Source organism: Neomonachus schauinslandi, chromosome 9, assembly GCF_002201575.2.
Source record: "Neomonachus schauinslandi chromosome 9, ASM220157v2, whole genome shotgun sequence".
Taxonomy (NCBI): Eukaryota; Metazoa; Chordata; class Mammalia; order Carnivora; family Phocidae; genus Neomonachus; species Neomonachus schauinslandi.
The window spans coordinates 55,286,207-55,358,295 of NC_058411.1; positions in this window are offsets into that span (position 1 = coordinate 55,286,207).

Genomic DNA, 72,089 nt, shown 5'->3' on the forward strand with positions numbered 1-72,089 from the left:
ATTTCCCTGATAATCAACGATGTTGAGCATCTTTTCATGTGTCTGTTGGCCATTTGTATGTATTCTTCGGAAAAATGTCTATTCATGTCTCCTGCCTATTTTTAATTTGGATTGGTTTTTTTTGCGGGGTGTTGAGTTTGAGAAGTTCTTTATATATTTCGGATACTAACCCTTTATCAGATATGTTATTTGCAAATATCTTCTCCCATTCCATAGGCTGCCTTTTAGTTTTGTTGATTGTTTCCTTTGCTGTCCAGAGATTTTTATTTTGATGTAGTCCCAATAGTTTACTTTTTTTTTGTTGTTCCTTTTCCTCAGGAGACATATCTAGAAAGAAGTTGTTACAGCCAATGTCAAAGAGGTTACTGCCTGTGTTCTCCTCTAGAATTCTTATAGTTTCATATAGCAGCATTATCTACAATAGTCAAATCATGGAAACAGCTCAAATGTTATTCGTTGACTGATGAATAAAGAAGATGTGTGAAGAATGAAATATTACTGAGCCATAAAGAATAATGAGATCTTGCCATTTGCAACTACATGGATAGAGCTAGAGAGTATTATGCTAAGCAAAATAAGTCAGTCAAGGAAAGACAAATGCCATATAATTTCACTCAAATGTGGAATTTCAGAAACAAAACAAATGAACAAAGGATGAAAAAAAAAAGAGAGGCGAACCAAGAAACAGACTTCTAATTATAGAGAACAAACTGATGGTTATCAGAGGGGACGTGGGTGGGGGGGGAAGATAGACAAAACAGGTGATGGGGATTAAGGAGTGCCCTTGTCGGGATAAGCACTGAGTGTTGTATGGAAGTGTTGAATGACTATATTGTACACCTGAAACTAATATTACACTGTATATTAACTAACTGGAAATTAAATAAAAACTTAAAAAAAATAAACTTGCATGTAGAAGTAAAAGAAACAAAACCCAATAGAAAAGTCACTGCATGATTATTTACTTAAAATATGACTCTGGAGGCGTCTGGTGGAGCAGTTGGTTGAGAGTCTGACAATTGGGTTCAGCTGGGTCATGATCTCAGGGTCATGGGATCAAGCCCCAGGTCTGTCTCTGTGCTCCAGGCCCAGTCAGCTTGGGATTCTCTCTCCCTCTCCTTCTGCCCCTTCTGCTCGTGCTCTCTTTCTCTCTCTCAAATAAATAAATAAATCTTAAAAAAATATTATGACTCTGATGTAAATACATGTGGGCTTACATAATTTATTTTTCATATAAACCGTCAATTAAACTGTTTACTTGTTCATCCACAATGCCTTTTTTCTAAGAAGCATAATAAATTTTCTATCTCGTCAAAAAAATAAAAGAAAAAAAAAGAAAAATCGAAAACAGATCTTAAAATTATGTTTGCCAGATGACCTAATTCAATGTGACACTTTCTTTTTGAAAATAAATAATATTTTATATTTTCAAAATACTATCTCATACATTGTAACCAATAGACTATCACCACAACCCCATGAGAGAGGTAGGGCACATAGCATTTCTATTTTGCAGAACAGAAACTGAAGCATTGAGAGGTTAACTGATTTGCCCAAGATCACACCTTTAGTGAATGACTTAAATGTAGGAATCCTAACTCAAAGTCCTCTGAGTTTTCTAAAAAACTGCTCTGGACTGCTTTGTTTTTTTAACTCGGAGATAGATTTCAAATATTTATATAGTTATAATTAGCCATTATGAAGCACAATCATTGTTATTCTAAAGTTTTGCTACACTGTAGTAGCATATGCCCTAGTTGATTTTACAAAATAATTAGCTAATATGAGTGCTAATTTCTGTATTGGATATTTTCAATTGACACTGCAGACCTGCTCTCTGCCCTTTTCTATCTTACATTCTTTCCCAGAAGACTATATGACCTATAGGGGTAACTCACTGGGTCCCCATGTCCTCTGACTTCCAGTTGGCTTAGGCCATTCTGGGGCACTGAAACAAGATTAAAAGGCAGGAGGATAGAATTACAGCGTTAGTAGTTCTCTTGTTCTCATCCTCTGCAATCACCTTAGGCTGATATGTCTAGTGGGAGTAGGTCACTGCTTATTCAGAGTGGCCTTTTCTACACAATTCTCTGCCCTTCCCAATTCCAGCAACCCCTCTCTTCCCTCACACACACAGGACTAGGGGTGGTGACAGCTTCAGATTTATACTCTAGTCCTTGTGATTCTCCCCCATTTTCCCATGCCTCTGCAATTAGTTGTTTTACAAATAAACCTACCTCAGATAAACCTAATTTGAGTGTGTCATCTGCTTGCTATTAGTGCTATTGATAATATAACCTCTAAATCAAGAATTGCTTCTAAAATCATTAATTTCATTTTTGAAAGAAGATGTATTCTAGAAATCATCTATTAACAGAGCAAGTACTGAAGACTCCTTAAATAATTCCTTGGTAGAATAGGGAAATGTATAAATAAATAAAATACGTATTTTCAAGTAGACCCACTTAAAAGAATCCCAAATAGTGAATAGTCATTTTCAGAACAAAACTTTCCAAATATTATATGGTAATACCATCTTCTTAGGCTATTGCCTTTCTTAGTCTTTCATATTTTCCAAGAATCATTTGGATTAGGATGAGGAAAACAATGACTGCTATAAAATGGTTCAGCTTGTGTCTGAGATTCATCTATCTACAAGCAGAATCATATACCAAAAGTTAAAATGAATAGTCTTACTTTGCAAAAAATATCAAAATAATGGGCAGTTTGATTACAAGAATGTTTCAGTGACAATGAATTATCATAGAAAATGAACTTCTGAGTCAAACAGACCTGGCCTAGAATCCTAGTTCCAATACTTGGTGACCAGGTGAACTCAGACAAGTCATTTAAGCAGTTCCATCGTTTATAAAAAGGTAGATAACAGGACTTATCTCACAGTGTTGTTGGGATGATCAAATAAGAATGAAATGAGTGACAGTGCTATGTATTAGAAAGAACAGAAACTTAGAGTCTAAACAATTAATGCTACTTACTAGTTGTGTTCCCTTGGGTAACTTATTTACTTAACTTCTCTAGGCCTCATTCTTGGGAGTCAAGAATTCACTTGAATTATACCGTAAAATAGAGTTTGAACTCAGGCTGTAGGACTCTAGAATACAGGGGACTTATGTATTCAAGGGCTTTCTTTTATTTTCCAAGAAGGCATATTGGTTAAGCATGTGGACTCTGATGTCAACCTGCCTGATATGAGCCCTGGCTCCGACATTTACTGTGTAGGTGACATGTTCTTAAGCAAATTACATAATCTCAATTTCCCTGCTTGAAAAATGACTATAGAAATCAGACCTATCTCTTAGGATTATTGTGAAAATTAAATAACGAAATGTCTCTGAAGAATTTGCTTGGCATATTTAGTTAGTGATCCATGTAATATATGTATAATGAATAAAGGTGAAATTTAGAAAATTAGTAAGGAGGAACACATATCTGTTTTGACTCCCAAGAATTTTATCTTTCTTCAATATCATCTTTCTTCCAACTAAGAAGAATATAGAGAGAAGCATATATAATTATTGTAAAATTAATTATGAACTTTGGGTTAGTAGAAATATTGTATGTAAACAATATATTTGGGACAATATAAAAAGACCAAAACCAATAATCATTTCAGATTTAACATTGTGGACCTACACATGCACATACAAACACAATTAAATTTAGATTTGTTCAGATTTAGCTTCCATAAAGAAGAAAGGATTTTTCAACTCCCAGTAGAAAATTTCAATTTATCCTTGAGTTTCCCTCTGAAAACTATGATTCTCCACAGCTCTTCTGGGAGACACAATTTGTGATAAAGCCAGGTTCTGACTCTATGTGAGGTGACTTTCATTGCAGAATAAAGATAATTCAGTTCCTGAAATTCCATTTCTGGATATAGATTTTATCTTATAATGTTTCTTTTAAAAGTGATGTATTGAGAAGTTTAGAAGTAGTTAATTATGAAATAAATCTATCTCTAAGAGTTCTAAAATTCAGGGACTCTTCACTTAGGTGATATTTATATTTGAAGCAAAATGAAATGCAGAATGAGATCTTTCCTTCTAGAGCTTTTTTTCAATTACTGTTTACCCCTCTTCCCTTTATTGCCCCACAAGTAGCTGCTCTTTAACAATCTGAGTAATCAGTCTTCAGTAGACATCTTTTACAAATTTGGTCAACCTGCTTTCATTTCTTGTGGCCTCTTCAGTGTAGGGCTCCACCCCTTGTACTTGAGTCATTTCCTAGCAAGTCTATTACGATTCTTCTAGAATTTTTTTAAAAAGTCACCCCCTTATATTTGTCAAAAGATATGGTTTGGATCTTTGCTGATTGAGTTTCTAGGTCATGATTCTGGTTTTAACTACAATTTCATGATTTATGGGAATGTAGATCTTGCTATGTTGTACACACAGACCTTCTCCAGGGACTAACAAATGTCAAGCCTCTAGGGCAGCTGAGTGTTGTAAGAGCCTGATTACCAGAACTGGAATTGGTTGTATTACCAAGAGAAATCATGTTACAGCTTAATGGGAAAGATAAATGATTGAATATTTTTAAAAATTGATGTTTGATTGTAAAGGGTTTGAAGAGTGAACACTTGACAAGAATAGTGCCCGTGTTCTATCATTTTTAATTTGAGATTTTCAAATACACCTTATAGCTAACCTAGTCTCTTAAGAATCCTGAATGACACTACACATTGTCATCTACAAAAGAAACAATACCTTGTATATTTTAACTAACAACAATATATTTTTTCTATTAAAAAGAAGTTAAGAACAATTGCAGAGCTACTTATCCAGAGGCCCACCCACTCCTAAGTATCTAACTGTCCTATAAAGTTAAAATGTCTGGCAAGTCTTGGAGCTAGTTTAATTGTGCCAAGTACAGTTGTGGCTTTAATACTAAAAACTTGGAAAATGTCGTTTAGCTTATTTGGCTTTTATGAATATTGTCTGCAACATTAAATATTATAGGTATTGAGCTTTTATAGATTAGGAAAGGACTGTAGATGGATGGCAGCAGTGATTAAATAATGTTTTAACATTTGAAAGCCATAGACGATATTAATTTCCAATTCTCTCACCTTCTTTTAAATTAGCTAGATAGCAGTGGGTTGCTGGTTACTACATACATTCTACAAGTGCTTTTCTATATGAAACTTTACAAAAACTTGCAAAAGGAAAATTCAGTCATAATCAAATTGAAGAAAATACCAAAGGGTGAATAACTTTGCTAAACATATCTTATCAGAGGCTTCTAATTGAAACTCAATCAAAGATATTTACCAGGACATTTATAATATTGTGAAGTTAATATTGACATGCTATAACCTAGAAATACAAATATTAGTATTAAATCCTATTCCTGATGATGCCTATCATTTCCTGTAAGATATGAGGCACTCTGAAGGTAACTTCTTTTTAATACTTATCACACTGAAATAATACTTCTCCCTGGTACTCTCTAGACTTGTCTAAACAAGGAATAAACTATGAGTTTCTTGGGCAGAAAAATCTTTCTCTATTTAGAAAAACTAACAATAACAGCTGATCTTTATGTAGCACCTCCTGTGTTCTAGACATTATTCTAGATGCCTTGCATATGTTAACTCAAAATACTCATAATGCTTTGAAGGAATTTTTATTACTAATAGCATCAGCCCATGTTTTACTGATGGGAGAACTGAAGCACAGATGAAGGAAGTGAATTCCAAGGAATTTGCTAAAGACACACTGCTGATTAAGTACCAGAACCCAGCTGGGATAGCCCTGGCATCTGTGTGCTTAACCACTGCAAAATGCAGTGCCTGCTTCTCAGTAGTTCACTTAATTTTGGTTGAATTAAAATAAGTAATTTAGTATTATCTGATTACAGTTTACAGAAATCTTTACTTCTGGATCCAGAGGAATAATTTCAGAGCTACAATGTAGAGACAGTTCTCTTTCCTTCTGTTTATTTTATAGGACAAGAAGGTATTACTTTCTTCTCTTGAGATTATAAATTTTCCTCCATAAGCTTTGAAAATCTTATTCTTGAATGATAATTTCTAAAATTGGTTTGGTGTATAAAGATCATTATATTTTACCATCACTTGCTTTCAAATGCCCCATCATTCAACTGTGCTTACTTCTTATATGCCTGAAAAAGTGTTTAAAATACGTTAGAGAGCGCATTTCTTTAAAGGGATTATTTTTTCTTTAAAAGAATTTTATTTGCTATGATAAACATGATAAATTTATTCATAAAACAAGAATGTCTGGCATCATATTATGAACTGTGTTGTAGGATTAGATAGTCACATATTATATTTCATTCAAATCAGATATAATTACTCACTGATTGGCTATGTTAAGGCATAAGCCATGTTTCTATGTGCATAGAGAGCGGGGAGGGTCGGAGGGAGAAACAGACTCCCCGCCCAGCAGGGAGCCCGTGTATTCTCCTGTTGCAATAGACCACCTATGATGGATTATGTTATTTCTCCTTTCCTCCGTTTACAGAATTCAGCCATGCTTGAAATTATTAATTGTTGTATGCTCCATTAAATAAAATACATATCTAACATATAGCAAAGCTCTTGAAGTGCAATAATTTAGAACTTGGTTTGAATAAATAATTTTTTATAGAAAATTCTATAATTGCTCAGGATTTTAAATACATTAAGAAAAATCTGTTTATTATTCGGTAACTTTAATTTGGTCTGGTTTAATTTTCTCAACAAGGCAGCATTTAAAGTTCCTAACTCCTTGTGGGTTTCACAATAAATTATTTTCATGTTTTTACTTATTATTATTTAATGTGGGAATTTTAGAAATTATAAAGTTTCCAGTGAGTTAATGAAAACTATTCAAAACATAACTTTTAACATAATTTGTTATTAAATATGCACAACATTTTAAAATAATAAAAATTTTAATGAATATTTCTTTAGTGCTATAATATGATAGATATTGCTTGGGTACTCTTACGTTATCTTATTGTTCCATTTATATAGTGCTTTTATAATGCTAATTTTTCTCCAGATTAGAATAGCACTTTCAAAGCCTTTCCTATATTCAACGACTGTGACATTTGTATTTTCACAGTCCCCTTGACCTCCATGTGCAGGGCTGGTTCTCTGGAATTCTAGACAAGTCATTCTTGCTACCAGGCTAAGAAAAATCTCCCCAGGTTATCATACCTGGGTGTCTGTCTTTTTCCCAATGCTTGTATCCTAGTCTTGGTAACTTTTTGAGACAGAACATTAGGGCTTCTAGTAGAGTCTACCTGGTTTTTGACAATTCTCCTTTTGGGGGGCAGTGTAGTATAATACCAAAGAGGGCAGGTTCTGGTTGACCCTGCTGTTCAAAACCTGTTCTACCACAAAGCTATCAGGTAACAGAGGCAAGTTCCTTAGCCTCAGGGCTGCTATACAGTGGTGGGTTTGGTTTGAATGATAGCCTCATCTCCCAATATGAATGAGTACACTTGAATACTTTTTTTTTTTTTTAAGATTATTTATTCATTTGAGAGAGATAGAGAGAGAGAAAGCATGAGCAGGGAGAGAGGCAGAGGGAGAGGGAGAAGCAGGTTCCCCGCCGAGCCAGGAGCCCGATGTGGGGCTCGATCCCAGGACCCCAGGATCATGACCCTAGCCGAAGGCAGACGCTCAACCATCTGAGCCACCCAGGCGCCCCTGCACTTGAATACTTTTGTTCTCTTGTGAATTTAATTAAAGTTAGTTCTCTAAAACGTGGGGATGATGTTTGTTAACTTAAAATCTTGTTTACAGGAAAAAAATATGATTACACATTAGGTACATGATATATACCAAACATTAGTTTCCTGTCTCTTTCCTGTCTCTCATTTATTCTTTAAGTTTGTATGGTTTAATTGTTATATATTTCTGTGCATGACTATGTTCATAGTCACTGACTCATTCTTCTTCTTGCTTAAAATCTTTCATTATCCTGCAGATATACTCACAAGAGTGCCCAAAGATGTTATGTACAAGAATGTTTATTATGGTTTTGTAAATAATAGCAAACAACTGAAAAATAATTTAATATTTATCAATATGAAGTGGGTTTAATAAATTTTGTAAATTTATTTGGTAGAATACTACTTAACTGTTTAAAAAAGTATACTAATAATATGAGGAGATGTCCAGGATATAGTAACTAAAACAGGTGGAGCACATAGGATTTTTAGGGTAGTGGAACTACTATCGTGGTGAGTACATGTCATTGTAAATTTGTCCAAATCCATAGAATGTACAACACCAAGAGTAAACCCTAATGTAAACTATGGACTCTGAGTGGTAATGATGTGTTCTTCAATTTTAACAAATGTACCACTTTGGTGGGGAATGTGGATAGTGGAGAGCAATGCATGTGTGAAGCAGAGGATATATAGGAAAACTCTGCATCTTCCTTTCAATTTTACTGTGAACCTAAAATTGCTCTAAAATAAAGTGACTTTATTTTATTTTATAATTTTATTATTTTATTTTTTAGAGGGCGGGGAGGGGCAGAGGGAAGGGAAAGAGAGAATCTTAAGCAGGCTCCATGTCCAGTGCAGAGCCAGACATGGGGCTCGATCCCACAACCCTGAGATCATGACCTGAGCCAAAATCAAGAGTTGAATGCTTAACCAACTAAGCCACCCAGGTGCCCCCAAATAAAATTTATTTTTAAAAAAGGAAAGCAAATAGGAGAACACTATTCGTTACACGAGGAGTGTCAGAACTATTAACAGAGATTAACTCTGAGACTCAGTTCAGGACACTTACTTTTCTCTTCGTGTCTCTCCCCCCCTTTTTAAACAAGGTCAGTTAAATACTTCTAACAAAAAAGCAGAATCTTTATTTCAGTCATATGTTCTTACAAATGATACTTTTCTTATTACAGATTAGGATGACTAAAATGCTAGAGATAAAAGAAAATTTAGTTTTGGCAAGGAATATTGGCACTTAGTTCCTTGCTAGTAAACTATAAAGTTGATTCATTTTTAGAAAATAATTTGGCCATTTTTTTCACAATTTAAAATGTATATAACATTTGACCCATCAAGTCTATACCTAGAAATCTTGGAATAAATCCTTATAAAATTGTGCAAACATATGTATGGATTTATACACATGTTTTCAAAAACATTTATCAGAGTTTGTTTTTATAAATTACGAAAATGAAAAATTGAAAACAAGCTAAAAGCCCATTAATAGAAATCAGGTTAATAAGTTATGGTGCATAATAAACTGTAGTGCAAGAAAACAGCTACAAAATTGGTAGGTTTGTACACGCTACCCTGGAAAAATGTCCATAATATATTATTGTGTGAAGAAAGCAAATGGAACCCAATTTAGTAGAAACAATTAATGAATAGATACATACCAAAAATCTTATGGAATTTTATTGCATTTAAGGCCTTCTGAACAACAAGAAAAACACCCATTCTAGTTTATATAAACAAAGCTCCAATTTAAATTATAGACAATTAAAATTACGACTTCCCCTTTTTTTTACAACTTCTCAAGCGGATTGTAAGCTTCTTGGGGAAACTTTTGATTTCTTATTTCTCTTGATCCTCCTCACATGGTGAAAGCACATAATGGATTTCAAAGGATGCTTCCTATGTCCACTATTCTTTTTCCTAAGTCTATGGGTTCTAGAATCAGAATGCCTATGTGTGAAAGCCCACTCCAAAACTTCCTAGCTAAGTGGCCTTACATAAGTTACTTAACTTCTTTGTGCTAGAGTTTCCTTATCTATAAAACGGGAAAAAAGTAACTATCTCATAGGTTGTTATATGGATTAAAGGTATTCAGAACATTACCTGTCATATTGTAAGTACTCAGTAGTTGTTAGCTATCATATTAATGAGTTTTTATAGTGTTTTGACTAAATTTGAAAAAAGAATAATATGACATTCCCTGCCTACCAGATGATGCACGAAGTTGGTGTCTTTGTGTTCTATTTAAAACAAAAACCACTCTATTGTGCAAGACAAGCAAATTGTTTTTACTAACACTGAAAAATCTGTTTTGTTTTGGAGGTTACGGATATGCTCCTCGTCTCCTATCTTTAACTTATCCCATAATATTACAATAATCACATAATATGATAAACCCTAATATAATCATTACCATCATTATTGGGGTCAGACCACAGATCTAACCTTCTGGGTCCTCTAGGTGCTCATTCAGTCTTCAGAAATCCACCTGGTCATTTATCCACTTGAAAACTGATCCCTGACCTTGTTTCCTTTCTGTTGGCACTCCATCACTAAGCCACTTGAACTGCATTCTCCCCCCCAACCCCCCCGAAGCCCCCCATGTCCTGACCATTACTACCACGTGTATTTCATTCTGATATACTTTGTATGGGGAAAAATATATATATTTACTCGGTTCATCTTCTAATATCAATAAAGTAATATAGTAACAACACAAAGTAGAGTAAGGCAAAATTCTCTAAAAATATCAGGGCGGAGGGCGCCTGGGTGGCTCAGTCACTAAGCGTCTGCCTTCGGCTCAAGTCATGATCCCAGAGTCCTGGGATCGAGTCCCACATCGGGCTCCCTGCTCAGCGGGAAGCCTGCTTCTCCCTCTCCCACTCCCCCTGCTTGTGTCCCTCTCTCGCTGTCTCTCTCTCTCTGTTGAAAAATAAATAAAATCTTTCAAAAAAATATATATATATATATCAGGGCGGAGGATAGATAAACAATGAAGGCTGACAACCCTAATGCCAGCTACTTAGCAAAAACATGGAGGAACTAACAAAACTGCTCTCCTCACCCACTGATTAAAAAATAAATAAACCAAGGGGCACCTGAGTGTTTCAGATGGTTGAGCGTCTGCCTTCGGCTCAGGTCGTGATCCTGGGGTCCTGGGATCAAGTCCCGGGTCAGGCTCATGGCTCGGCAGGGAGCCTGCTTCTCCCTCTGCCTGCCGGTCCCCCTGCTTGTGCTCGCTGTCTCTGTATCTCTGTGTCTCAGATGAATAAATAAAAACTTTATAAATAAATAAATAAGCAAACAAAACAAAATAAAAATAAAAACAAACATCTAAAAGCACAAAGACAAAAAAAGGACATTTACCAAAAACAATTCTATTTTTTAAGCCCATTTTATTTTTGAGTATTTCTGAAGTTTTATTTACCTTTAGTCCTTTCACAGAAATTATTTCTCATTGGAAGCAGATCTACATAACTTTTCTCCTAAAGGTTGATTTTTATAATTTCTTATTAGCAGAAATAGCAAGAGAATGAGAGTTTAGTAAACTTTTCCTTTAGGGAATCATTGTCTGATAAAAAGAAAATGATATTCTCCAAATATTTCCACCAAAATTTTATATAACCAATTTATTCTAAATAGAGTGTCTAATCAAGAGGACCTGAAGATTAATATTGGTATTTCACATTTAAATTGTCCTTTATCATCTAAATTTTTTGTATGTAGCCTTATTTTTTACATGTAGCCTTATTTATTTTTAATAGCAATCTATTAAGATCAGTAATCTAGGTTTACTATTCCCATTTACAGATGAGATAATTGAGACTCAGAGAGGTATACTGTTAGATTCCCAAAAATTAACATAGTGCAAGACAGAATAAATATTCAGAGTGTACACAAAAGATTTCAAGTTCACAAGGCTTTTGATTAAATAGGGGAGAGAACTCATATATTTAATTTTTACCCCTTCCTCTAGAGATGCATTGGGCTGCATCTCTTATTTTAGAGATTATTCAACTCCTTTTTCTTAGAATAATTCTTTCCCTGAAATAGTCTACCTGAATACAGGTAGACTCAAAAATGTTTGGTACTAAAAAGCATGAACTTGAACAATGTTAGTCACTTTAAATTTCACACAGCTCATTGCTAAATGCTTTCTTTATTTTTATACTGATGATCATGATGAGAATAATAATAAAGTATTCTTCCAAACATCTGAATTGCCTCCAATATATTTGAAAAACCTCCTATTAAGAGTCCTTTCAAAAATATGTTTTTAAAACTAAGTTCTGCTTTTCTTTCTAACACATTATTGTTCCAGATAAGAAGAGTTTCTGCCAGGTTCTTATCATGCACACATTACTGTAAACGAACCAGTCAAAAACTTCATGAAATTGCTTTTTTACCAATGAGAACCAATTGTGAAAAAAATCCATTTTTATTTATTTTTGTGTGTTTTCTTTTTCAGGATTGGTCTTATATTCCAGATTAGTCTTATATTGCCTTTAGTCCATTTTGCCAAAATAGTTATTGAAGATAAGAAGCACAATATTTTAAAAGCTGTGTGAACAATAACTATGCCACCAATGAAAGAGAAGGGTATGTTTTTCCATCACTCTCTAGGGAAAAGAAAAAACTTACCTCCACTAGAGGGAGCTGTAGTTCTCAGATGTTAAGACATCTGAGTTACCCTGATGACTGAGGAGGGTCTAGGCACCCTTTATTTTTCTATCATAGATAAACAAATTACAGTGCTTGCGTGTAGGTGATGAAGAGGGTAGAGAGAGAGAGAGAGAGGCAGAGGGGGTTGATATTTGACCTGTGATGAAAGTACAATAAATTAAATATCACTGTCTAGAAGGAGATAAGTAGATCCTTAAACAACATGGGTTTGAATGATGTGGGTCCACTTATATGTGGATTTTCTTTTTACATTACAGTACTGTATTTTCTCTTTCTTATGATTTTCTTATTAACATTTTCTCTCATTTACTTTATTGTAAGAATGCAATATGTGGTATATATAACATACACAATATGTGTTAATAGATGGTTTATGTTATAGGTAAATCTTTAGGTCAACAGTAAGCTATTAGTGGTTAAGTTTTTGGAAAATCAAGTTGTACAAGGATTTTCGACTGCATGGTGGATTGGCACTCCTAACTTGCGTTGTTCAAAGGTCAGCAGTATATTTTAAATATGATTGAGATTGTGTAGCCAAAACAAGAGTAGTTAATTTAACTTGTTATTCTTAAGTAGATAAATAGGATCATGTTGTTTTTTACATGTATGTGCATGTGGATGAGTATTTTCTCAACGTGAAATTATTTCCATGTGCATGTGTATCATATAGCATATATTGTGTACTTGTCAGAGAGAGAGCACAAGCAGGGGGGAGTGTCAGGCAGAGGGAGAAGCAGGCTCCCTGCTGAGCAAGGAGCCCTATGCAGGGCTCGATCCCAAAACCCTGGGATCATGACCTGAGCCGAAGGCAGACCCTTAACCGACTGAGCCACCCAGGTGCCCCACCTCTCCCCTTATTCTATTGAACCTTCCCTAATTAGGCTTTTGTTTCCACCAGTTTTGCAAAATGTGCAAAACAGATTTTTGTCAAAATCACCAATGACTGTCTTGTCAATTTTCAGTGTTCACTTTATTTGACCTATTAGTTCTCATTTTTGTGATGTATTGACTTTATCACTTTCTCCTTCTTAATACATGATCCTACAGGATTTTCTCTTCATTCTCTTCCCATTTCACTGGCATTCCTTCTCAGTCTCACTTATGGATTCCCTATCTTCTGAATATTGGTATGCCCCAGAGTTCAGTTGCCAACACTTCCTTTATACCCTCACTATTTTGGTAATCTCACCATATGGTTTTAAATACCATTTATTCTAAAACTCCCAGATCTAGACCTCTAGCCTGAACTTCAGCATCACATTTCCAGTTGTACATTCAACTTCATGCAGATGTCTAATACTCATTTCAAACTCAACATTTTTCTAAACAGACTCCTTATTCCATAACTCTTCCCCATCTGCTCTTCCCACAGTCTTCATCTCTGTAAATATAACTCTCACAGATGCCTTGAAACATTCTTACACATATTTAGGGGACAACTTTGGGGTCCTCCTTGACTCTTCTTTTTTTTTTTTTTAAATCTTACTCATGAATCTGTTAACAAATCCTACAATTTACATCTTTGAAGCACATACAGAATCCGATCATTTCTACAACACCCTTTGTGACCATCCTGGTCTAAAATGCTATATTTTTTTTTCCTTGCTTCTGTCCTTTCTTTAAAAGCACACCAGAAGATCCTATTAAAACATATGTCAGATAATGTCACCCCCATTTTCCAAATCTCCAAATGACTTCCCATTTCTCTCAGACTAAGAGCCATAGGTTTTTTTGTTTTTTGTTTTGTTTTGTTTTAGAATAGCCTATGAATCCTTTCTGGAACTTTTCTGCTCCATATTCTATAATCTTTCCCTCAAACCCTGAGCTCTGGAATGATTCAACAAATATTTAGTGAGCTTCTACAATGAGGTCAACATATTTGAGATACTACGGGCAAAGTAGTAAACAACTTCTGGTGGCTTCCTTGTTTTTCTTCAAACCTAGTATATGCATTACTGTTAGGTTTGCATTTGTTAGTTCTGTCTAACACACTCTTTGACCATATGTTCACATGGATGGTTCTTTTCCCTCCTCAAGTCTGTGCTGCAGTAAAGACCTGGCTCATCTTGCTTCTTTCCTCCCATCCCACAGTAATGTGCCCTACAGTCTTAACCCTCCTTTGTTTTTCTTCATACTGTTTATTACTAACTGATGTGTTCTATATTTAATTGTTTATTTGGTTATTTTATATTTCTATACATGAGAACTTATCAAAAATTGTGTGGCAACAAAAGACAACAGAAGAGAGAAAAGGAAAATAAATATAAGTTATTTTTAAAAGCAGGGATATAAATAACATAGATGAAAAATATTAAGACTGTATTTATTGAAGCTTTTTTCATTTAAGTATATACAGATGACCCTTGAACAAGTGAGGGTTAGAGATTCTGACTCCTTGTGCAATCGAAAATCTGAAAGAACTGGTGACTCTCCCAAAACATAACTACTAATAGCTTACTGTTGACTGGAAGCCTTACTAATAACATAAACAGTCAATTAACACATATTTTCCATATTATGTGTATTATACACTGTACTCTTATAATAAAATAAGCTAGGGAAAAGAAAATCATAAGGAAGAGAAAATTCATATACAGTTGTACTATAAAAAATCCGTGTATAATTAGAGCCAAACAGTTCAAGGGCCAACTGTACATTGTCCTGTTCATATGCCAACATTAAGAAAATAGAATACTGTGTGTGTGTGGCTTTTTTGGGCTCACTTGTGAATAATAATTCTTCATTAACAAAGATGTTCTACTTGGCTTTTAAAAGACTGATAGAGTAGTGCTGAATAAAATCTTTCCGATTGTTTGATTATCAAAATATTATCCAAACTCAAGAAAAGCGTACACAGCCAAAATATTGTCTATGCTAATTAAGAATTGGAGTCCTTGCTGGGAAGATCCAAGTGGCTCTCCACTCTGTTCATGGACAAAAGCCAACCCTAATCTAGCTATTGGCTGTGTTCATCACCCCAAAATATTTGTACAAAGTCTAATGTAATCAGAGTCTTTATTTCAATGTATATTTATATTTTGGTTTACTTGTTACAACATGTGATAAATAGCCCTTAAATAATTTTCAGCCTTTGTTGTTTAAAGTAGTCATCTTTTCATTAGCAAAACAGAAAAGTAGAAACCATGATTTTGAAATAGATTGCTTGTAAGGCTAACATTCATGAAGCTATCCATTCCATTGGAGTTGAATAGATTGCTTGTAAGGCTAACATTCATGAAGCTATCCATTCCATTGGAGTTGTATACCTGTAATTGGTAAACCATCACTAACCTGGGATATGGCTTTGGTTTCAAAACCTAGACTTCCTTCTAGTATTACTACCATAAGTAATAGTAAACTATTGTTTCATAATATTGTTTTAAACTATTTTAAAATAAAGTTTAAAAATTGCATTCATAACACAAAGATTATGCCAATAGGCTCTAACATATTAATTAGTCCTTTAGTGCTCAATGGAAAAAAGCACCCAATTTCTCATCAAGCATTGATGATCTTTCAAAACAAGCATTCAGTGTTATCTTTCCAGCCTCCTAACCCATCACTTTCTCTAGTATCTGTGCAGCCAAGGCAAGCACAACCATCACTTTTTCTAAACTAGCCCTGTAGAATTTATTGATTTTGCTTCCTACTTCCTTCTTCTCAGAATTAGTTTACTGTATTTTCCCATAAAATTATATCAAAATTTCTCTCCTTAATACTAATAACATTGAATGGTTGGAAACGCTTCTAGGAAGAGGAAGTGGCTGAATAATTCTAAACATGGGAACTGTTCTTAAAAGGATATGCAGCAACCATGGGGTAGCTCAGTATCAAGCACAGCAAAGGTATTTGATTTCTTATCCTAATGGCAAACAACACCTGAGACTCAAACCAAGGAAACATTATAGTATAGTAGAATATGGATTGTCCTGGTGGTCTGAACAGAATAGTTTAAGTCCTCAGAAAATTAGTTACTCCTGAGTGTGGATGAGAAAGAGGGTCCAAGTGAGGGGCTGACCCCTTCCACTGACCTGTTCTTAAGGACCCAGTATAGGAGTTGTTTGTCCCAAGCACAGTGGTGAAGAGCTAAGATTAAAATATGGAAAAGCCAAAGGGAGCATGGTGTAAGTGTAGTAAAACCATATGTTGTTTTCTGTAAGTAATCATGCCTCCTGGAAGCTCAGCCCACAACATCTCCATACAGAGCCTGGGAGACTTCATGTGGAGAGTCTGGCCCTAGCAGCAGCAGTGCTCTCTAAAATCTCTGAGAGTGACATGAGCTTTTCAAGGAAGGTCATCCATCAAGGAGAATCACAACAGTCATATATGAAGGAAAAGACGATACCAGCTGAAGAAAACAATCTTATTTTGAGGGGGAGGAAACAAAGGCAGTTGGGAAGACTGAAACATAAAATAAATTAGGTTTTTATTTTTTATTTTTAGTTTTCACATTGAGCTAGGTTTTAAGGTGGAAAGGTATAATGATACCCAAATGGTGGTAATTATAACTTCATTTCATGATTTTACTGCTCTAGGTAGTCAGACAAAGAACAACGTTTCTAACAAAATATTGCCTTAGCTTGGTTAATTTTTTAAATAGGCAAATAAAGCAAGGATCAGGATGTTGGCTATTGGCTATATGGTGTGTTGGTAGTATGGTCTGATTCAAAGAATATCAATGGTTGATGCAAGTGAATTTTGATGTCAGCAGAGCAGAATGTATTATCACCTAGGACTTGGACACATAAGGGAAGAAATCTAGGAAATAGAGTTTATATGAAATTTGCTTTCCCTTATGGGAAAAGTATATATTCCTTCATAAAACAAATGTTCTTTTTACTGGCATAAAAGGCAATATAAACGTTTAGCTAAGTTGGGTAAAGTGAAGTCTATAATACTATCTTAAAATTGATGGTATTTTTCCAGACTTTTTCTAAACTGTAATAGGAAATATCACAGGATTTTTCTCTTTAAAAAAAAAAAAGTGTTCTGAAGTTGAACTTATCAAAACAAGAACAAAATTTTCAATAGCAGTATGAAAGTTGCACAATATTTTGTGTAACTGAAAGAGGAATGAGACTTACAGTTTCAGCTCCAACATGTCATTACTCCAATCCTTACTAACTGAAAATCAACAACTTTTCTTGAGTCCATTAGAGAACTGAGGTTTCAGGATAAACTACTGTCCTAAATCTGGACACACAAGTGAATATAGAGTCATAGTTAATATATACTTGCCTGGAGAAACAAACAAACAAACAAGCCGGTAGGAACACTTAACTGGTAATCTTAACATATTTCTGAAGGCTAAGTATGGACTAGCATGATAGTTAGAAACTCTGGGGACCACAGTTTTATAAGGTCTTTTACATTTTTATGGACTTTCCTTTCAGAAACCCTATAATATTATGGTAAGGATCTGACAAAAATAACTTCTTAACTCTGGCAGGTGTAAGGAAAGAGTAATCATGGGAAATATGTTCTATATAATGTTTTATATGTTATATATTATATGTTATATAATGGGTTCTATATGATAAAGGTCTACTCTCCAGAGGGAAAATAGTTTGCTAGAGCCCTATCTCGCCTGGGGGAAGTAATTCCCACCCACTTCAGCTCCTCTAGGCTTCCTGACTCACCTAAGGAGAAATATATCTATACCACCACAAAAATACTAGTGAAGGTCAAAGCCAAGAGACATAGGCCCACTAAAAGACTGAGATTTAATCACAAAGTTATAGAATGCTTCCCGTTCCACATTGTAACACCACATCAACAGGACATCAATATAAGAGTGGATTATAGATAAAAGAACGGAAAAACACAGACTTTCTCTGAGGAGGCATACACAGGAAGCACAAATTCAAGAATGGAGACAAGAGTAAGAATACTATGAGCATTTCAAGCTTCTGGCCCCAAGCATCAAACATTAAACACAGCTCAACTCCTATCTAGTAAATATACATTTATACACTGATAGTCTATTTCACTTCCCATAATCCAATCCATGTCTTTATTTCAACAACAACAAAATTATAAGGGATCCCCAAAAAAGACATTGCAAGGCATGAAAAGAATACACACATTCTGAAGAGACAAAGTGAACATCAAAATTAAACTGAGATATGATACAGATGTTGGAATAACCAGACAGGGAACTTAAAATAAAAATGATTAATATGTTAATGGCTGTAATGTAAAAAGCAGGCAATATGAAAAAAATCTTAGGTATGAAAGCAGAAAGATGTAAATTCTAAGAGATCACAAAAGAACATGCTACATTTCAAAAAAAGTAACAGAAAGAATACCCTTGATAGATTCATCAGTAGACTGGACACAGGTAAGGAAAGAAGCAGTGAGCTTGAAGATGGGTCCATAGAAACTTCCCACACTGACAAGCAAACAGAAAAAAAAAGAAAAAAAAAAACCCTAGAACACAATATTCAAGAAATATGTGATAACTTTAAAAAGGGATAGCATATATGTAATAATAAGAAGAAAGAGACAAGGAAGCATATTTAAAGTAATAAGAGTAAAAGTGAACATCTAGCAAAATAAATACCAAAAAATCTGAATGTTTACATATAATGTTCAACTGCAGAAAACCACAAACAAAGAGGAAATCTTAAAAGAAGCCAGAAAAATAAAAATGTTCTTTATACAGAAACAAGTATAAGAATTATAGTGGGCTTATAGTCAGAAACCAGACAAACAAGAAGAGAGTCGAGTGAACCATTTAAAGTGTTGAAAGACTCCCCCACCACACACACTTAAAATTATATATCCAGTAAAATAATCCAAAAATGGAAAAAAAAAAGACTAAGATAAACAAAAACTACAGGAAACAGACCATTCCTGCAAGAAATGTTCAAGAAAAATGTTTCAGGGAGAAAGAAATTATATAGGTCAGCAACATGGTTCTCCATAAGGAAAAGTAGAATGTCAAAGAAGGAATATATGAAGGTAAAGTAAAATATCTTATTTTTCTCATTCTTAATTGATCTAATAGATAACGTTTTGTTGAAAATAATAATAGTAACAATGTCTTGGGTGATTATAGGATATGGATAAGGGAAATGAATGGCAGCAATGTCAAAAAGAATGGGAGGGAGGACCTGGGAATATTTTGTTATAAATTTTCTGCACTATACTCTAGCATTATCTGAAGGTCGACTTAGACTAGTTGATAATGTATATTGGAAACTCTAGTGAAACACTAAAAGATTCCTTTAAAGTACAATTGGTATGATAAAAATAAGATAAATAGAATTATATAAAATACTCAAACCCAGAGAAGACAGAAAAAGAAGGGATGGGAGGAAGAAACAAAGAGGAAATACAGTTAATAGAAAACACAATGTGTTAGATATTAATCTGACTATTAATAAACACTTAAATATGAATGGCCTAAATATGCCAATTAAATGACAGAGATTGTCAGTCTATAACCATACAAGACTCCACTATATGGTGTACACAAGAGACTACTTTAAATATAAAGACATTGAGATATACTTCTAGCTGAGTTTTCAACTAGATATCAACTCACATCCAAGTCAATAAACTGGAGAGCAATCTGAAGACTGGCGGAACAAATTCCACAACTAAATATAGAGAAGAAACTGCATCTGAAAGGTTAGGAAGTTCAGAAAGGTGAAGGGAAGATGCCCATAGGAAGCAGGGAGCTATGCATGTAGAGAGGGCAGAAAAACAGGCTCTGTACTAGCAAGCTCACACAGGGAAAATGAATCCCCATAATGTTTGGCTTTAAAAATCAGAGGGGCTGGGCGCCTGGGTGGCTCAGTTGGTTAAGCGACTGCCTTCGGCTCAGGTCATGATCCCAGGGTCCTGGGATCGAGTCCCACATCGGGCTCCCGGCTCAGCGGGAAGCCTGCTTCTCCCTCTCCCACTCCCCCTGCTTGTGTTCCTGCTCTCGCTGTCTCTGTCTCTGTCAAATAAATAAATAAAATTTAAAAAAAAAAAAAAAAAAAAAAATCAGAGGGGCTGAATTCCATGAGTTTTTTTTAAACCAGTGGGACTTGGAGCCTGGAACTTTAAAAGTCAGCTGACTGAGCACTGGGCAAGTCAGAAGAGTGAATGATAGCTGGGTTGCCTCCCTTAAGGAGACAACAGACTACACAAAGAGGCAACATATAGGGCGCCTGGGTGGCTCAGTTGGTTAAGCGACTGCCTTCAGCTCAGGTCATGATCCCAGGGTCCTGGGATCGAGTCCCACATTGGGCTCCCTGCTCTGCGGGGAGCCTGCTTCTCCCTCTCCCACTCCCCCTGCTTGTGTTCCCTCTCTCGCTGTGTCTCTCTCTGTCAAATAAATAAATAAAATCTTAAAAAAAAAAAAAGAGGCAACATATAAATAGCAGTTTACACAATGCTGGGGGTAAACAGGAGACAGATCCGTTCATACTGATTTTGGAGCATACTGTGGGATTTTATAAAAATATAGGAGCTGGCAGGTGCCATTTTTCTCCCCTGCCCCCAGAATAAACACAGAGCAACCTGCGGGAGGTAGTGCTGCACAGACACTTGCTACCTAACCTGCTAGCAGTGTGCCTTGCCCAAAAGTTCTCCTGAGGACTTGCCCACTTCAAGCCTGCCAGCTTTGGCCAGGGGCTCAGGGCAAATTCTGTTTTAGCCTTACGCACACCACACCCAGCTACTAGGTGCACAGCTGCCACCACGTGCCACACCCAGCTGCAGCACCACACCCAGCTGTGCATCCCTAGCCACAGTCACACACCAGACCCAGCCGGCTTAGCCTCACACCCCTGGCTGCCCCAGCACACAGCCCTTAGCCCCCACAGCTCTTCAGGGGATCTGGCATCGGACTAGTGGTTCAGTGCAAATTTTGCTAACACTGCTGCCCCACGCCCAATTTCCCTGGTGGACACACCCACTTAGAGCTGGCTTGCCTAAGTCCCACTAATACCACAGCGAGCAAACACAGCCCACAACAGGCAGGGAGTCAGTGCAGATGATGGCACTGAAAGGAAAAGTGACTCAGACACAACAACAAGGCCTGAGCAACACACAGGATACTCTCCTGAAGTGCCAGGTTCTGGTGAACAGAGAACACTGCACTGCAGGGCATTCCAAGACCTGTTCTTCATAAAGTCTCTACTTCCAAGAGCAGAAGACATCATTGATTCTCTTAACACACAGAAACAGACACAGAGAAGCAGATAAAATGAGGAGAGAGAGAAATTTATCCCAAATGAAAGAACAGGACAAGACCATGATCACAGATCAAGCAAAACAGATATAAGTAACATACCTGATAGAGAATGTAAAGCAATAATCTTAAGGATTACTCACTGGACTTGATAAAAGAGTGGAAGACATGAGGAACACCCTTAACACAGAGATAAGGAATAACATAGCAGAGATAGAGGGCTCAATAAATGAAAAGAGAAACTTACTTGATAGAATGAACAGCAGGATGGAAAAAGCAGAGGAACGAATTAGTGACCTAAAAGACAGAGCAATGGAAAGTAATCAAGCTGAACAAAAGAGAGAAAAAAGAATTATGCAGAAAGAGAATAGACTAAGAAAATTCAGTGACTCCATCAAATATAATAACACTCGTATTATAGGAATCCCAGAAGAAGAAGAGAGGAAAGGGGGCAGAAAATTTCTTTGAAGAAATAATAGCTGAAAACTTCCTTAATCTGGAGAAGGAAACAGATATCCAGATCCAGGAGGCACAGAGAACTCCCATCAATAGCAACAAAAGCAGACCCCCACCAACACATATTGTAATTAATTGGCAAAATATAGTGATAAAGAAATATTTTAAAAGCAACAAGACAAAAGAAGTCAGTAACTTACAAGGGAAAACCCATAAAGATAGCAGATTTTTCAGCAGAAACTTTGCCAGCCAGAAAGAGTGGAATGATATATTCAAAGTGCTGAATAGGAAAAATCTGTAGCCAAGAACACTTTATCCATCAAGGCCATCATTCAGAATAGAAGGAAAGATAAAGAGTTTACCGACAAGCAAAAACTGAAGGAGTTTCTAACCCTAACCTTAACCAGCCCTACAAGGATTATTAAAGGGGACTCTGAATTGAAATGAGAGACCAAAAGTGAGAGTATAGAGATGTGAAACACAAAAGCAGTAAAAATGAATATTTCTATAAAAAAAACCAGTCAAGGAACTCACAAAAAAGTATATAAAATGTAATAACATATACCTAAAACATGTGGAGGAGAGGAGAAAATAATGGGTTCAAACTAAAATGACAATCAACTTAATATAGACTTCTACATGTAAAAGAGGTTAGATACAAACCTAATGGTAACATATATCAAACCCATTAATAAATATTCAAAGAATAAAGAGAAAGAAATCCAAATATATCACAAAAGAAAACACACAAAACATGAAAGAAAGACAAGAAAGATTAGAGAAAATCTTCAGAAACAATCACAAAACAAGAAATAAAATGGCAATAAATACATATCAATAATTACTTTGAATGTAAATGGACCAAATGTTCCAATCAAAAGACATAGGGTGACAGATGGATAAAAAAACAAGACCCATATATAATGCTGCCTACAAGAGACTCGTTTTAGACCCAAAGACACCTACAGATTGAAAATGAGAAGATGGAGAAACGGAGCGCCTGTGTGGCTCAGTCGTTAAGCGTCTGCCTTCAGCTCAGGTCATGATCTCAGGGTCCTGGGATCGAGCCCCGCATCGGGCTCCCTGCTCCGCGGGAAGCCTGCTTCTCCCTCTCCCCCTCCCCCTGCTTGTGTTCCCTCTCTCGCTGTGTCTCTCTCTGTCAAATAAATAAATAAAATCTTTAAAACATAAATAAATTAAAAAAAAGATGGAGAAACATCTATTATAAAATGGGTGTCAAAAGAAAGCTGAGTAGAAATACTTATATTGGACAACATAGACTTTAAAACAAAGACCATAACAAGGGACAAAGAAGGACACTATATAATAATAAAGGGGACAATCCAACAAGAAGATATAACAATTGTAAATATTTATGCACCAAACATGGGAGCACCCAAATACATAAAACAGTTAATAACAAATATAAAGGAACTAATCAATAATAATAAAATAATAGTAGGGGACTTTAACACCCCACTTACATCAATGGATAGATAATCTAAACAGAAAATCAACAGGGAAACAATGGCTTTGAATGCCACACTGGACCAAATGGACTTAACGGGGATATTCAGAACATTTCATCCTAAAGCAACAGAATACATATTCTTTTCGAATGCACATGGGACAGTCTCCAGGATAGATCACATATGAGGTCACAAATCAGGCCACAACAAGTACAAAAAGATTGAGATCATGCCATGCATATTTTCAGACCACAACACTGAAACTAGAAGTGAACCACAGAAAAAAATTCTGGAAATCACAAAAACATGGAGGTTAAGTAGCATACTACTAAAGAATGAATAGGTCAACCAGGAAATAAAGGAAGGAATAAAAAAAAATACATGGAAACAAATGAAAATGAAAACGCAACAGTACAAAACCTTTGGGATGCAGCAATAGCAGTTCCAAGAGGGAAGTTTATAACAATATAGGCTTATCTCAAGAAGCAAGAAAAATCTCAAATAAACAACCAAACCTTACAAGTAAAGGAGCTAGGGAAAGAACAACAAACAAAATCTAAAGCCAGCAGAAGGAAGGAAATAATAAAGATTAGAGCAGAAATAAATGATATAGAAATTAAAAACAACAACAACAACAACAACAAAACAATAGAACAGATCAATGGAACCAGGAGCTGGTTCTTTGAAAAAAAAAATGAATAAAATTGATAAACCTCTAGCTAGACTTATAAAGAGTAAAAAAGAAAGGACTCAAATAAAATGACAAATGAAAGAGGAGAAATAACAACCAACACCACAGAAATACAAACAATTATTAGAGAACTTTATGAAAAATTATATGCCAACAAATTGGATGACCTGGAAGAAATGGATAAATTCCTAGAAACATACAAACTATCAAAACTGAAGCAGGAAGAAATAGAAAATTTGAACAGACCCACAACCAGCAAAGAAATTGAATCAGTAATAAAAAATCTCCCAACAAACAAAAGTCCAGGGCCAGATGGCTTCCCAGGGGAGTTCTACGAAACATTTAAAGAAGAGTTAATACCTGTTCTCAAACTGTTCTCAAAAAAATAGAAATGGAAGGAAAACCTCCAAATTCATTCTCAGGTCAGCATCATCCTGTTACCAAAACTGGATAAAGACACAACTAGGGCACCTGGGTGGCTCAGTTCGTTAGGTGTCTGCTTTCAGATCAGGTCATGATCACAGGGTCCCCAGATTGAGTCCCGCATCAGGCTCCCTACTCAGTGGGGAGTCTGCTTCTCCTTCTCCCTCGGCCCCTTTCCTTGCTCCTACTCGCTCTCTCAATTAAATAAATAAAATATTTTAAGAAAAGGACACCACTAAAAAAGGGAATTACAGGCCAATATCCCTGATGAACATAGATGTAAAAATTCTCAATAAAATACTAGCAAACCGAATCCAACAATACATTAAGAAAATCATTCACCCCGATCAAATGGGATGTATTCCTGGGTTGCAAGAGTGGTTCATATTTGCAAATCAATCAGTGTGATATATCACATCAGTACAAGAAAGGATAAGAGCCATATGATCATTTCAATAGATGCAGAAAAGGCATTTGACAAAGTACAACATCCATTCATAATAAAAACCCTTAATAAAATACATTAAGAGGGAACATACATCAACATAATAAAGGTCATATATGAAAAACCCATAATTATCATTATTCTCAATAGGGAAAAACTGAGAGATTTTCCCCTAAGGTCAGGAAAAGACAGAGATGGCCACTCTCACCCTTTCTATTCAACATAGTGCTGGAAGTCCTAGCCCAACAATCAGACAACAAAAAGGAATAAAAGGCATCTAGATTGGCAAGGAAGAAATAAAACTTTCACTATTTGCAGATGACATGGTACTATATACAGAAAACCCAGAAGACTCCACTAAAAAAAAAAACTGCTAGAACTAATACACAAATTCAGTAAAGTCACAGAATATAAAATCAATGTACAGAAATCTGTTGCATTTCTATACACCAATTATGAAGCAGCAGAAAGAGAAGTTAAAGAATCAATCGTATTTACAATTGCACCAAAACTAATAAGATACCAAGGAATAAACCTAACAGGTGAAATACCTGTACTTTGAAAACTATAAAACACTGATAAAAGAAAGTAAAAATGACACAGAGAAATGGAAAGACATTTCATGCCCATGGACTGGAAGAACAAATATTGTTAAAATGTCTGTACTACCAAAAATAATTACACATTTAATGAAATCCCTATCAAAATACCAACAGCATTTTTCACAGAACTAGAACAGACAATTCTAAAACCTGTATGGAACCACAACAGACCCTGAATAGCCCAAGAAATTTTGAAATCAAAAAGCAAAGCTGGAGGCATGATAATTCCAGGCTTCAAGTTATATTACAAAGCTGTAGTACTCAAAACACTGGCAGAAAATAGACACAAAAATCAGTGGACTAGAACAGAAAGCATAGAAATAAACCCACAACTATATGGTCAATTATTCTTCAAAGAAGCAGGAAAGAATATCCAGTGGGGGAAAGGACAGTCTCTTCAACAAATGGTGTTGGGAAAACTGGACAACAACATGCAAGAGAAAGAAACTGGACCAATTCCTTACACCATACACAAAAAGAAATTCAAAATGGATTAAGGATCTAAATGTGAGACATGAAACCAGAAAAATCCTAGCAGAGAACACAGGCGGTAAATTCTTTGACATCAGCTGTAGCAATTTTTTTCTAGTTATGTCTCCTGAGGAAAAGGAAACAAAAGCAAAAATAAACTATTGGAACTACACCAAAATAAAAAGTTTCTGCACAGCAAAGGAAACAACAAAACTAAAAGGTAGCCTACAGAATTGGAGAAGATATTTGCTAATGACATATCTGATAAAGGGTGAGTATCCAAAATATATAAAGAATTTATAAAACTTAACAACCAAAAACCAAATAATTCAATTAAAAAATTGGCAGATGACCTGAACAGAGACATACAGATGGTTAACAGGCACATGAAAAGATATTCATCATCACTTACCATCAAGGAAATGCAAATCAAAACTACAATGAGATATCACTTCACACCTGTCAGAATGGCTAAAATCAACAACAGGGCACCTGGGTGGCTCAGGTGGTTAAGCGACTGCCTTCGGCTCATGTCATGATCCTGGAGTCCCGGGATCGAGTCCCGCATTGGGCTCCCTGCTCAGCGGGGAGTCTGCTTCTCCCTCTGACCCTCCCCCCTCTCATGCTCTCTCTCTCTCATTCTCTCTCTCAAATAAATAAATAAAATCTTAAAAAAAAAATCAACAACAGAAGAAACAACAAGTATTGGCAAGGATGTGGAGAAAAGGAGAAAAAGGAACTCTTGTGCACTGTTGGTGGGAATGCAGCCACCGTGGAAAACAGTATGAAGTTTCCTCAGAAAGTTAAAAATGGAACTACCCTAAGATCCAGCAATTGCACTACTGGGTATTTACCCAAAGAATATAAAAATACCATTTCAAAGGGATACATGCACCCTTATGTTTATAGTAGCATTATTTATAATAGCTAAGATATGGAAGTAGCCCAAGCGTCCATCAATTAATGAATGGATAAAGAAGTAGTGGTATACAATTCACTATTACTCAGATATAAAAAAGAATGAAATCTTGCCATTTGCAATGATGTAGATGGAGCTAGAGAGTATTATGCTAAGCAAAATGAGTCAGTCAAAGAAAGGTAACTACCATAATGATTTCAGTCATATGTGGAATTTAAGAAACAAAACAAATGAACAAAGGGTAAAAAAGAGAGAAAGAAAGACAAACCAAGAAACGGACTCCTAACTATAGAGAACAAAATGATGGTTACCAGAGAGGAGGTGGGCAGAGGGATGGGTGAAAGAGGCGATGAGATTAAGGAGTGCATGTGTCATGATGAGCACCAGGTGATATATGGAATTGTTGAATCACTATATTGTACACATGAAACTAATATAACATGGTATATTAACTAACTGGAATTAAAATAAAAACTTAAGAAATGTGAAGCTTTGTTTTTCTGAAATTCCTAATAAGTTCTATTAAATTAAAAAAAAACTTAAGAAATGTAAATATAAAGACTTCAGTAGGTTAAAAGTAAATGATAGAAAAAGATATATACCATGCTAAAAGTAAACAACAGAAAGCTGAAGTAGCAATATTAATTTTGGAGAAAGCAGAATTGAGAACAAGGAAATTTATCAGTAATAAAGAGAGGCATTACATACTAATGAAGGGGTCAGTTTTCCAAGAAGCCAAAAATAATCCTAAACATGTATGTTCCTAACAAGAAATTGTCAAAATATATGAAGCGAAAGCTGATAAAACTGAGAGGAGAAACAGGGAAAACTACTATTATAGTTGGACACTTCAATAATCCTCTTTCAGAAATTATTAGATCAAGTAATCAAAAAATTAGGGATATAATTGACCTAATCAGTACTATCAATCAACTTGATCTAACTGATATTCATAGAATACTCCATCCAACAACAGATTACATATTCTTCTCAGACTAGAATGGGATATTCATCAAGATAGACCACATCCTAGATATTAACATGTACATTAACAAATTTAAAAGAATAGAAATCACAGAAAGTATACTTCCAGACCATAATGGAATTAAACTGGGTATCAATAACACAGAAATATATAGCAGTAAATGCAATTCATTAGAAAAGATCTAAAAACAATAACCTAAGCTTCCTGTTTAGAAAACCAGAGAAAGAAAAGCAATTTAAGCATAAAGCAAGCAGAAGGAAAGAAATAATAAAAAAATAGAGTAGAAATCAATAAAATTTATAGCAGAAAATGCAGAAACAAAAACTGTCATTCATTGCCTGTAAGAATGCAAAATGGTACAGCAAATTCTTACAAAACTAAACATACTCTTACCATATGATCCAGCAAGTGTGCTCCTCAGTATTTACCAAAGGAGTTGAAAACTCATGTCCACAGAAAAACCCACATGCAGACGTTTATAGCAATTTTATTTATAATTGCCAAAATTTTGAAACAACCAAGACATCCTTTAGTAGGTGAATGGATAAATACTGTGGTACATCCAAACAATGGATTATTATTCAGTACTAAAAACAAATGAGCTATCAAGCCATGAAAAAAAGAGAAGACATACATTACCAATATTAGCAATAAAAGAGTAGTTATCACTACTCATGCCATGTACATTAAAAGCTAAAAAATAATAAATGAACAACTCTGTTCTCATAAATTTGATACCTTTGACTAAATGGACTAATTTACTGAAAGAAAAAGACTAACAAAGTTTATACAAGAAGAGATAAATCATCTGAATAGGCTCATACTTATTAAAGGAATTGAATAATAATAACTTTCCCAAACCAAAAGCACCTAGGCCCATATGAATATCCTAGTGAATTCTACCAAAAAATTAAGGAAGAAATTATACCAATTCTTTAAATCTCTTCCAAAAGAAAAAAAAAAACTGAAGCAGAGCTAATACTTCCTGACTCATTATATGAGGTCATTATTATTATCCCAGTATTAAAATCAAATAAATTCATACAGAAAAGGAAAACTACCAACAATGACTCTTATGAATATAGATACAAAAATCCTCAATTATTAGCAAATAGACTATCACAATGTATAAAAAGAATTATACATCATGACCAAGGGGGGATTTATTCCAGTTATGCAAATTTTTCAGCAGGCTGAAGAAGAAATTATATATGATCAAATCAATTCATGCAGAAAAAAATGAAAAAGTCCAATATCTATTCATGTTATTACCTATCAGGAAACTAGGAATAGACAGGATCTTAAACTTGATAGAGAACATCTACAAAAAACCTACAGGTAACATCAAACTTCATGGTGAGTAAACGCTTCCCCCATAAGATAAGAAAAAGTTAAGAATGTCCTCACTCAGCATTCCTGTTGAGCATTGTACATAAAGTCCTAGCTAGTTTAATAACACAAGAAAAAGAAATAGTCGTTATGAAGAATGGAAAGGAATTTTTGTCCTTTTCACAGATGACATGATTATATATGTAGAAACTCTAAATATTTATTCTAGAAATAACATAAGCAAAAACCATCCTGGAATTAATAAACAACTTCAGCAAGATCACAGGACAAAAAAGTTAATATATAAAAGTCAATTGCTTCTTTATAACTATCAGTAATGAACAACTGAAATTAGAAATTAAATAAAAACCACTTAAATAGCATCAAGAAAATGAAATAGGTATACATTTAATACAATATGTGCAGGATCAATATGCTGAAAACTAGAAAACACTGATGAAGGAAATCAAAGAGCATCTCAATAAATTGAGAGATACTCCATGCGTGTGGGTTAAAGAACTCAATATAGTTAACATGTCAATTCTTCTCAATATGATCTATACCAGATCTTTTTTTTTTTTTTAAGTAAACTCTATGCCCAATATGGGACTTGAACTCAAAACTCCGAGATCAAAAGTAGCATGCTCTACTGACTGAACCAGCCAAGTCCTCCTCCACTTGATCTGTAGACTCAATTAAAGCCATACTAAATCCAAGCAAGGGATATGTCAACAAACTACTTCTAACATTTATATATTAAAGGAAAATACCTAAAGTAGCCAGCACAATACTGAAGAAGAACAAATTTGGATGATGAACACTTTGTGTATTAGTTTTCTCTTGCTGTTATAACAATTAGTTTTCTCGTGCTATTGCCACAATCTGGAGGGCTTAAAGCAATGTACCATTGACCTTTGAACAACGTCCGTTTGAACTGCGCAGGTCCACTCCTAGGCAGACTTTTTACAGTACAGTACTGTAAATGTATTTTCTCTTCCTTATGATTTCCTTAATAACATTTTATTTCCTCCAGCTTACTTTATTGTAAGAATACAGTATATAACGCCTATAACATAGAAAATATGTATTAATTGACTGTTTATGTTATCAGTAAGGTTTCCGGTCAACAGGAGGCTGTAGTTAAGTTTTTGGTGAATCAAAAGTTATATGCAGGTTTTTGATTCTGTTGTGGGGTTAGCACCCTACCCTTGCTTTGTTCAAAGGTGAACTGTGTTTATGTTGTCTTAGAGTTCTGGAGTTCAGTAGTCCCAAATGGGTCTTGTTGGGCTAACAGCAAGCTGTGTTCCTTTTGAAGACTCTAGGGACTATGGACTCTGAGAAACAAACTGAGGGTTCTAGAGGGGAGGGGGATGGGGGGATGGGTTAGCCTGGTGATGGGTATTAAAGAGGGCACGTACTGCATGGAGCACTGGGTGTTATACGAAAACAATGAATCATGGATCACTACTTCAAAAACTAATGATGTATTGTATGGTGACTAACATAACATAAGAAAATTAAAAAAAAAAAAAAAAAAAAAAAAGAAGACTCTGGGGGAAATTCATTTCCTTGCTTTATCCAGCTTGTAGTAAATGCCTGAATCCTCAGATTGTGGCCTTTTCTTTTTTTCAAAGCCAGCAATTTTTGGTCAAGTCATTCACATGCTTCATCACTCTGACATTACCACTTCAGTCTCCCTCTTACACTTATAAGGATGCTTGTAATAACATTAGGTACCTCCAGATAATATAGGATAATCTCCTCATCTTAAATTCACCTACTTTGTGACTTTTTTCTTAGGGAATTGTAAATGTCTTTGTGTTTCTTTTTGTTAACAGCTTTATTAAGGCATAATTAATATTTTAAAATGTCACATATTTATATAAATCGATGAGTTTGGATATATGCATACACATACGATACCATCACCACAATTAAAAAATGTACATATTCATCATCTCCAAATTTTCTTGAGTCCCTATGTTTTCTTGTTTGAATGTTTGTAGTAGGAACACCTAATATGAGATATGACCTCCTAACTAGTTTTTAAGTGTATAATACTGTATTGTTAACTAAAAGTACTATGCTCTACAGCAAACCTCTAGAACTTATTCATTCTATATAATTCATTCTATATAATTGTGATTTTATACTTATTGAACAATAAATTTTCATTTCTCCCTCACTATTATATTTTCTGTTTCTGTAAGTTTGACTATTTTATATACCGCATATAAGCAGAATCATGCAGTAATTGTCCTTCTGTGGCTGACTTATTTCACTTAGCATGATGTCTTCCACGTCTATCCATGATATCACAAATGACATTAACCTTTTATGAGGCTGATAATATTCCATTGTATACAATATTTTCTTTATCCATTAATCTATCAGTGACCATTTGGGTTGTTTCCTTATCTTGTGAACAATGCTTCAATGAACATGAGAGTGCCCATATGTCTTCGATATCCTGATTTCAATTCTTTTGAATATATTTCCATAAGTGGAATTGTTGGATCGTATGATAGTTCTGTTTTTAATTTTTTGAGAAGCCTCCATACTGTTTTCTAACATTCATAATTGCTTGTCTTTTTGAAGACAGCCATTATAACAGATGTGAGGTGATATCTCATTGTGGCTCTGATTTTCATTTCCCTGATGATCAGTGATGTTGAGCACCTTTTCTTGTGCCGCTTAGCCATCTGTATGTCTTCTTTAGAAAAAATATCTATTCTTTTTTTTAAGATTTTATTTATCTATTTGAGAGAGAGAGAGCACAAACAGGGAGAGGGGCAGAAGAGAAGCAGGCTCCCTGCTGTGATGACCTTGGGATCATGAACCAAGCCAAAGGCAGATGCTTACCTGACTGAGCCACCCAGGTGCCCTGAAAAATATCTATTCAGATCTCCTGCCATTTTAAAAATAGAATTGCTTGTTTTGTTTTTGCTATTTAGTTATAAGCATTCTTTTATATTGTCGATACTAAATCTGTTACTCATGAAAGTAAAATTGGTAAGTTGAACTTTATTAACATTAATAACTTCTGTTCTGAAACAAATAATACATTATATGTTTTAAAAAAGAAGATAGTAGGAAGGGAAAAATGAAGGAGTGAAATCGGAGGGGGAGAGGAACCATGAGAGATTATGGACTCTGAGGAACAAACTGAAGGTTCTAGAGGGGAGGGGGGGTGGGGTGATGGGTTAGCCTAGTGATGGGTATTAAAGAGGACACATATTGAATGGAGCACTGGGTGTTATTCCAAACAATGAATCATGGAACACTACATCAAAAAAAAAAAAATTAAGATGTTATTTCTATGAAAAAAAGAAAAAGAACTTCTGTTCTGTAAATGATACTATAAAGAGAATGAAAAAACTAACCATAGACTGGAAGTAAGTATCTGCAAAACACATATCTGATAAAAGAACAAAGGACTAATATTTAAAATATACAAAGAACTCTTAACAATAAGAAAACAAATAAAAATGATTTAAAAAGTCTAAATAGTTACTTCAATATAGAAAACATATAGGTGGAACAAATAGGTGGAAAATAAGCACACGAAAAGATGCTCAATATCATTTGTCATGAGAGGATTGCAAATTTAAGCAATAAGGTACCATTGTACAAATGTTAGAATGGCTCAGATCCCCAATTTTAACAATACCAATTGCTGACAAGGACGTAGAGCAACAATAATGCTCATTCATTGCTTATGAGGGTAAAAATAGTACAGCCACTTTGGAAGACAGTCTAAAACTTTCTTACAAAGCTGAATATGGTCTTAAGAACTAACAGTTGCACTCCTCGGTTTTTATCCAAGTTATTTGAAAACTTACTTCCACACAAGGACCGGCATACAAGTGTTTAAATGAGCTGTATTCAAAACTGCCCCAAACTGGAAACAATAAAGATGTCCTTCAGTAGGTGACTGGATTACGAAACTGTTATACATTCATACCATGTAATATTATTTAGTGATAAAAAATGAGTTATCATCTCCCCAAAATACATGGATGCATATTTAATGCATATTGTTTAAAGCTATTATGAACAAGATCCTTAATATATGCTTCCAATTATATGACATTCTGAATAAGCAAAAATAGAGACAACAAACAGATCAGTATTTGTCAGGAATTGGACTGGTGGAGAGAGGTAGGGTAGTTTGAATAGGTGATACACAGGATTATTTCAGATAATGAAACTATTCTGTATGATACTGTAATGTTGAGTAAATAACACCATACATTTGTCAAACCCTTTAGAATCTTGTAGCACAAAATGTGAACCTCATTATATACAAATTAAAAAAAAAATTGTGGGGGGGGGCGCCTGGGTGGCTCAGTCGTTAAGCGTCTGCCTTTGGCTCAGGTCATGATCTCAGGGTCCTGGGATTGAGTCCCGCATTGGGCTCCCTGCTCCACGGGAAGCCTGCTTCTCCCTCTCCCACTCCCCCTGCTTGTGTTCCCTCTCTCGCTGTGTCTCTCTTTGTCAAATAAATAAATAAAATCTTTAAAAACAAATAAAAAAATATAAAAAATAAAAAAATTGGGAAGTTGAATGATACAAGGATAGAATGCAAAATTGACAAAACAATCTGATAATTTGAAACACTCGTGTGAAACAACCTCAGTGAAGGGGTGGAAAATAGGCTGCACACCTAATAACTCTGTAAATGAATGGATTTTAAAAGGACTAAATGCAAGAGAAACTGTACAGTAACACTGCACTCTAATGATGAACTGTTTCCTCCTGGGAAACGTGAACAACTACAAGCTGCTTGTGTTAGTTTCTCGAGGCGGCCGTAACAAATACCACCAACTGTAGCTTCACCTATTTACTGTCTCACAGTTCTGGAGACCAGAGATCTGAAATCACGGTGTACTTAGGGCTATGTTCCCTCTGAACAAAGGGAAGCTTCTGCTCTAGGTCTCTCTCCTAGATCCTGGTAGTTCCTTAGCTTGTAGCAGGGAGATACTTACTCTACTCTTAACATGGTGTCTGTTGAAGGAGATCACTGAGAAGACGTGTTCAGAGTTGACCAACAAGCTGGACCTTGGCAATCAGATGTTTCTTACTCCTTCCCCTGTCCTTTGAATGCATGCCCTGCCCATCATTCCCACAGTAGGAGCTTTCTTTAAGCACACAGAATTGAGAAAGCAATATGTTATTGCAATCATCTGAATGGTATATGTGACTGAACCCAGTTAAGGCCTCCATATAAATCTTTAAGATTCTAGTGGGCAGGTGTAGAGATCTACTCATCTTGTGGCTGTTCAAGACAAGCCTGGTAAGTAAGTTCCCTTGTTCCCTGCCACCTACCAGTTTGGAGTAGCCTCTTTTTTCAATCTCTCCCTACCCTCCGTGTACAGTGGTCAGTTTCAGATTTCACCTGAGAAGCTACTGAAGTTTTAAGCCAACAGTGCTCTCTTTATGTGTTTATCTGTGCCCAAATTTTGTAAGAATCCTAGTCATGTTGAATTAGGGGACCAGCTGGGTGGGGGTGTTCAGTTTGGTTTTATTTGAAAAACTAAAATTATGATGCAAACCTGAGGAACAATCTACAAAATTCCTGATCAATTCTACTTAAAACTTGTCAAAATTGTCAAACTAATCAATAAGAAAAGTCTGAGAAATGATCAGAACCCAGAGGAGCCTAAGGAGACATGACAAATATACTGTGTCACCATGGATGGGATTCCAGAACATAAAAAGATGTTATGCAAAAACTAAGAAAATCTGAATAAAGTATAGAATTTTAATTAATAATAATATATCAGAATTAGTTAATTATGTATAACTAAAGTACCATACTAATGTAAGTTGCTAATGATAGGGGAAACTGTGTATGTAATTCATGAAAACTTCTGTACTATCTTAACGATTTTTCTGAAAATCTAAAATTATTCTAAAATAAAAAATTAATAATCATTTTTTTAAAGGAATGAATTGCTTGCCTTAGGCTTGTAACCTACTCTTTCATCCTAAATCCTTTTTCTCTAAGGCAATTAAAGATAATTGCCTTACATATTTTTACAACCTAGTTACTATTTAGGAAATATAAATTCATGATTTCCACCTTTGTAACTTTATTAAATTTGAAAGCTAATGTTATTTTTTCTCCTTAGATGAAGTTTCTATTTTGTAGTGAAAATAACTTCCCTATTATTTCAAGAAATGAATTTTGTCCTTGCTTTTTTGCTAACTAGATATTTGACTTAGATCACTTAACACTGAAGAAGTGATTCACAGACTTTTCACTTACCTTTTAATATTTCTTTATTTAAATCCTATACATATACACATTCAAATTGTATATGCTAAAAATTAACTAGTGTCCTATATATTTGCCTTCAGAAAATCATCATAATTGATTAAATTCAGCTAATGCAAAGAATCTTGGGATTTTATTTATTTTAAATAATGTGGAATTTCCAATACTAAGGAGTCCACAGACCCCAAACAAGAAACTACAGTACTAAATGACCTCAAGTTTAATAGTTCTCTTAAATAGATGATTGTATTTAGACTCATGAATCCCAGTATAGTCAAATACCTTTCTAATGCATCTGGGTTGCAGAGGGTCCTTTAGCTTTGTGACTCTGATATTTACTCATCTAGCTGTTCATGTATTCAACAGATACATGAGTCTCCTCATGCTGAGGACTGTGGTAGGTGCTAGGGATATAAAGATAAAAAGACACAGTTCTTGCCCAGTGGTCAAAGTTTACACACAAAATAATAATAATAATAATAAAACATGTATACATGGCCATTTGATTCCTGCGTGATTATTTAGAAGTTTCTAAAGTCATTAAGAAAACAATTTAGGAAACTATATTTGCAATGAGCAGGGGAAAAAAAAAAACACCGCTTCAATGCTTACTGAATTATTTTTTCTTTATGGCAGCAGGGTCTCATGTAAGTGATATTTTTAGAAGTGGGGCTGAAAGAAAAAAGTACATAAATAAAAGAAAAATTCTCAAGCCAAAAGGGAAGAGCCGAGGGCATGCATACATCAAACATTCTGTTTTATCTCCCCGAAACACAGCTTCCCAAGACACAGTCCTTTCCTTCAATAACCTAGGTGTTACCAATCAAAGTCCAGGTTATTTTTTTCTCTGATTAGTTGATCTAGTTTTAATTAAATACACAGTTAATATGTAAAATTAAGTGCTTTAATTTTCTCAAGATATTAAGAGAAAAATATTATTTTCTATTAAAGTAATTAGATACATTTATTATAATATAATCCTTTTGACTTGAAAATATTTTGGTATATTTACAGCACTAACTGTAGCAACATCATTATGTTCTAATAATAGTAAGAAGAATGATCACTTTCTAGATACTTGTTTTTATTTTTAAATTAATAGCTCAATAAAATTGCATCCTATTTGGGTTCACAGTTGTGTCACTTTTACTATAGTGAAATAATAGCTAGTATTTTTACTTAAGTAGGCAAAACTTCCAAAATACGATTACTTTTAATCTCATAAAGACATTTTACAAAAATTAGATGCATTATCTTCCTTTCCATTTCTGCTTCTAAATTGATCATGTCAATTATATATAGCTAAAATAAATATATACATAATATAAAACTTATTGCATCTTTATATCATAATATACCAAAACATTCAAACCTACACATATATTTATTAATCTTATCATAGAACATTACTGTGACCAGGAATCACAAGTAATGTTGTTTTAATACCTTATCTTCCAAACACCTTATTTTCTCAAAATACACAAGAAAAAAATATAGCACGGTAGAAAATTCAGTTCTAACTTGTAGAGATTTTTATTTTTACCATAGAAAAAATATGTCATTGGAAAGGAAACAAGGCAGAGATCATAGTTAATTAAAAAATTATCAAGTTCTAGCCATTACACTTCTTTGCAGAATAAGTTAACTACACTGAATATATTCCTTACCCCATGACCTTAATCTTGAGGAGTAACTGGTGTTAAAATAAATGTGACTGTATTGTCAGTTTGTCTACCTAACAGGATCTGGAGATCAAATTTCTCATAACCCCTTGTACTGGTAAGAATTTAATAGATATTTATTAATGTGATAGTAAACACTTCCTTCTATTTTAAACCTTCCTTTTTATTTTTCAGGAATGTGTACACAAATATTAAACTGGTTTAACAACTTAATCAGTGAATTTGAAGAAAGTCTTTTTAAAAATTAAAAAAAAAATTTATCTTACTGAATTTATCCTCTTCCTGTGTTTCATGACTCTTCATTGTTCATGCGGTGCTGGCCTTTGTTCTCACTCCCTTGTTACTCCAGCCTTCTGTCTCCCATTCCAATGTGGTCATTCAATCCAGTTGTACACATGCCTGGACAAGATCCATAATACCATTTTTAGAGGAAAAAAATTCTCTCTGGTTCATTCATTTTCTATGAAACCTGGTTTAATGCTTTCTTATTTCTGGAATAAATCTCTTGTGTATCTCTGGACAAAATGTTCTCTCTAGAAATTTTTGTCCCTCTTCCTTTGCATTTGAACTTTTTATTCTGCCTCTCAGATTTGCAGGCTGAACCTGTGTCTCTTATAATGCAGTCCCCTGAAGAGCCAAACTCTATTCAGTCTTTAGAAAGGAAAGCAGTATTTATTTTTGGTAGTGTGAAGTTTCCCTGATTCCCGTATCAAGAAAATCATATATATAAAATGATTGTAGAAAATGTGGAATGCGGTGTTTTCTTTGGGGACATATTGAGGGATTTCAGTAGAAGAATGATCATTGTTCCATTTGAAAAGTGAATTCTTGAACCTTTAAAATTTATGACAGCAGCTATGTACAGTAGATTGTGAGTAAAACAGATTCAATTTCAGTGCCCATAAAGGTGAAAATATTCTCCCCCAGGCATACATATTTTCTCTGCTGGGTTTCATTGAAAGCAGACTTTTTGTGAAAAAAATAGCAGTCTAGAGTTATGATTTCAATAATATAAAACTTTGCAGGCAATTTTAGGTGAATTTGCTCCTCTGTACATTTTATTGATTACATTTCTAATTATTCGCTAAGATTAGTAAGATGGAAAAGAATTAATATATCTAATTTAATAATTTTGGGGAGATGAAAATAAAATGTCCATAATTACCAGCATGGATTTTTATTTTCCTTGTACTTTCTCTTCTGGATTTTCTCTTTGTAACTTTCCACAGAGCTATTTAGACCAGGTATGCAGATCATTCTAACAAATTCATTGAAGAAAAAAAAGGTTTTACTTTCATTCTAGTCTGAAGTATCTATCTGTTCAACATACTATAAACAGATATCTACTATCAAAGTAAAGTTTCCTCTGAGAATAATGTTTTTCTGACTTGATTTTAAAAACATTTTTATAACCTCTGTCCACTCATCTATTCAGTTGGTTTTAAATAATTTTCAAGAAAATGCTTCCAAGTTTCCCTTTATGTATCACATAATGACAGTATTTTTTTTTCTCGACAGAGCACAAAAGTTAGGTTATTTATTTAGATAACAAATATACATCTCCAAGGGATCTTACAGCACTTAATTATATATTTATGTGTAATTATATATTTGATAATGACTAGATAGGTTTATTTTTCCCAATGGCTTAATATACCTTCCAGTGGAAAGCTAATTTTTTCTGCATTGATTAATTTTCCTAAATAATATATTATCATCTACATAAAGGCAAAATCTTTCATACATTTCAAAATCTTTCCCACATATCACTGGTCATATATTTGGCCCATGCTGAATAAATGTGAATGAATAGGAGAATATATAGAAGAAACCCTTACCCAATCTACTAGAAGAGACATGAAAACATGCTATCAGTGATTAAGAATTGTAGGCAACACTATTGGGGTAATTTGCCAAAAAGATTAAGATTTAGGCAGGAATATTATAGCAATAGTGGGTTCATCTTGGAAAGGGGTGGGTGGCATCGGTACTTTAGATCCCTATAAGCGTCACCATTTGAGAACCATAATTAATAAATCGATCATCTAGCTTATTACCTTTATTTTTTAGATGGGAAAATTGAATTCAGGAAGGTTATATGAAAGAATTCAAGGTCAAACAATTAATTATTGACAACCCTGAGATGATGACTTGCAACTCTTGACACCTAACTTGATCTTTTAAATTACATAACAATGACAACTTAGTTTACATTTTAAATAAAGAAGATTTATTTCATAGTAAGGAAGTGTAGAATATGGTTAATAATAAAATTCACAGTCATCTATGGTTTGCATTCAAGCATACTTACAACCTGATAAAGACCTCTACAATAACTACTGGTAGATTAATTCCTTGGTTTCTTATTCTGTGCTCCTTTTGCTACTCAGAATCATTTTGGTACTTCAAAAACTAGTTAGTTATAGATCTATTAGCTTCAGCTGTGAATACACATTGAGGAAAGCAGAAATTTCTGAAGGTGTGAAAATAGCACTGAACTCATACTCAAACTGAACAAGGTGTGACTCATTAAAGAAATGTCAACTACCTGTTCTAACTATACTAAATGTAAAGCCAATTTATGACATGGAGCAACAAAATTATATAATTTTGTGAAAACAGTTTCTGTCAGACATAATTTTCACCAAAAAAGGGGAAGTAACAGGCTAATAATATGTTGATTCTGATATGTTTTTAGATTATGCTATTTTTGACATTCTAATTAACATATTAAAACAATCAATTTTAACATAGACAATATCTAAGACATTATACTTTAGCTTTGGGGTGTTATTATGAAGTATTAAGTGATGTGTTTTTCCTTTCCATCATTTCTTCCTACCCTTTATACTGTCTTGACCCAAAGACAAAATTAAAAAGAAGGCACCAGCAACATGCTGCCCTTAGATAAAAATTGATGTAGTAGAAAACAAATGAATAAAAAAAAGAATTCTCAGATTTTGATTGTTAAGAGTTTTTGTCTAAGCAATAATTATTGAAAAATATATGATCATGAAAATGCTTTTTTACCCAGTCAAGAGAAGATCCCCCAGGCTACAAGGAGAGAGAACAATACCGAAAGGAATTGTGTACTGAATTGTGTACCCTCAATATTCATATGCTGAAGTCCTAACACTTAGTACCTCAGAATGTGACTGTATTTATAATAAGAACTTTAAAGCAAAAATTAAGCTAAAACGAGTCATAAGAACGTGCCTTAATCTACTATGATTGGTGTCCTTTTTATTGTTATGTTAATCACCGTACATTACATCATTAGTTTTTGATGTAGTGTTCCATGATTCATTGTTTGTGCATAACACCCAGTGCTCCATGCAGAACGTGCCTCTTTAATACCCATCAGCAGGCTAACCCATCCTCCCACCCCCCCCCAACCCCTGCCTCTAGAAGATTGGTGTCCTTTTAAGAAGAGATTAGGGCATAGTCAGGCACAGAGAGAAGACACAGAGAAGACAGCTATCTATTAGCCAAGGAGAGAGGTCTCCAGAACAAAACTACCCTGCCAACACCTTGATCTCAGATTTCTAGCCTCCAGAGTTTGTTTGTATATGTATGTATGTATGTAAGTATGTATGTATGTATGTATGTATGTATTTAGAGTGTGTGTGGGAGGGGCAGAGGAAGAGGGAGAGAGATAATCCCAAACAGACTCCATGCTGAGCACGGACCTGATGCGGAGCTCTATCCCAGATCCCAAGACCATGACCTGAGCTGAAATCAAGAGTTGGATGCTTAGCCGAAAGAGCCACTCAGGCACCCCTCCAGAGTTTTGAGAAAATAAACTTCTGTTGTATAATCCACCCAGTTTGTCATAGTTTGTATGGCATCCCTAGTAAGCCAATACAGGAACTGAGAAATTCAGGTGCTGGTCTGAGTTGCGTAATTAAAAAGAGCCTTCTGGCCTGCCTGTCCTCCTACTCACATTAGCCCTATAGGTAAGAATATTCTGATAATCAAAGAGATGTCTCTGACCTCTGTCTGACATGATACAAGAAGCAAATCTTATAGGAATTCACCATGTGCACATGGTATGATCTAGTGAAGTGGTCATTTTCCATGTTCCTTAGTAGATACAAATATTGGTTATAAAAGACTAGGCAAACCTGAAGGGGTCTTGTGAATATGATGAAGGGTCACTTCATTATAAAGGGAAAGAACTTCAAGATAGTTGACAGAATATGAAGGGTGACTCCTTCCCTCTGTGGGTTGATACTGGTATGCAGGGTTGATGGTGTTCCAAAGACCACATGATATTGAACATCTCAGCAAATGCCAAAGGTAATCTGATGATAAGCAGAATAATGTCATGATGATTCACAAATGTCTTGAAACATAAAAATTCTTCCTAGAGGTGGTGGTGATTTTGAGAATACTGTGGAGTAATTAAATTTACCCTCACTTGCCAAGATTTTTGGCTAAGATAGAATAGTTGTGTCAGTTTGGGACTTCAAGAAAGCAGGCACTGCAGTGAACACAAGAAATAAATTGGGGGTAATGCTGACAAAAGAAAAAGGAAAGGAGGTGCGGAAATAGCAAAGAAAACCTTTAGACTGTGATATAGGTCTGACATCTGTTAAAGGAGAGGAGGGAGAAAGAAGGATTGGGACTAACAGTTTTTGACTCCTAATAGTTCTGAGAGATGGGCAGCCATCCTAACAGGTTCTGGTGCAGAGATGGTGCAAAGAGGAGTCTTGCATTGGATAGAAATGGCCAGGCCATAGTAACCTCACTAGGCTCGGTTACTGGCTGGGAACTGCCCCAAGCAAACACAGCACTGGCATGAATGCAGCTGTGAATCTCAATGAGGCTGCAGCTGATGGCTGTTAGCTAAACACACTCCATGTAGCCTTTGCTCTCTTGAAGGGAGATCTGGGTAGCACACCTCCATGGCTGATACACAGGGTTATCTGTTTTAGATAAAATTTATTTATAAAAATATGAAGAATTCTTTTTTTTTCTTTTTTTTTTTTAAACTTTTTATTTATTTGACAGAGAGAGCACAAGCAGAGGGAGAGAGAGGGAGAAGCAGGTTCCCCGCTGAGCAAGGAGCCCAATGTGGGACTCGATCCCAGGACCCTGGGATCATGACCTGGGCCGAAGGCAGCCGCTTAACCAACTGAGCCACCCAGGTCTCCCAAAAATATGAAGAATTCTTTATGTTTTACTCATCTGAGTTCTGTGGTCTCAGAATATTTACTCTGCTGTGTTTGACATTATATCTAAAATAATTATTTAAATTTAATTCCAAAGTTATTAAACTGCATGTGTTATTAAACTCCATGTGTAAGGAACTATGGATGCTTACAAATGGCCTCACATTGCTGCTATTCCTTTCATTAGTGCGGGGGTCCAGCTCCCCTTCCCTTGAATCTGCAGTGGCATTGTGACTTGCTTTGATCAATAGGATGCAGCAAAAGTGATTTTTGTGCCTGAGCTTCAAGAGGCCTGTAGCTTCTACTCTTGTTCTAAATTATCACTGAGCAAGCCCAAGTTAGCCTGTTAGAAAAGTCCCCTGAAGAGAGTCAAGGCATCCCAGCCAATAGCCTTACAACTGTCAGTTACGAGAAGGATGCAATCTTAGATCATTTGGCCCCAGCAGAGCCACCTGCTCTGTCACATGCATGAACCCAAGCAAGACTAGAAAAATTGCTCAGCTGAATTTAGTTCAAATTGCCAACTCACATAATCATGAATTGATGAGTCTTGGTGTTTTTAATCCACTAAATGTAGGTGGTTTGTTGCACAGCCAAGGATAACCTACACACACACACACACACACACGATAGTCCATGTGCAATATAAGTGGTTCAGAATAATTTGAAAAAGAGTTGAGATTCTTATGTAATGTTTTTCAGTGAAGTGTGAACTGCTGTCATATTTAGAAATACCAAACTAATGAAGAAGGTGAAAATTTGCTGTGAGTAAATTTAAATTTAGAATTATTTAAAACTACAATGAGATATCACCTCACACCTGTCAAAATGGCTAAAATCGACAACACAAGAAACAACAAATATTGGTGAGGATGTGAGAAAAAGGAATTCTCATACATTGTTGGTGGGAAGGCAAACTGGTGTAGCCACTGTGGAAAGCAGTATGGAGTTTTCTCAAAAAGTTAAAAAGAGAACTACCCTGCGATACAGAAATTGCACTACTGAGTATTTACCCCCAAAATACAAAAACATTAATTCAAAGGGATACATGCATCCCAAGGTTATTGCAGCATTATTTATGATAGCCAAATTATAGAAGCAGCCCAAGTGTCCATTGACCGATGAGTGGCTAAAGATGTGGTACACACACACACAGACACACACACACACACAGGGATATTATTCAGCCATAAAAAAGAATGAAATCTTGCCATTTGCAACTACATGGATGGAGCTAGAGGATATAATGCTAAGCGAAATAAGTCAATAATGGAAAGACAAATACAATATGATTACACTCATATGTGGAATTTCAGAAACAAAACAAATGGGCAAAGGAAAAAGAAAAAAAGACACAAACTAAGAAACACTCTTAACTAGAGAGAACAAACTGATGGTTACCATGGGGCACGTGGGTAGGGGTGTGGGCAAAATAGGTGAAGGGGATTGAAGAGAACACTTACCACGATGAGCACTGAGTAATGTACAGAACTGTTGAATCACTATATCGTACATCTGAAACTAATATTACACTGTATGTTAAGTATACTGGAACTAAAATAAAAACTTAATAAAAATAATTTAAAAATTTAGAAATATTTTGTTAACAAAAAATATCCAGTAAGTTATTATCTAAGTTATACCTACAATTGACAAAATAAAACAGTAATATATAAATAAAATACAACAAACTATAATAAAATATAACAAAGAACATGTTGACCCTTGTCAAGGTTGGGAGAAAATACTGGAGGAGTACAGTTACAGGGACCAAGAAATTCCCTAATAAGAGTAAAGTCACGCAAGTTGGCTGTGACAAATCAGACTGTAGTGTAAGTGCCTGACATTAAGCTTTTTGATTTTAGTATAAATTTTGGTATCTCTTTCCCTTGGCATTTTATGGAGTTGGTGATTGTGTAATATTTCTTCGCATATACATAGTGGTTTGTCTAAGCCATTTTCATACTGCTGGATATTTAAGTTGGTTCTAGTTTTGGCATATATAATATTTGAATACATATTACTAATATTCCACAGACCATACTTTTGGTAACATCTCCCAAAGTAACTCAAGTGACATTTCCCAAAATATGGTCTGTGGAATATTAGTATTATGTGAAATAATCATAAGTGATTTCTGTGTGTTTTGGGGATGTAATAGAAATGAATACATTTGAATGCTGACACTTTATACTACTCCTGAAGATTTGCAAAGCATATTAGTTCTTACAGGCTCTGAGGAGTACTATAGTGGAGAATTCTGTTTGAAATAGTTTAGCTCAGAAAGTTCCCGACATATTTAATCAAATAACTTTTTCATGTGGCTATCAATAATTTTGAGAATATTTATGTTCACATGAACACAATTTGAGGAATACTTAGATCTAAAGTTGGATGGCACTACATTCTAAAGAAAGTCCTCCATAAATATTGTTTCTCACAGTCAAGTTTTTGAAATTTCTTGAGTGGAAGCAAGTTCTAGATCATATTCTGACAAAATCTTCAAACATCGCGGTTTGACTGAGGTTAGGATTAACTCTCCTTTGACAACAGAGCCTCCAGCACAGTTGTCACCTAATTGGAAGGGGGGTTGCAGCCTTCACAAGGAAAACATAATTTGGCAGAGTATGAAATTCTCAAAACAATTTTCCTTAAATTTTTTGTATTCACTGTTGTTTTAATTTTAGGCATTTACCAACACAGAAGAAAACCAGAGTTTATACGGGTTTGTGTTCATTTATGAGAAATCTAGTTTTACTTTTTTCATTTTTTTCTCATCAAATTCATGTAGTTCTTTGTCTCCAAAAATCTTGTTGTATGTACTGGGCAAATGGTAAATTATCTTGTTCTGTGTATTTGTATCATTTCAGATCAAGAATATGTATTTTGCTTTATATTTAATCACTACTTTTGTTCCTGTTCTGTTTTTTCCTCAGGAATGTTTATTACGAAGCCTCCATTTTTGTGGAGACAAATCTATCACCTATCACCTTCTCATTCATTAATTTTATACCTTTGTTCTTTTCTGCTTAGTTATAGGAAAAAGAAAATTTCTTTAAGCTTATCTTCCTTATAACTGCTCCATAGGCATTCCACTCCTTACAATCTCCAGGGCAGCATTTAATTCTCAAAATGAAATACGGTTTTCATGTGATCGCTGTGTTACATTATGTTCCATCTCTCTTTTCATCTTGGTTTGTGTTATCCTATCAACTTTTTGAACTTGGACAGTTATGTCCTTTTGCCTATTTCTTTTGTTTCCAAGAAATTGAGAACTCTTGCCTTCTACTTCTGATTATTTTTTCAAGTAACTTACATAACTACCCTATTTCATTGAATCTACAATGCCGTCAACTGTAAGACGTTTTGTCTTTATATCACTAAGGAAGAAAAAAAGTCAATTAAGTTATAAAAATTTCTCAATACATTTATTGTTATCTGAATCCCAATTTCAGACATGTCAAAATATATCAAAATTATATGTATTAGAATAAATAAAACACAATATATTATTTTTCTGTGTCTTCAGGATACTATTCCTTAGTTTTTTTCCAAGTTTTTCCCCCCCTAAGATCCATGTATCATTTGTTTTTATTTATTTTGAAAAATAAAATTTATGGGAACTTTAACAACAAAAAGGTGTGCAGATTTCCCTTGCCTCTCTGTTCACTATACACCTGGTGCCAGTGCTCAGTGAGTGCTCATACATCCTGCCTCTAGATCTTCACACCTACTATTCTTTCCAGCGTGTTTTTTTTTTTTTTTAATGGTGCCTTCCCTCACCTCCTTCCATGCATTGTTCAAATGTCACATTCTCAATATGGGCTTCCCTAAATGCCTCTTAAAATTTCAATCCTCTTTACTCCCAGATCTTTGTTATCTGCTTATTTTTTTCCATAGCACTATTTACTTTCTTTATATTGTCTGTTTCCTTTAAAAGAATTTAAGTTCCACTTGTTTTATCTGCTGTGCTTACTACTGTATGCTCAATACATACCATACAATAATGCCTAGCACTTATTCAATAACTGTGTTTTTAAAAAATAAATAAATATTAGATCCAGTTATCTTTGTTATCAAGTGAGAAAACTAAGGATCAGAATTATGGACAATGAGTAAACTAAGTGGGATTCCAACACAAGTCAGTCTGATCTCAAAGTCTATGCTCTTAATTGCTAGTCAGACTTGTCATTAATAATGGTTTAGGCAACCTTCTCTAATCTTTGAATTTAGAATGACAAGTAGATCTTGAAATGTATGTGGTTATTTTCTCAGTTGCCTAAAACTTGAGATGTGGATCAATATTCCTGGTGGTTAAGGAAGTTGTACCAGCAGCAAGTAACTCCCCACACCTATTTCTCAATCCTACTTGGCACTACCTCTCAGTTCAGAAAACTTCCTCTTTTACATCATCAGATGGATTCAGAAAAATTAAATCTTTTTATCAACAGAAAGAAAGATGTTTTAAAATTTTACTTGGAAAGTCTTGGTGTTTAAATGGCCTTCAGGAATTAAGAAATAAACTCCATAAAGTTTTTAGGCCCTGTGTTAAGCAGAAATAAAGACAATTTGGCATCTGCCTGCTATCTCTACATTGGACCAAGTCCTCTTTTTATTCCTAAAACCACCATAGTACTATGTACAAGGCATATCAATGCCTTTTTCATTTCTAGTTCCCTATTTAGGAATATTATACACTCTAATTAGAGAAGTTGTCTTAAAAAAAAACTGAGTAATAATGTATTTTCCTGAGGGAAAAGAAAGCTAAAAATAAATACATGCAGAAAAGAGAAATGAAAAATAAACTAGGTGCTAGTTTGGAATATTGCTGCCTTTTCGATCCGACTTTTGCCATGAGAGTTTGCATTGGGGGGTGATAAAAGTACATGCCTTTAAGGGTCTGGATAGCATCACCTATAAGAGAATCCACTAGGAAAATCAATATGGTGGTGGGACTCAAAAGTATGAAAGAATGCAGATTATATTCAAAGTGCCTTTTAGGAATACTGAAGAAGAGTTTCTATTCTTAGTTATAAAAATTTTAAGAATGATGGACTAAAACTTGTAAATATAGGGACGCCTGGGTGGCTCAGTCCTTGAGCGTCTGCCTTTGGTCAGGTCATGATCCCAGGACTCTAGGATCATGACCTGAGCTGAAGGCAGTCGCTTAACCAACTGAGCCACCCAGGCGCCCTGGATAAAATCTTTAAAAAAGAATAAAACTTGTAAATATAGAATTGTGCACTCTATAACAAAAATAGGATTACAAAAGACAATTCAATATATTGAAATATTTTACTGAAATATAAGGCCATTTGTTATTTAGGTTTATTATTAATTGTCTCCTCTATGGAGGAAGGTTTTTTTTTAAGATTTATTTATTTATTTGAGAGAGACAGAGAGAGCATGGGGAGGGCTAGAGGGAGAGAATCTTCAAGCAGACTCCCCACTGAGCACAGAGCCCAATGTGGGGCTCGATCCCATGAGACCATGACCTGAACCAAGACCAAGAGTGGGATGCTTAACCGATTGTGCCACTCAGTCACCCCAGGAGCAGGGATTTTTATCTATTTGTTATTAGATTCCCAGGTCCTAGAGCAGCTCTGCCACTTGCTGTATTTGTTGAATGAGTAAATTAAAGAATTAAGAAAATCAGCCTTGAGTGTGATGAAAGAGTAGCATATAGTTTAGATGACTGGCTTGATGTTGAACTCCTTTGGAATTTATATTTTCTTTGCTCTCATAATTTTATGAGTCAGGAATTTGGAAAGGGCTCAGCTAGAAAATTACTCATCTCTATGTGACATTCAGTGTAGTTACTTGCTGACTTGGCAAGCAGCTGCTCTGGTTTTGAAAAACCAAGTTGCTTTTATTTTCATGTCTGATGTTTTGGTGAGGATGACTGAACCTCCTCCCTTGCCATGTAGGATCAGGGCCTAGTCACAATATCTCTAGACTGATAGTCAGAATTCTTACATAGTCTAGCCCCACAACTTCCTACTGGAGAAGTTTTGGGCAAGTTACTTAGTTTTTCCAAACCCCAAATGTCCTCATTTGTGAAGTAAGATTAACAATTTATCTACCATATTGGAAAGTTACAAATGATAATTTGGATAAATGTTTTTGTGTGTTTGTTTTAAGTTTTTATTTAAATTCTAGTTAATTAGCATATAGTGTAATATTGGTTTCAGGAGTAGAATTCTGTGATTTCATCACATACCAGTAATACCCAGTGCTCCTAATATGAGGATATGATAGGAGAAACAAGACAGAGGATCATAGGGGAAGGGAGGGAAAAATGAAACAAGACAAAACCAGAGAGGGAGACAAACCATAAGAGACTCTTAATCTTAGGAAACAAACTGAGGGTTGCTGGAGTGGAGGGGGATGAGAGGGATGGGGTGGCTGGGTGATGGACACTGGAGAGGGTATGTGCTATGGTGAGCACTGTGAATTGCATAAGACTGATGAATCACAGACCTGTACCTCTGAAACAAATAATACATTAGTTGTTAATTAAAAAAAAAGAAAAAAAACACCCAGTGCTCATCATAAGTGCCCTCCTTAATACACATCACCCATTTAGCCCAACCCCCACCCATGCCCACCTCCCCTCTATCAACCCTCAGTTTGTTCTCTATAGTTAAGAATCTCTTATGGTTTGCCTCCTTCTCTTTTTTCCCTCTTCCCCTATGTTCATCTGTTTTGTTTCTTAAATTCCACATATAAGCGAAATCATATGGTATTTGTCTTTCTCTGACTGACTTATTTTGCTTAGCCTAATACACTCTAGCTCCATCTAACTCCATCCACGTCATTGCAAATGGCAAGATTTCATTCTTTTTCATGGCTGAGTGATATTCCATTATATATACATCTTCTTATCCATTCATCAGTTGATGAACATTTGGGCTCTTTCCATAATTTGGCTATTGTTGATAATGCTGCTATAAACATCAGGGTGCATATGTACCTTCGAATCAGTATTTTTGTATCCTTAGTTTAAATACCTAGTAGTGCAGTTGCTGGGTCATAAGGTAGTTCTATTATTAACTTTTTGAGGAAACTCTGTACTGTTTTCCAGAGTGGCTGCACTAGTTTGCATTCTCCTGTGTTGTTAATTTTAGCCATTCTGACAGATGTGAGGTGATTTAGTATAATGCCTTGCCCATAAGTGATCTTTTCTATGAGCTATTATTGTTGACTTGAATTTTATAGGGGTATTTTGCTGGGGTAAAAGAGCAAGAAAGATGTCCTGGGTAGAATGAGTGTGTTGAGCCAAATCACCACAATGACTAAGTGTCTGTCAATAGACAATGGATAAGGGAGGTGTGAAGGTGTGGTATGTACACACACACACACACATGCACGCACACACACATAATGGAATATCATGCAGTCATAAGAAGGATGAGATCATGCCATTGGGACAAAACGGACGGACCTAGAAGGTATTATGCTGTGTTAATTCAATTAGATTGAGAAAGATAAATACCTTGTGATTTCATTCATATGTGGAACCTAAAAAAAAAATGAATAACAAACAAAAAGCAGAATCGGGACTATAAATACACAGAACAAACTGATGGTTGTCAGAGGAAAGGGAGGTGGGAGGATGGTCAAAAAAGGTGAAGAGAGTGGGAAATATAGGCTTCCAGTTATGGAATGAATAAGTGACAGGAATAAAAGGCACAGTGTAAGGAATATAGTCAATAATATTATGATAGTATTCTATTGTGACAGATGGTAGCTACAAGTGTAGTGAGCATAGCATAACGTATAGAGAAGTTGAATCACTATGTTGTACACCTGAAAGTAATGTAACATTGTCGATTATAATCAAATCAAAATTTAAAAAAGGAGGGATGCCTGGGTGGCTCAGTCAGTTAAGCATCTGACTCTTGATTTCGGCTCAGGTCAGGATCTCAGGGTCACTAGATCAAGCCCCATGTGGGGCTCCATGCTCTGTGTGGAGTCTGCTTGAGATTCTCTTTCACCCTCTGCCCTTCTCCCTCCCTCTGCCCCTCTCCCCACTTTCTCTCTCTCTCCAAATAAGTAAAATTTTTAAGTTTTTTTTAAAAAGGAAGTAACATGGAAAAATGCTTCAAAATACATTTATTTGAAGGAAACTTAATATGGGGATGAAGTATTTAAAAAATCATTTGTGGAAAGGGTGATGATGGCATATAATAAGGGACCTTAAATTAGTAGAAAAAGTATAGCTTGACTGGTAATAACAATAGCAAATTTTAATTAAATTAAAAGCATATTGGATCACTGCCTAACCTGAATTTAATTTTTCTAAATTTTTTCTATGCCTGTCAATGAAGATTTTTCTCTAAAACTATTACAAAATTCACTTCTTTTTTAAAAAAGATTTTACTTATTTATTTGAGAGACAGAGAGAGAGAGCATGAGCGGGGGTGGAGGGAGAGGCAGAGGGAGAAGCAAGCTCTCTCCTGACTGGGGAGCCCAATGCGGGGCTTGATTCCAGGACCCCAAGATCATGATCTGAACCACCAAGGCATCCCTACAAAATTGACTTCTTTTAACTATCTCAGTTTTCCCAAATACAAACATGTACCATGACCTGACAATTGATATTTTATCTATGAGTCAGCATATAAATTTATACTTCATAGAATAATCTTTTAATATAATTACTAGGTCATTAATTTTGATATTAGTTTTCCAAAATTAACTCCTCTAGAGAGTCATCTTTATTGGATACATAGATTGGTTATCATTCTTCAGGAAAGGAAAGTTATCTAAATACTGGATTTCATGAATCAGTGAGATGTTCTATATAAAAGCAAAGGAAATTGCTAATCATGGATGTTCTAATTGGAATTTTATACTCCTGGAAGATGGTTGCAATTCAATCAAAGTGATTTTGGATCTTTGGAAAAAATATAGGATGTGTAGCTTAGCATGGAATTAGTATTTCAAGCTTTATCTTGAAGTCTATAATGTTACCAATTCTCTCCAGTTATTAAAAACAAAACTTATTTTGAAAATCATTCCCTTCACTAGGTATAAAATTCTAGTAGTTTATTATCTCCTTTGATGGTCCCAAATATTGGAATTTATTTCTCTGTAATTCTTGTATTTATTCAAATCTTTATTGAACATCAACCACTGAGCATTATCTGTACTATGTTCAAAGCTCTAAACAAAATTATTTTTTCCAAAATTATAATGTTTCTGAAATTACACACTCACACACACACACAAATGTGTGCATAAACACACAAACATATAATAGTAATCATTGGTAATCTTTTCAATTCTGTGAAATGCACAATTTAGTATGAACATTATGCTTTTGGATATTTCTTACAATAGAAATGTATATATTTGAATATGTAAGCATTCAAAGTATTTTTTAATATTTCTTTGGCAAACAAACATGGATTAAAAATAGTTACTTATTGCATTATTCATAAACTTTCAAGAACATGACTAAAATTAGTGTCTATACTACTGTCAAATTAGAAAAATGGGAGTATTTTAAGCAATAGAGAACAGTCAGATTTTATAGGAAAATTCCTATTTTATTTTACAATTTTATTCATTGCTTATATCTTAAATGATAGTAAAACAATAAATCAACATCAAAATCACTGTATTTCTATATTTCAGAAATACTTTGCCTCAAGTTTCTTATTTCCCCTAATCTCATTCTATACCTTTTACACTATAATTATTTATTTTTCTCTACAGTGATAGTAGAGCACAAAATGCCATAAGACTTGACAGAGATCAGGATTTGATGATAACAGATACTATTTGACATGCCAAGCTAAAGTCAAGATTTAATTTACATTTAGGTTATGATCAGCAAGTTGCACTCCTATAAGAAAAATGAGAACCATGATCAAGAAACCATACTGTTTGGATGACTGCCTGTCTTCAGAACAGTTTATCTGATGTGACTCAGATGGAACTATATGATTGGGATAATGTTACTTAAGGCATATGGTGTTTTGTCTAAATGAGTTTGAATCCAGGCACTGCAATTTACTAGTTGGTGATCTATTCGATGTCTCTATACCTCAGTTCTGTAAGAACACTTAACTCAAAGTGTCTTTTGAGTATTGAAAACAATCCTCTGTAGAGAACTCTTAGCATAATATTTGGCACATAGTAAACACAGTAACTATTATCTGTTATTATTAATTTAAATATTATTAACATCATCACTATGTTCAGTCAATAACCAACCTAGAAGAGTTTCATTAAAATAACATTCATAAATTTGGAATTACTATTTTTACTTTTTGTTTTGAAATAATTGGAGACTCACAGGAAGTTGCCAAAGAATGTACTGGGAAGTCCCAAGCACACTTGACCCAGTTTCCTCACAGTACAATAGCAACATCGGGAAACTGACATGGGCACATCTACAGAGTTTATTCAGGTTTCATCAGTTGTGTATATACTCTAGTTCCAAGCTAGGCTGGAAATCAGATGCCTACATGCAGTTGCTAGAGTCTCTGAGGGAGGCTCAAAAAAATACCATCTTTCTATCTACACTGATTTTTGAACAAATTTGGAAAAAACCCAAAATGTAGCTAACAGATCCTAAAATAATCATCTTTATTATTCATAGTAGCAAGGTTGGAGAAAGTTTTATTTTCAACATGTTCCATTTCTGGGATGTTGGAATATTCTGTTATCTATCCAGATGCTGTTACAAGAGTGTGTTGTTTGTGAAAATTGATCAGGCAATTTACCTGTAAGTTGTACTTCAAAGGTTACTTCCGCATTTTCTATCTTATATTTCAATACAAAGTTTAAAACGAACAAATATGTGGAGAAAAGACTTTGGGTGTTGATACATGTGGGAGGAAGCTTTAAAGAATGAGGATATAGCTCCAGAAGACTAGGGAGGAGTTTGCAGTGCAGAGTGTGGCCTTTAGAGCCTAACGTTATATTAGCTATGAGTGTTCACTAACACCAACGCATAAAGCTTCCTTTGCCGTGGGACAGTCCTTATGTTTTGCTCTTAGTCATGGAGTGACTCTTGCTGAATTGATAGCTAACTGCTGTTCAGAGGTTTTAGATAACAGGGATGTTTTCACTGAAAATAGCACAAACACAAAATTTTTGACCCATTTTTTCCCCTCTTCCCTTCAGTGGGGGTTTTTAAAGATGTTTGATCTCTTTGAGAGAATATGATATCGTCTTCAGGCTTTGAGTTATAAGTTAGCTGTCTTTGCAGCATTTCAGCCTACTGACCTCAAGCTTAAAAAGTTGGGCAACTGAAAAGTTACAAAATTGAGAAATGAGCAAAAAAGAAAGGTTTGGGGCAAAAATAAAACTACTAACATCATCACCTACTATTTTTAATGTAGACTGTATATTTTTCAACACATTCTACAAAGCTTTTTTTTGACAGTCAAAACTGAGCCTTGCTAAAAAGTAAGGATAGGAAGAATGATCCACAAAAATAATCCATAATAGGTTTTACACTATACATAGATGTGTTATATGAAAGACAGATATTTGAGGCTTTTAAAAAACTATTGAAAAAGCCTGCTTGCTTAAGAATTATTGGCCTGATGTCATGTCTTGCCCTGAATTTCTCCCTTTGATGATTCTCTACCGAAATTCCCTATTCCTCCTGGAGAAGAGGAGTCATGTGCCCATGACAATATTTAAACTCTATCTTTAAAACACAAGACTTAGATCATTAAATATACATATGACTATATGTAAATGTGTGGCATTAACTGTTACACTTTTCTTCTTCTGATTGATTGTGTCATGATTATGCTAGTTTATCAAACAGTATTTCTACCAATAATAATATATTTGCAGTAGCAATTTGTTCGTGATAGGTTTCTTTTGCTCTCTATGGACACAGCTAGAACTGCCTGGGTACACATTCACATGTTTCAATATCCAGAACAGTTTTGATCTTGTTTTTGGGACTTGTGATTTTCCAGTGTAGACATTTTATAATTTTATTAGAAATTTCTTTGTCATTATATTAATTGTTGATTTCAAGTAACCTTCTTTGACTTATCTCCAGCTTACCCTGAAATCTTTTACATTTTAGTTCTATATATAGAAATCAGCCTTTCTTCAGAGCAGAGTAAATGACAATTTATTCATGATACTTTTCGAGATGAGTCAGATAAAAATCACTTTTTAATAACTGTTCCTGTGTAAAAATCTTTGAGCAGTGATTATCACTAAGTCAGGAATCAACAAATAAGGCCTAATATCATCACCATCATCAACTTTAATACTGATAACACTAAACTTTGCTTTGTATACTTGTGACTCTATTATTGGACTCATGTCTCTTAAGGAAGTAAATTCCAACTCATTTAGGTGTCTCCCAGTGGGCTTGAACATAACTGTATCTTTAAAAATTAAATGACTGCAATTAATTCACCACATTAGTTGTTTGTTACCAAGGCAAAGTGTTGAGAAAATTGGATATATGTGATTTTTCTAGGAAGGCAAATAAAAGAGAGTTACATAGCAAAATGATGGATGGGGGATGAAGTAATGGCTTGTACTACCATGACCAAGGGTGGACCTGAATAATCACTGAAAAATTGTGTAAGTTCTGGTCCCTGACTACAAAGTCACAAAGAAGGAAAGATAAAGCAGAAAATCTAAGTGGGTGGATAACGGAAAAATAACTTTACTTTGAAAATTTTACTAGCCATAGACCTAACTGGAGAAAGCAAGCCTGTAGCAATATTATCAATGCTGAAAATTATTCAATATGTAATTGAATGTTATTTGTGTTTTGGATAATTGAATTTTGATTCCCAAATAATTCGAGTGCGGCAGTGAAGTAAAAATCAGATTCCAGTATATTTTGCATGAATACTTTCCAGTTATAATGCACAAGCTGTTCTGTGGTTCTTTTTTTTTTTTTTAATTCTTATGTTAATCCCCATACATTACATCATTAGTTTTAGATGAAGTGTTCCATGATTCATTGTTTGTGCATAACACCCAGTGCTCCATGCAGAATGTGCCCTCCTCAATACCCACCACCAGGCTAACCCATCCTCCCACCCCCCGTCCCCTCTAGAACCCTCAGTTAGTTTTTCAGAGTCCATCGTCTCTCATGGTTCCTCTACCCCTCCGATTTCCCCCCCTTCATTCTTCCCCTCCCGCTACCTTTTTCTTTTTTTTTTTTTTTCTTAACATGTATTGCATTATTTGTTTCAGAGGTACAGATCTGAGATTCAACATTCTTGCACAATTCACAGCGCTTACCAGAGCACATACCCTCCCCAGTCTCTATCACCCAGTCACCCCATCCCTCCCACCCCCCCCCCCTCCAGCAACCCCCAGTTTGTTTCCTGCAATTAAGAATTCCTCATATCAGTGAGATCATATGATACATGTCTTTCTCTGTTTGACTTATTTCACTCAACATAATACCCTCCAGTTCCATCCACGTCGTTGCAAATGGCAAGATCTCATTCCTTTTGATGGCTGCATAATATTCCATTGTATATATATATATATACACCACCTCTTCTTTATCCATTCATCTGTCAATGGACATCTTGGCTCTTTCCACAGTTTGGCTATTGTGGACATTGCTGCTATAAATATCGGGGTGCACGTACCCTTTCTGATCCCTACTTTTGTATCTTTGGGGTAAATACCCAGTAGTGCAATTGCTAGATCATATGGTAGCTCTAATTTCAACTTTTTGAGGAACCTCCATACTGTTTTCCAGAGTGGCTGCACCAGCTTGCATTCCCACCAACAGTGTAGGAGGGTTCCCCTTTCTCCACATCCCTGCCAACATCTGTCGTTTCCTGACTTGTTAATTTTAGCCATTCTGACTGGTGTGAGGTGGTATCTCATTGAGGTTTTGATTTGGATTTCCCTGATGCCGAGCGATGTTGAGCACTTTTTCATGTGTCTGTTGGCCATTTGGATGTCTTCTTTGGAAAAATGTCTGTTCATGTCTTCTGCCCATTTCTTGATTGGATTCTTTGTTCTTTGGGTGTTGAGTTTGATGAGTTCTTTATAGATTTTGGATACTAGTCCTTTATCTGATATGTCATTTGCAAATATCTTCTCCCATTCTGTCGGTTGTCTTTTGGTTTTGTTGACTGTTTCCTTTGCTTTGCAAAAGCTTTTTATCTTGATGAAGTCCCAATAGTTCATTTTTGCCCTCGCTTCCCTTGCCTTTGGCGATGTTTCTAGGAAGAAGTTGCTTCGGCTGAGGTCAAAGAGGTTGCTGCCTGTGTTCTCCTTTAGGATTTTGATGGACTCCTGTCTCACACTGAGGTCTTTCAACCATTTGGAGTCTATTTTTGTGTGTGGTGTAAGGAAATGGTCCAGTTTCATTCTTCTGCATGTGGCTATCCAATTTTCCCAACACCATTTGTTGAAGAGACTGTCTTTGTTCCATTGGACATTCTTTCCTGCTTTGTCAAAGATGAATTGACCATAGAGTTGAGGGTCCATTTCTGGGCTCTCTATTCTGTTCCATTGATCTATGTGTCTGTTTTTGTGCCAGTACCATGCTGTCTTGATGATGACAGCTTTGTAATAGAGCTGGAAGTCCGGAATTGTGATGTCGCTGGCTTTGCTTTTCTTTTTCAACATTCCTCTGGCTATGTGGGGTCTTTTCTGGCTCCATACAAATTTTAGGATTACTTGTTCCATTTCTTTGAAAAAAGTGGATGGTATTTTGATAGGGATTGCATTGAATGTGTAGATTGCTCTAGGTAGCATTGACATCTTCACAATATTTGTTCTTCCAATCCATGAGCATGGAACGTTTTTCCATTTCTTTGTGTCTTCCTCAATTTCTTTCATGAGTATTTTATAGTTTTCTGAGTAAAGATCCTTTGCCTCTTTGGTTAGATTTATGCCTAGGTATCTTATGGTTTTGGGTGCAATTGTAAATGGGATCGACTCCTTAATTTCTCTTTCTTCTGTCTTATTGTTGGTGTATAGGAATGCCACTGACTTCTGTGCATTGATTTTATATCCTGCCACTTTACTGAATTCCTGTATGAGTTCTAGCAGTTTTGGGGTGGAGTCCTTTGGGTTTTCCACATAAAGTATCATATCATCTGCAAAGAGTGAGAGTTTGACTTCTTCTTTGCCAATTTGGATGCCTTTGATTTCTTTTTGTTGTTCTGATTGCTGTGGCTAGGACTTCCAATACTATGTTGAATAGCAGTGGTGATAGTGGACATCCCTGCCGCGTTCCTGACCTTAGGGGGAAAGCTCTCAGTTTTTCCCCATTGAGAATGATATTCGCTGTAGGTTTTTCATCGATGGGTTTTATGATTTTGAGGTATGTACCCTCTATGCCTATACTCTGAAGAGTTTTGATCAAGAAAGGATGCTGTACTTTGTCAAAAGCTTTTTCTGCATCTATTGAGAGGATCATATGATTCTTGTTCTTTCTTTTGTTAATGTATTGTATCACGTTGATTGATTTGTGGATGTTGAACCAACCTTGCAGCCCAGGGATAAATACCACTTGGTCGTGGTGAATAATCCTTTTAATGTCCTGTTGGATCCTATTGACTAGTATTTTGGTGAGAATTTTTGCATCCATGTTCATCAGGGATATTGGTCTGTAATTCTCCTTTTTGTTGGGGTCTTTGTCTGGTTTTGGGATCAAGGTAATGGTGGCCTCATAAAATGAGTTTGGAAGTTTTCCTTCCATTTCTATTTTTTGGAACAGTTTCAGAAGAATAGGTATTCATTCTTCTTGAAATGTTTGGTAGAATTCCCCTGGGAAGCCATCTGGCCCTGGGCTTTTGTTTTTTGGGAGATTTTTGATGACTGCTTCAATATCCTTAGTGGTTATAGGTCTGTTCAGGTTTTCTATTTCTTCCTGGTTCAGTTTTGGTAGTTGATACATCTCTAGGAATGCCTCCATTTCTTCCAGGTTATCTAATTTGCTGGCATAGAGTTGCTCATAATATGTTCTTATAATTGTTTGTATTTCTTTGGTGTTGGTTGTGATCTCTCCTCTTTCATTCATGATTTTGTTGATTTGGGTCATTTCTCTTCTCTTTTTGATAAGTCTGGCCAGGGGTTTATCAATCTTGTTAATTCTTTCAAAGAACCAGCTCCTAGTTTCGTTGATCTACTGTTCTTTTAGTTTCTATTTCATTGATTTCTGCTCTGATCTTTATTATTTCTCTTCTCCTGCTGGGTTTAGGCTTTATTTGCTGTTCTTTCTCCAGCTCCTTTAGGTGGAGGGTTAGGTTGTGTACTTGAGACCTTTCTTGTTTCTTGAGAAAGGCTTGTATTGCTATATACTTTCCTCTTAGGACTGCCTTTCCTGCATCCCAAAGATTTTGAATAGTTGTGTTTTCATTTTCATTGGTTTCCATGTATTTTTTTAATTCTTCTTTAATTTCCTGGTTGACCCATTCATTCTTCAGTAGGATGCTCTTTAGCCTCCATGTATTTGAGTTCTTTCCAACTTTCCTCTTGTGATTGAGTTCTAGTTTCAAAGCATTGTGGTCTGAAAATAGGCAGGGAATGATCCCAATCTTTTGGTACCAGTTGAGACCTGATTTGTGACCTAGGATGTGATCTATTCTGGAGAATGTTCCATGGGCGCTAGAGAAGAATGTGTATTCCGTTCCTTTGGGGTGGAATGTTCTGAATATGTCTGTGAAGTCCATTTGGTCCAGTGTGTCATTTAAAGTCTTTATTTCCTTGTTGATCTTTTGCTTAGACGATCTGTCCATTTCAGTGAGGGGGGTGTTAAAGTCCCCCAGTATTATTGTATTGTTGTCAATGTGTTTCTTTGCTTTTGTTATTAATTGCCTTATATAATTGGCTGCTCCCATGTTAGGGGCATAGATATGTATAATTATTAGATCTTCTTGTTGGATAGACCCTTTAAGTAGGATATAATGTACTTCCTCATCTCTTATTACAGTTTTTGGTTTAAAATCTAATTTGTCTGATATAAGGATTGCCACCCCAGCTTTCTTTTGTTGTCCATTAGCATGGTAAATGGTTTTCCACCCCCTCCCTTTCAATCTGGGGGTGTCTTTGGGTCTAAAATGAGTCTCTTGCAGACAGCATATCAATGGGTTTTGTTTTTTAATCCAGTCTGATAGCCTGTGTGTTTTGATTGGGGCATTTAGCCCATTTACATTCAGGGTAACTATTGAAAGATAGGAATTTAGGGCCATTGTATTGCCTGTAAGGTGACTGTTACTGTATGTTGTCTGTGTTCCTTTCTGGTCTATGTTGCTTTTAGGCTCTCTCTTTGCTTAGAGGACCCCTTTCAAGATTTCCTGTAGGGCTGGTTTTGTGTTTACAAATTCCTTTAGTTTTTGTTTGTCCTGGAAGCTTTTTATCTCTCCTTCAGTTTTCAATGACAGCCTAGCTGGATATAGTATTCTTGCCTGCATATTTTTCTCATTTAGTGCTCTGAATATATCCTGCCAGTCCTTTCTGGCCTGCCAGGTCTCTGTGGATAGGTCTGTTGCCAATCTAATGTTTCTACCCTTGTAGGTTACATATCTCTTCTCCCGAGCTGCTCTCAGGATTTTCTCTTTGTCTATGAGACTCATAAGTTTTACTATTAGATGTCGGGGTGTTGACCTATTTTTATTGACTTTGAGAGGGGTTCTCTGTGTTTCCTGGATTTTCATGCCTGTTTCCTTCCCCAAATTAGGGAAGTTCTCTGCTATAATTTGCTCCATTATGCCTTCTGCCCCTCTCTCTCTTTCTTCTTCTTCTGGGATCCCAATTATTCTAATGTTGTTTGGTCTTATGGTATCGCTTATCTCTCGAATTCTGCCCTCGTGATCCAGTAGTTGTTTATCTCTCTTTTTCTCAGCTTCTTTATTTTCCATCATTTGGTCTTGTATATTACTGATTCTCTCTTCTGCCTCATTTATTCTAGCAGTTAGCGCCCCCATTTTTGATTGCACCTCATTAATAGCCTTTTTGATTTCTACTTGGTTGGATTTTATTTCTTTTATTTCTCCAGAAAGGGTTTCTCTAATAACTTCCATATTTTTTTCAAGCCCAGCTAGTATCTTTAAAGTGATGATTCTGAACTCTAGATCTGACATCGTACTAATGTCCATATTGAGTAGGTCCCTGACAGTCGGTACTACCTCTTGTTCTTTTTGTTGAGGTGATTTTTTCCGTCTTGTCATTTTGTGCAGAGGAGAATAGATTAATGAGAGAACAAAATGCTAGCAGAGTAACAATGTCCCCAGAAAATATACTCTAAACAAATCAGAAAAGACCTGAAGCAGTGGAAAAAGAAATGGAAAGAGAGAAAAAAGAAAAAGAAAAAAAGAAAAAGATAAAGATAAAAACAAAAACAAATAAAACAAAACAACAACAACAACAAAAAACCAGAATGTGATCAAATATGATCAGGCTGGTATATAGATCAGTGCCACACACTAGATTTGGGGTGTATTTTGGTCTTTTAGAAGAAAGTGCCTCCCAAAATTTTAAAGAAAGAAAAACTTATATATGTACAAAAATAAGGGTTGATATGATGAAGGGATGGAATATGACTGTAAAGATAGAAATTATAAAAAATTTTATAAAAGGAATTGATAAGAAGTTGTTTGAAAAAGGAAAGAAGAGGATTTAAAAAAAGAAAAAAAGAAAAAAAAGAGAGAATGTGATCAGGCAGGGGAATAGAAAACACCATATACTAGTGATTTAGGGTATATTTTAATCTGTTAGAAGAAACTATCTCAAAATTTTAAAGAGAGAACAACTTATATATATAAGCCAAAAATACGGGTAACTACTATGAAGGGATAGAATATGACTCTAAAAATGAAAAATAAAAATTTTTTTTTTTTGACAAAAGGGATTGATAAGATGTTGGTTGAAAAAGGGAAAAAGAAAAATTAAAAAAAAAATTTAAAAAGACAGTTAAAAAAAAATTAACTTTGAAAGACTAAAGAATCATGCTAAAAAAGGCATGAATTCTATGTGCAGTATTCCCCTAGCGCTGGAGTTCTGCCGTTCTCATTGATCGGTAAACTTGGTCTTGGCTGGCTGTTCTCGCTGATCTTCTGGGGAGGGGCCTGTTGCCGTGGTTTCCAAATGTCTCTGCCGGAGGCGGAGTTGCCCCACCCTTGCCCCCTCCCGGCTAAGTAATCTGCTTGGGTTTGCTCTCTGGGGCTTTTGTTCCCTGCGAGCTTTCCGTACAGCTTTGGAGGCGGAGAGTGAAAATGGCGGCCTCCCAATCTCCGCCCCGGAGGAGCCGAGAACTCGGGGCCCTGCTTCTCAGTGAGCCCCCAGAGAAAAGCCATCAGTCACTCCTGTCTCCCTGGTCTCTGGCCGCACTCCGTGCTCACCCAGCCTGTGACTGAGCGTTTCTGTCTCTGGCCCAATAACCCATGTGGAGTCTCCAAACCCAGCAGATCCCTGCGGTGCACTCCCATGCGGCTCCTCCTGGGGGAGGAAGGTGAGTCTCCCCGGATCTGCCACTTGTTGGGTCCCTGCTGGAGGAGCAGGGGCCCGACTGTGCCGCGCATCATGGTTTATGGCAACCCTGAGCTGAGAGCCCGCGCCTGGGCTCCGCCTCTGCAGCCGGCTTCCCTGCTCCGATACCTGGGAGCTCTGCCACACTCAGGCACCCCCGGTCTTTCTGTGACCCCAAGGGTCCTGAGACCACAGTGTCCCGGAGGGTTCCACCCCCCACTTAGCCACCGGAGTGACGTCCCTCAGCGGAGCAGACTTCTAAAAGTTCCCGATTTTGTGCTCCGCGCCTCTATCACTTGCCAGAAGCGGCCGACGGAGGCCCCTCCCCCGCCGTCTATTCTCCCGAATATCGCCACGGATTCACTTCTCCGCACGTCCTACCTTCCAGAAAGTGGTCGCTTTTCTGATGAGAGAGTTCCTGCTCTTCTTTTCTTCGATCTCCTGTTGAGTTTGTGGGTGTTCAGAATGGTTTGATCCCTATCCAGCTGAATTCCTGAGAGGAGATGAAATCCAGGTCTCCTACTCCTCCGCCATCTTGCTCCGCCTCCTCCCTGTTCTGTGGTTCTATCCCACTATTGCATCATGGCCAGGCTGCCATAGTAGATCATACATAATGGTAAATAAACAATTTAAAATGCAATGCACAAAAATGAAAGTGTCTTAATAAAACGAACTGTGGTTCTACTAGCATTAAGTGAAATAGGTTAGTTTTATAGCTTATGAAAATAGTGAATTGATAGGGCAGACCCTGTATTTTGGCCCTTTTATTTTATTTATTTATATTTTTATTTTTATTTTTTGGCCATTTTAAAAAGTGAGTAAAAATTCAACCTGATTAATCATTATTACTAAGATTAAGTATATGTGAATCAACAAAATGCTCAAAATCTTGTATCTGGTTATAGATACAAACTGTATATGACCTTTAGCAAATTAATATCTTAAAAATGTCTGAATCATAGTATTTAATGTTAAAGCTAATTCTGTGTCCTTAGAAATTATTTTGAAAATAGAAACTTCTTGCATCTAGTTTTAATCATTTCTACATGATTTCTTCTTAATTTTCTTATTTGAAAATTAGCTAGAATTAATTTTTTAATTCAACTCAGGTACCTAATTAACACATCTTTAAAAGTGTAGCCAAAATAGAAAATAACCTTCATTCTTATGTTTACAAGGGGTCCTGGTTTCTATTATACCTAACTTTTGCTTTAGCACTGTGTAATTTAGTCCGTATTTCAAAGGTTATTAGCTTACTTGATGCCAAAAGGTCATCCATATTAGCGGTAATTGGCTTTTATAAATATTGCTCATTATGCAAATGTATTATTTACAAGCACCATTAGGCCAAAGTGGATTTGAGAACTTGGGTAATAGGTTCTCTGCATTCATTATGAGGCAAATATTTGACAATAGATATATTAGGAGTTCATCTTCAATATTAGAATATAATTGAGAATATGAAAAATTTGTAATGTTTTCTGGCTCATAAGTGCTAAAACAGGACCAGTTGAGAGACAGTGATAAAAATAGATTGGGTATAGGGCACCTGGGTGGCTCAATTGTTAAGCATCTGCCTGTGGCTCAGGTCATGATCCCAGGGTCCTGGGATTGAGTCCTGCATCGGGCTCCCTGCTTGGTGGGAAGCCTGCTTCTCCTTCTCCCACTCCCCCTGCTTGTGTTCCTGCTCTCGCTATCTCTCTCTCTCTGTCAAATAAATAAATAAAATCTTAAAAAAAAATAGATTGGGTATAAATATCTGAATTCAGGAGATTCATCCTTAACCATCTATGCTGGAAGTATTTGGTAATGCCTCTAAACAATCCAATATGCTACCATATTATACCAAGTCAGTATCAGCTAACTTTGCTAGAACTAACACTAAAATATTTGGTTCTGGATTCACAGAGTACTGGAAGTAATAGGGATTTTAAGTTTTAGACACATCTAAATCTCACTTTCCTTCTGATTGAGAAAGCAGTTTCTGCCTGGTTTAGATTATTTGAAAAGTTGTTTTGATATATTTGTGATGGCTTTAGTTAATAATACTATACTGCATACTGGAAATTTGCTAAGAGACTAGATTTCAGATGCTTCTATTCCCTCTCTCCCCCAGCGCACACGCACGAAAGGTAACTATGTAAGGAGATAATATGTAAATTAGGTTTTTAGTAGTCATTTCATTATGTAGAGGTATATCAAATCATCATATTGTATATCTTTTTTGTTGTTGTTGTTTTTTTAAAGATTTTATTTATTTATTTGACAGACAGAGACACAGTGAGAGAGGGAACACAAGCAGGGGGAGTGGGAGAGGGAGAAGCAGGCTTCCTGCTGAGCAGGGAGCCTGATGCGGGGCTCGATCCCAGGACCCTGGGATCATGACCGGAGCTGAAGGCAGATGCTTAACGACTGAGCCACCCAGGCACCCCCATCATATTGTATATCTTAAATATATACAATTTGTATAAAAATAAATGAAATCAACATAATAAAGAAAAGTTCTGCAAGAGAGCCCAGGCCTAAATGGCCTGCGGGGGTGGGGTGGGGTGGTGACTTCAGAACCAGGGATGGAAGTTGCAATGGAGCACGGAATTGTGGCAGGTACTCCTTCATTATTTCCTTTAACTAACAGTTTTTGAGCACTAGTACTGGAAATGGGAATAGAAAAAGGATTAAAATACAGTCCTTGCCTTGTTGAAATTTAAACTCTGGCAAGAAAGGCACAAATAAATTTTATCCTAAGTAATAAGCAATAGAATGTATATGAAGTGCTCTGGGAGCAAGACACATGGGGCATTAGTCCTTCCCAGAGCTGGGGAGTTTGGGGAAGCACTGTCTTTGCTTAGTTCAATACTCTCAATTTCACTTTCTATGAAAAAATGATAATATCCTGACATATTTCAGGGAATTTCAGATATTAATTTATACTTACATTTGATGTATCTAAGCGTACTTTCTGTAGCAGCCCACTTCCTTCCTTCTAAATCACTGCTTCCAGAGAGGCCTGGTCTCATAGTCCCATGGGAACTGTGCAGGCACCTTCAAAATCAACTGTATATTTCATAACCCTTTAAAAACTGTACATCTTGAAAATATGGCAATTCTGGATTTGTTGCCCGAGGGCTTTTATTTTTATTTACCTTTTATTTGTTGGTTGATTAATTTCTTTTACTAAATTGCTTGGACTAAACTTGAAGACTCTGTCTCTCTCATGGTGTGCAGTCACTAATGTTTATGCTCAATATTTTTCATCATCTCCCATTTTAATCTTTTTTGCTTGGCTTCTTAGGGGTGACAGCTTCCTCTGCATAGCTTAGTGATCACCTTGTAAATGATCATAAGTTGTCTTCAAACCTCTCAAACCAGGAAGGCTTTCACCCTTTACCAATAGATCTTAGTGTGGGTTAAAAGCACATTTCAAAGTTTGGGCATTTTTAGAGTCTACCTTGACTTTTATTTTTTGCTAAATTGTCCTGTTTCCTCTGCACACAAATGCAGCTTTCTGGTAAGTCAGGCATGCATGGAAAAATTAGACCTTTTTCAGTTCCCTTGGAATACATTTAGACTTGCAGTTGGCCAGGGGATGTATGGAGAGATTATCAAGCCCCTCAGTGTCTCTCTCATATCTAGGATTTTCTTTTAACTGTTTAGCCCTCCCCATTTACTTCTTACCAAGATCACTCACTGAAAACTGCTAGATTTTTCATCTTCTATACCAGATCAAGTAAACACCCTCCATCAGCAAGCCTGCTGGTTTTCAGTCTGATCCATTTTATTTATTTATTTTTAAAGGCAAGGAAGAATACTGTATTAGTGTATTCTCAATTTTGCATTTTGTGACCAAGATATTTACCAAAAGCATCAAAGACAGGATTGACATTGAAGTAGATGTGAAAAATATTCCTGACCAAATATGACTTTACAGAAAGGCTAGAGATAGAATACTCACTCATTCAGTTAAGGCAATAGTCAGGTCCAGGGTGACAGGCTTTTGAATTATGGTAGTAGCAATGCAAATAAAGAGTGTTTACATGAGGTAATCTGAAAACATTAAAAATGGGTGGTGAATATGATTTTGGAATTTTTAGAATATAAAAGGGTGCAACCATAAATCAAAAGAGAATTCAAGGAAAACTTTGTTTCAGAGAAAGACAATACATTATCTTTTAGGCATGTTAAATTTACAATGCCAGTAGGAAGTGTCTTTAGGAAAATGACATATACGTACTCAGGAAAAAGTAAGAACTGGAGATAAGATTTGGAAATCATTCTCATAGGCATGATCATTTAATCTATGGGAGGGAATGAGTTTTCTAAGATTATAAATATATAATATATATATATATAATCTAGTTTTCTAAGATACACATATTCTAATTTCTCTTTCAAATTCCTCCAAATTAGAGATTGTATGAGAGGAATAACAGCCAGAGGGATGACAAACCACTTGGCAAGTTCTAACTTACAGAGAGAGGGAAGGAGAAGGGGAGGAAAGGGCCGAGATGGGGTGAGAGAGAGAGAGAGAGAGAGAGAGAGATTGTAAATTTAGGACAAACTGAAGGAAGTTCTCCCTGGAGGTAGGATAGGAGGAAGAGATCTTATCAAAGGAGACAGAAAAAGAATGATTAATGAGGTAGGAAATGAACTAATGAAGTCTTCTGAGAAATGTGAATGAAGCTCCAGAGAGAAAGCCTGATTGTATCAAATGCTGCAGAGAAATGGCAAGCAGGATGACTGAGAAAAGGATTTTAGTCATTAGGTTGTCATTGGAGATCTTGCCCATATAACCCTCAGGGAACCTAAATTTATGGTAGATAATAATTTTAAGTAAGGTATTTCTATAGAAAGAGGATGTTATTTCTAATTAGATTCATGCAGTCTTATTTTATAAGTATTTTTGTTATTTTAATAATGAGAAGAGTTCAAAATCTTTTTGACTTCATCTATTCAGTAAACAATAGGAATACCAGAATGATATGATAATTATATTAATAACTATTCTTCTAAAATTTACATTTTTAATTGATTTGTGTACATTATTTTAAAAAAGACTTTTTAAACACAAAAGACAGCCTAAGGCCTTTGTGCATTGTATTATTTTTATTATAACATTCCTCTGAATTTGAGATTGCCTAAGAAGAATAAGAGCCAGAAGGGTGATGAAGCACTTGCCAAGGTCACACAGCCAGTGAGTGAAGGAGCTGGGATTCAAACTTAAATCTGTTAGAGCCAGTAATCACTCTGCTAAGCCGTACCTCCAGGAGCAGAGGGTGCATACTCCTGTGCTCATACAAACTCCCTACCATGCGTATATAAGCACAATTTTTCCATTCCTACTCTCAATGCTGCAATCCATACTCTTCCTACATCTTAGCTGTACCTTTCTCCTCTAGTGATTCCTCTTTCCCCACCTCTAATTTAACTTACATAATGCAGCCTCTGTGATCTTTTAAAGTGACAGCGATCTTTAATCAAAGAAAAGATACTCTTGCTCCTTTCAGTACTCTTATAGTTATTTTTAAACTTTTTCTCTAGTATTACATCACATTTCTCCTTTTATTAGGCTTATTATCAACCTGTCTTACTCTTTGTCCTGGCTTTTATTTCCATACAGCTACATTTACACTAGACTATAAACTATGTAACAGAAAGAACTATGTGTTGTTCAGCTTGATGTTCCTATCCCTCCCAAGTTAAAATAAAAATTTCTTGTAATATTCATTGGATTTGCTGAAGTTTGTGAATGGCATGTATGTTTCATTATACACCTCAGTATCCAGCACTTTTTTCCTTTCAGATATTCAATATATATTTATTGAATATATGAATGAATGTGTGGATAAAAAGAAATTCCTAATTGGCTACCAAGGGTCATTAGATATATAGTGCAGTTTATCTCTACTCACTCTAGATAAGACAGCAAGATACCATCTTTGGTAAAAAAAAAAAAAAAAAAGTATTTTTCTTGAAAAATAAGAAAGATTATCCCTTAACTAAACTTTGCTATTTTTAGATGCCCACAGATGTCTCAAGAGTGCATAATGTGTGCGTGTGCACATGGTGAGGGTGGGGCAGCAGAGTAGCTTTAAATTTATACCAAGCACGTACATGTAGTCCTTATGACTCAAATTCGCAATAACATGGCTACAAAAAGTGGTCACTTAGGTCAATTTAAGGGAAGATCAGTCACTAAATTTTTTTTTTCTTAATGATTGCTGCTGATAAGCACAGCTTTTGATTATCTGGATTTCCACTTCTTAATCAGTTGTATTGACGATGTGTACTAGGTCCAAATAATCTACTAATGTTATTGCATCTTTACATAAACCCAACTAATTGTAAATAGAAATTATACTCAAGACTCCGTAATATTTCAAATAGCATTTAGAGATTATTATGAATACTGATCTTCTCTCCCTACAGCTAAAGACGGATAAAGTTGCCAATCACAAATTAGGGATAAGATGATAACAAATTATTGGTTGTGGTCTGATACTAGGACCATAATCACCTACAGAATATTTTTGCTTGCCTGAGTGCTAATGAAATTGCTCAAATCAGCAGGTGCTTCCTTTCTGCGCCAAGAAATCTCTCACTGAAATCCACTAAAGAATTAGAGCTTTGTAATGGGGGAAAAAAAAAAACCCATAATACAAAGCACCTGGATCCAAATCTAGTTTGATTTCCAGGTTTGATGAGGGTAGTTGGGGCTGGATGGATAAAGACAATAAAAGGCTGGAAATATTGAGCAGGTGTGCATATATCGGTTCACTTTTCATACCTAATATAGGCACAACTTTCATGAATGTAAAAATGGAAATATGAAGCATCTTCAAGATTATATTAAGATATTAGCAATATTAATGCCAAACCAATTAGGTTACCTGAAAGCATATATGCACCATCTCTAATCCTTCAAATTATTATTTTCTTAGTTTTAAAAATTCTTGGGGATCAGTGACAATGGATACTTTAACTGTATCTGTGATTGCTATCTCATTAATTCTTTTTTTTTTTTTTTTAAGAAGCACATCTGACAAAATGTTACCAATTTTCAGTTGTTATTATTGATGACCTAGATTCCTGTTATATAATTTTCTGGACTTACCTCTCGCAGAAGTCATTTGCCAACATTGATGGGAAGCTATAATTAGTATTATTGACTCCCTCTCATAAATGTGACAACGGAGGCACCAAGAGGGTCAATGACAGACTTTAATGGCAGGGTCAGAATTAGAATTTACTTTTCTGATTCAAAGGCATAACAATATCTTTTCAAACCATAGCTTTCAAATATCATAACAATATCTTTCAAGAGCATAACAATCTCATGTTAAGTAAAATAATGACTCTCTACTTATGTTACTGTATTTCTTCAGAAGGTTAAACACAAATTTTTAGGTAGATAATCTACCATTTCCTGAACATGTATTTATTGCTCAGAGTGATGCTATAAGGCTAAAATCATTCTTCATGTTTGATAGATAAAAAAAACTAGAACAATGTGAATTGCTTAGCTCAGCTGTGCTTTTACTTTTTTTTAATGCCACATTTCTGTGATTTACAATAAGAAATATCTTATTCACATTATATACTTATAAGTGTGAGCCAACTACTTATTCAGTGTGAAGCAGTAGCCCCTAGGTGAAACATGCAATTCTCATTTCAGAGGGGAAAGAGCAAGTTAGTTTGTGAAACATAATGACTTTAAAAGATTTATTTATTTATTTTAAAGAGATAGAGATCATGAGCAGGAGAAAGGGGCAGAAGGAGAGGAAGAGAGGGAGAATCTCGAGCAGACTCCCCGCTGAGCACAGAGCCTGATGCGGGGCTCCATCTCAGGACCCTGAGATCACGACCTGAGCTGAAACCGAGAGTCAGACTTAACCCACCGAGCCACACAGGTGCCCCAACATAATGACTTTTAAAGCTTCTGCTCAGAATTGACCCATGTAATATCTACTCACATTCTCTTGGCCAAAGAAAGTCACATGACCAAGCCCAGCTTCAAATGGATGAGGTTTCTACTGCCACAGCTGTCCCTGCAAGCGCTGGGAAAGCAATCCTCTTACGGTAGGGAAACAAGTGGTGAGCATACCTGTGCACATTGTTTCACTCAGATTAATAACTGACACAGGTGAACTTTTGGTCGAGGTCTACAAACTTCACAATCATATTGTCTTTCAAAGATAGCTTATTTTATAGAACAAAATAAGATTATAAAATATGTGTTATTTGTTCTTGACTCATACTTTTTACGATGAAATGGACAGAGTTGGAATTTCAGTTATCATAGGGGGCATGCCCGTGTTTAATTATAAATTCCAATGTTGGTTTTCTTTAATGAATCATTTCCTTTTACTGTTTTGGCAGAAATTGTATTTGCATATTTCATGTGACATAAATGAAGATGTTTAGAAAACAGTAAGTGGTTAATATGACAGTTCTCTTCCCAGTTTGTTAATTTAACAAAGGTTCTGTTTTTGTCAAAATAGCCAACTGTGCCTGAGAACATTACCGAATAATTAAATCAAGGTTCACTTTTTTTTCTGGATTGTGATTGTCAAAAATTTGTATGCCAGATCTATATGGGATTCGAAAACACAAAGCTTGAAAGGATTAACCATCCATTTCAAAAGCCAATCTCTTGAGGAAGCACTGAGTGGCCAAGTGTACAGGAATAATGAGGTTAGAAATAATAAAAGTCAATACAATAACCTCTTTCATGTGTCAAGAACACATCACAACATTGTGAAGGGAAAGTTTGTTTCCAACTTTCCTGCTTTTCTTGTGTATCTCCCTGCGGCCATCTGGTATAATTAGGACTAATTCGTACTCTTCCTCCACTGTGTACCTCCTCTGACAGTCTTGGCATACCACAATTTATGTGCATTTTGAAGATATCTGGTTGTTGCTAGGCAAGGTCAGTTAGCTAGATGCAATGATAGGAGAAAGATAGCATTCAGCTTAGTGAATTCTCTATTAAGCGGGCAGCTCAGAAACTTTATTTCTCTCTTCATTTTTGCGGACAGAGCGGTACTACAGGTTACTGGTTAAGAACATGTCCTCTCAACCAGGCTTCTCTGCGTTTGAATTCCAGTTATGAGATTTTCTAGCTATGTGACTTTGTCCAAACTACTTTCTGTGTCCCAGATTTTACATTTATAAAATAGGGATAATAGGTTTGTTTTGAGGCTTAAATAAGTTTATATACCTATCTGTAAAAGTTTAGGATGTTTTCTATATAGAGTAAATAGTATTTAAATAATAGCTATAATAGCTGTAACTGGAAGGGATTCATATCTGAAGACAGTATATTAACCATATTAGTTACCTAATGCTGCATTTAAAGTCATTCTATAATTTAATGATAATAGAATAATCATTTATTATTTCTCATGGTTCATGTGGAACTTAAGAATGGCTCAGCAGAGAGATTCTGGCTTGGAATCTCTTGTGAATCTAATACAGTCCAGTGTCAACTGATGCTATGGTCATTTCAAGGCTGGAACGGAGTTGGAGGATCCATTTCCAGTGTGGCCTATGCATATGGCTAGGGGCCTCTGTTTCTCTTCCCTGCAGGTCTCTTGAGTATCCTTATAGCATCATGGCTGACTTTACCCAGAGGGAGGGATTTAAAAGACCAATGTGGAAGCTGCAATGTCTTCTATGATGTAGTATTAGGAGCCATATGCTGTCATGTGAGCTGTATTCTATCAGTCACGCAGTCAAGCTCTATGTCAAGGTGAGAGGATCTATGCAAGGGCAGTAATACTACAAGGTCAAGATCACCAGGGGCCTTTTGGGGGCTAACACCCTAACTAACTTCATAAGGGAGTGAGTCATTAAATGGAAAAGAAAAATAGATTAATTTGCAATGTGGAATAAAACTGCATTTGGAAAGAACTAGTATGTTCATGTTATGTGATCACTGCATTCTCTTTTTCAGAGCATCTCTTAAGGTGAAATCTAATAATAATCAACATGCAGCTTGCTGATTATGCATTAAGAATAAGGAAAATTAGATGGAAGATTAGAATATTTAGTTGCACCAGACAGTAATAACCTGATACATTCAATGTTGCAGTTGGGGTTAAAACTGCCCCAGAATTAATTTAAGTCTGTGAG